Source organism: Gobio gobio (genome assembly GCF_949357685.1).
Source record: "Gobio gobio genome assembly, chromosome: 1".
In the NCBI taxonomy this organism is placed as follows: domain Eukaryota; kingdom Metazoa; phylum Chordata; class Actinopteri; order Cypriniformes; family Gobionidae; genus Gobio; species Gobio gobio.
Window position 1 is genome coordinate 41,166,376 of NC_137097.1, and position 65,893 is coordinate 41,232,268.

The window sequence follows — 65,893 nt, forward strand, 5'->3', positions numbered from 1 at the left end:
CCCACCAAAGGAATTATTTAAAAATGGCAGCTACTTATTTTAAAATACATTTTATATAAATATACTGAGATCATCATACTTAAGCATTGTGGAATGGATCACAAATGAAACTCTTTGGCATAACAAAATGTGACTGAGATTTCAGCAACTTCTTATTATTGTTGCTGATTTAGATATTGCCTAATTAAAGACTCAAACAAACATATCAAACAAACCCTGAAACAGCTCAAACTGCTGAAAAAGAAAAAAATCTTAAACTCATTAAGATTCCCAACAATGGATTGGATTATATAAAGTTCTGTTCATAACTTGTGATACTTATTGTTATTAGAGAAACCACCAGGCTTTAAAATAATACAAGATAGACTTAATAAGAATCAAGTTTTTGGTTAAGAAACTATATTAAAGAAAAAACAACAACACACACACAAACTCATGATTTAAAAGGCTGAGGTGTCATTTGTTAAATCAACAGTGGTGTTGCGAAGGTGTCTGTTTGCAGGAAGACCACAAATAGAGGAAAATATTATGCAATGAAGCACAGATCTTACGTAATATATACACACCCACCAAAATTCACTAAAATTAAATTCATGACAAGAATCAGTGCAAACAGCCACATAAGGCATTTGTCAGCATTGTGAAAAATTTCAGCGATTCCTCATCATATGAACAACCTAACATTTTTGTGCACTTGACGTGTGCTGCAAACACGTGAATCACTCCTGGATTCTGAGTTCTGAGCAAACCACAGAAACAGCGGTATAAACAACCTGTGGTTCAACAACTATCGAGACAGAAAAAAAATATTATGTGGTGATAGAGATTTTTTTTTTCCTGAAATCTGATACGAGTTGTGGTGTTTACTGAAAGATACTCAGATAAAGCGAGGACAAATATGAGAGTGTAGAGATTTCACAAACAAATATAGGCTACTAATTTATTTTCTTTTAATTTTAAAAGTGCTTTTTTTTCTTCTTCCAGCCCATAAAGTATCATGGTTCTAACGTGTTTTTTTGTACCACCTGATATCATCTCTCTACTATGGTACTATCACAGTACTTTTTGTGTAATTAAGTGCACTGTAGCCTACTATTTTTGTGCTGAGTGGGTGTAAAAAAACCTCTTCTTAAGAAAGTGTTGTTTTAATTATTTGTAAGGCCTCTGATTTAACACCGAATTTTCAGGAAGCTCTACATGAAAAGAACAAGCCATCACAACCGGAGAAGGAAAAAAAACAGGTTTCGGTGGTTTTTGAGATCAAACCACGCAAGTGAGACTGTCAGTTTTACGTTACGTTCATACCACATCTTACAGCAAAATAAAGACATCAGTCACAGAAACTTTCCCCACAACACCTCGCCAAATGTCTTTAATGTCTTCTATATCTGTCATTTACCATCTGTTTTTATCCAAAAATGCTTAACCTGCCATTCAATCCATTACATTTGACTCTTTTATCCAAAGAGATGTGCACATTGCATTCACATCAGTACCTGTATTCCCTGGGAATCAAACCCATTATCAGGAGTTGCTTGCACAATGCTCTACAGGAATATTCGCAATGATCATGAGTATTCTGATAAATATATTCACTTTCCATAAGCAAAGCTTTAGCACAACAGGGATATAAAAATGGTCTTTAAAAATGCATTTAATAACAGCCCATGAAGCAAGAAGGAATGACTCACTTTTCAGAATAACTTTTGCACATTAAAGTGATTTCTAGACACTTCTGGTTAAGTTATTTTCTCAAAAGACAGATATTGTCACTTGTTCTACGTTGCTAAGATTACTAAATCAGAATTATGAAGTATCCTATTTAACATTTGTGTGATGTTTCTAACCATTCAAGAAAGGTTCCCTTCTATTTTCGCAAAGCTTCAGCGTATCAAAAGTCTTTTGACAACTTTTTGCCAGCATGGGCTACAGCTTGATGAAGATTGGATGAAGTTCAAAGTTCGAGTTTTTCAGAAAACCAAAAAATACAAGGAAACATGTAAATTAAATTAGATGGAAATTAAATATGGAGATTGATTTTTCGGTAACACTTTACAATACGGGTGCACTAATATGCATTAATTCATGCTTAACTAATGCACAGATAATCATGAGTTAATGTGTGACCCATGAAGAACTAAATCATTTATTAATGATTACTGCATCAGCAACAAATATCAACAAATTATATTATATACACTCTAAAAAATGCTGGGTTAAAAACAACCCAAGTTGGGTTGAAAATGGACTAACCCAGAAATTGGTTTGTTTTAACCCAGTGAATGGGTTGCTTTCACCCAGAAATTGCGTTGTTTTAACCCAGTGAATGGGTCATTTTAACCCAGCGGTAGGGTTAAATGTTTGCTTAAAACAACCCAATTGCTGGGTTAGTCCATTTTCAACCCAACTTGGGTTGTTTTTAACCCAGCATTTTTTATGCGGGGCTCCAGGCAACTGCCTGTACCGCCTGTTGGATTGGCCGGCTCTGCTGATAAACTAGTAGTTTGTCTAGCTGAGTTTGGAGATCTTTAGCCTTTACTTTTGCAAATAAATATGTTACCATATTGCATAAGCTAGACCCATCGCGATACTTCTCATAAGAAGCAAAAATGGATTTGCAATGGTCGCTTTGTTGCATCCAGTGTAGGGAGCTTCTAGCTGTTGTGGCACGACGCGTCAACGGTCGCGTCTCGTATAGACACAATAGCCCTGTTTCCACCAAAATTAGCAGGAACATTTTGTACCAGGAACTTTTTCTCCCCCAGACCTGCTACTGTCTGCGTTTCCACTGCGGTCCAAAGTACCGTGAAGATTAGGAAAATTAGTCCAGAGACGTGGGACTGCCCACGACTGCTCCTCCCAGTCAGCGACAGACAGGAATCATTTTTGTGCGACACTGTAACAATAACAAGCATGGAGGAGATGCAAGCAGTGCTGCTTTTGCTGGTTATGTATTGTTTACTAAAGAGGTAATTAACCAAATGGCGGAAAAGAGACGAGCACTGATACTAAAGCGTATTCTGAAAGCTCGTAAAGCTAGATTTAAATTAAGACAACGTAGGTTATTATCAGCTATTACGGACATTGACCGTGAGATGGCTCAGACGAACGCACGCCATCGGACAGAAAGAGCAAGACTGATATTTACTGAACGCAGAACGAACCTCGCAAGACTAAAATGCAGGTTGAAATAAAATGCTGCGGGAGCTTAACCAATCAGCATGTTCAGAGCCCAAGTTCCACCCCCGAAAGTTCCTGAACTTTTAAAAAGTACTACCTCGCAAGCAGGGACTTTCGGAGGGGGAAATATTTACCCGGAACTTCATTTAGACCCTTGCTCCTGCGGTCGAAACACACCGAGTACCACCCAAAAGTTCCTAGTACCTGGGGAAAGACGATACAGAACATAGAGTACTGATGAAGCAGCTTTTCCATCGGGCCAAACTGTTCTTTGTTTGTTAACCGTTCCATTCCGTGCCGATCCGAGCTGGCTGGTACGGTACAGATATGGTTTCGTTTTCTACTGTGGTGCAGCGATAACGGAGCTCTTTGCAATGTAATACAAACAAGTCAGTTGTTGCCTTGGTAACGCATGAGTTTATGGTTTACAGACAGTACGTGATGTAAATATCGACTGCATTTTGGAGGATGACCAGATATTTGAACTATATTATTAATTTGTGTTCACATCACTCAAATAGAGTGTTTAGCAAGCTATGGAGAAACTGGCAGCCAGGCAACACATAAGTGATCGATCCCGCGTGGCAACATCACTACACGCATTCTCGTAGCACGGTAGTCTGTGTATGCAGCGAAATTCCTCATACCCCTTCGTTCGAAGTGTGGTCCTGAAAAATCTTATTTTGAAGGGGTATCTGGCCCTTCCCCTTACCACTCCAGCCAAAAGAGAATCAAGATACCCCTACCCCTTCACGTGAATGTGCAAAATGAAGGGGTAGGGGAAAGTGAAGGGCTAAGGGGTAGAAATGGGACTAGGCCTTAATGTAGTAATATCACAATAATGGGACTACTTGCACTACTTCTAGTTTCTGTTTTATATAATTCATGCAAATGTAAACTTTCCCTACCAGACTTACCCAATTAGAAGACCAGCTTTAATCCTTCAAAAAGAAAAAAGAAAAAAAAGAGTCCTCAATCTATGACCATTTACTGTGAAGTCATATGTCAGAGGGTAAATTACTCCAAAGTCAATTACAAAGTGAAGTAGTTGAAAATAAACAAAAGTACAGCATGATTAAAACTCACAAAATGTATATCACATCGGGGTCACCAAAAACTGTAAGGCTGGACATTTACACCGCTTTTTTTTTTGAGCCAATAATTAGAACAAAATGCAGTTATTTATCTGAATCCAATATAATTAATCTGACTCCATTAATAATGTTGTTGTTATTTAACCTCTTATTCTTTAAAGGTAAAAGCCTTCCATAGGACTAAACAACGTAGGATTTAACCTGAATGTTTAGATATCAAAAGTTAAGCTAATCACTTCTAACACTTACCAGCAGTAAAAGAAAAGATTCGTAAAGCCTTTAAAGCAGGCAAAGTCTTTATTAAGATCAACAAAACCTTTCATTCTTATACCCTGAGCAAAGCATTGTGAAACATGAGTGGAATACACACACCAAAACCAACTGACCAAAACTTAGAGGTGCAAGAAACTCTGCTTTCTCAAACAAAATTGTCCCAAGTCATATTGATGAATTCCTTGCACCAGATTTGTATTAGCATACTGTGAGGAAGAAGGGCATTTACCCATGTATAATTCACATGTATATATTTAAAGGAAGTTCCAGGGCAGGAAAGAGTTGAACCAATATACACTCATCCCTACAAATTCACAGTATTCTCTAATCCTTACTTTTTTAATTAATTAATAATTACAACTTATTTTTTTCTATCAGCTGACCTGCTGAAAATTCAGTTGTTCGTTTCAGTCACTGCATTTGACTCGTGTAATAAACAGCACAGAAAGTGCAACAAATAGCAGCTTAAGTGAGAGTAGGAGGGTCCATGCGTGAATACTGAGGCTCACGTGTGGTTATATATATGTATGTGTTTGCGTATGAGAACAGCTAAAAGTGTATGTGCTGTGATAACACTTCTCTGAAGGTGTGATTTGTTAATTTGCTGTGGTTTTCAAAAAATGTCAGGCTCATTTTGACACACCCTTGACCTCCATTTCCTTCAGCAGCTTATGCAGTCGCTTGTCGAGAAAGTTCTGCTCTGTCCACTTCACTGCGGGGGGGGGAAGAAGGAAGAACAAGACAAAAGTGGCTTAGATGAGGCAAATTATGACACTTCTTATATATAAGAAATATATAAGTTCCCTTTCAGTCGGTCACGTTCAACGTACGTCGGAACTGACTGACGAATTGGGATCTGTCTTCAGAGACCAGTCTACTTTGAGTGTATTAGAAACGAGCCAATTGTATTGGCATGCGGTCCACGCACCGCCCCGCACCGCGGGTATAAACACGGAAGTGGAGTACCGCATATTGCTTTTAACTTCGGAGCCGAACGGTTTGCTGTATCAAGCTGTTTCTGCGAAGAGTGTTTAAACGAGTCTCGAGGAGGATCGCTCTCTTACCTGGGTGCTGGTGTGACGGCGCGAGTCAGCGAGCGGCCGCTGCAACATACACTTGTTCCTGTGTTGGTTGGCTGGGCGTTTCCGTTCTTGAGTGCTCACATGCAGGCTTGCAATCGGACTGCTGTGAGCCGCGGTCATCTCCCTGAGCGCTTCAGCACTTCTAAAAGAGCATTTCCTTCTAAAAAAGAGCAACACGGTTTGACCCTGCGTCTTTTTCAAGATGTCATTCAAACCGTGTGTTTCTGGATGCGGTTGTTTCCTGTCCTCATTTGACGGCCACGATCTCTCTCGCATATAAACATGTGAGATTGCATTCGTGAGTGATCCGCGTTCTCCCAGGAGAACGTGGTCACGTCGGCGCGTTGTTCGGGCTCGAGCGTTCAGCGCGCCGTGTGCCGTCTGGCGCCGGCTGACAGCGGGGGTTGCCACGGCAACCCAGCGCGTCACCAGGTCCTCTGGTGCGCGGTCGAGACTGTGATACCTCAAACGGGGTTGAGTCCCATTGCTTATTCCCCGATCTAGTTCCTTTTCTGGTGCACCGGAAAAGGTCTACTTTGGCTAATAAGTCTTGGTGGCCTGAGGATTATAGTGGGGCTTCCCCGCCGGGTACATTCCCCGTGGGCCCCCACTCCTCTATCGCATCACAAGCATGCTGAGACTTTGTTCGTGGGTGGTTCATGTTCCCTTATGAGAACATGACCACGTCGGCACTTTGTTCACCTTGCCTCTTCTTGGAGGCTTGAGTGTTCAGCGTGCCGTGTGCCGTCAAGTCGGACGACCACGCTCATTGTCTCACATGCCTGCTGGTAGCTTACGGATGGGATTGCTGGTCCTTTTTTGAAAAAAGGGGGGACCTAGCGTTTCATTTGGGGCTCCGGCGGAGGACAGATGTCAATTGCTGCATCGAGAGAGGGCTGTTATGCGCTGGAAATGATGATGCTGAGTTTCCCACTATAATAGTGTGCTCATGCTGAATCAGATTCAGAGTTGACAGCCATGCTTTCTGGGGTGGCTGCCCGGATGTGCATTGGAAAAACTTAACTATTTGGTGCCAAAATATGGAACGCCAAAAGGGCCATAATGTTTAAGTTTTTTCCCTCTCTCACTGCCCTCTGTCCTGCATGCACGAGGGTAGTCCCGACCCAGGGGTTATGCAGGAACTGCGTGTTGTGATGGACCTCGCCCTCCGGGTGACGGAAGTCACTGCACGCTCCCTGGGTCAGGCGATGTCCACACTAGTGGTCCAGAAAGCTGGGGCTAACCTGGCAGATATGCGTGAGCCCGACAAAGTTCGGTTCCTCAACGCCCCTGTCTGTCAGGCTGGCCTCTTCGGCGACGTCATCGAGAACTGTGCCCAGCAGTTCTTGGTGGCCCAGAAGCAGGTAGAGGTAAAAAATAATAATAAAAAAAACTTCCTGCCACGACGACCAGCTGCTGCCTCCACCCAGTCATTGTCCGCAGCACCTCCATCTGCTTGTCGCCGAGGGTGTCTCCCTGCGTCCGCCTCCGCCCCTGCTAAGCCAAGCAGCCGCCTCCACCCAGGCAGCAGGTGGCCGGGCGCAAGGGAGGCGCCCAACCCGTCCAGGGTCCCGCAAAGTCCGCTGGCAAGCACAAGGGCAAGCGGCCCTGAAACGGGCAGCCCAGCAAGAGGGGAACTGCTCAGGGAGTCGGTGTCCGCACCCCTCCCTCCCCCGGAGGAGGACCGGGGGGAGAATATATTTTTCGGTTTCGGTCCTGCCGCTGGCTCTCCGGAGTCCAGCGGTACCCACGTCCTCAGAGCAGTTTCCTTTGTCCCTGGGCCCAGAGAGGCTCAAGCCGGCTGTGTGCGACGCCCCCGGGCCTTGCCACTCCTGGCTTCCCCTCTCTTCTTCGCCAGGGGGTGGTGTGAGGCTAGAGGACGCCCCCGGGCCTTCTCTCCCACACACTGCCCCACCCTGGAACGATCAGACCCACTCCGGGTCGCCTCCGGGTTGGGTCTGAGCGTTCCACCTCGCTGCCCCACCCCGGGTACGTCTTTGGTGCCATTGGTCCCGCTTGCACGGCTTCTGGGGGCCTGGCTAAGAGAGCCCCCAGACCGTCTCGCTGGCTCATCCGTACTATCAGACTCGGCTACGCGACTCAGTTCGCGTAACGGCCTCCCAAGCACAAGGGCATCCTCTTCACCTCCGTGCGGAGCAGTGATGCCCATGTCTTGCGGTCAGAGATCGATGTCCTACTGGCGAAGGACGCGGTCGAGCCGGTTCCTCCAGCCGATATGAAGTCGGGGTTCTACAGCCCCTACTTCATTGTACCCAAGAAAGGCGGTGGGTTACGGCCAATCTTGGACCTGCGTGTTCTGAAACGGGCCCTGCACAAGCTGCCGTTCAGAATGCTAACGCAGAAATGCATTTTTGAAAGCATCCGTCCCCAAGATTGGTTTGCAGCGATCGACCTGAAGGACGCGTACTTTCATGTCTCTATTCTCCCTCGACACAGACCGTTCTTATGCTTTGCGTTCGAGGGGAAGGCATATCAGTACAAAGTCTTGCCCTTCGGGCTGTCCCTGTCGCCCCGCGTCTTTACGAAAGTCGTGGAGGCAGCCATTGTTCCACTCCGAGAATGCGCCGTTCGCATTCTCAACTATCTCGATGACTGGCTTATACTCGCCCAGTCTCGGGAGCAGTTGTGCGAACACAGGGACCTGGTGCTCCGTCACCTCAGCCTGTTGGGCCTTCGGGTCAACCGAGAGAAGAGCAAACTCTGTCCCACGCAGAGGATCTCTTATCTCGGCATGGAGCTGGATTCGGTCAATCGGACTGCGCGCCTCACAGAGGAACGAGTCCAGTCAGTGTTGAACTGCTTGAATACATTATACATTCAAGAGCAGGACGGCGGTCCCACTGAAATTCTTTCAGAGGCTCCTGGGGTATATGGCATCTGCAGCCGCGGTAACGCCACTCGGATTGCTTCATATGAGACCGCTTCAGCGCTGGCTACACGACCGAGTCCCGAGGTGGGCGTGGCAGAGCGGCCAGTATCGGGTCCCAGTTACCCCGTACTGTCGCCAAACCTTCAACCCTTGGTCCGACCCCTCGTTCTTACGGGCCGGAGTGCCCTTAAGACAGGTGTCCAGGCATGTTGTGGTATTCACAGATGCCTCAGCCACGGGTTGGGGGGCCACGTACAACGGGCATGCAGTCTTGGGTCTGTGGACGGGGCCCCAGCTGCATTGGCATATCAATTGCCTGGAGTTAATGGCAGTACGTCTTGCGCTAAGTCGCTTCAAGAAGCTGCTTCAGCACAAACACGTACTAGTCCGCACGGACAGCACTCCGGCCGTTGCGTACATCAACCGTCAGGGTGGTCTGCGCTCCCGTCGCATGCTCCAACTCGCCCGCCACCTCCTCCTGTGGAGTCAGAAGCATCTGAGGTCGCTTCGTGCCATTCACATCCCAGGTGTGCTGAGCCAGACAGCCGACAAGCTCTCTTGTCAGTGTCCACTTCCGGGAGAGTGGCGACTCCACCCCCGGAGCGTCCAGCTGATATGGGACCTTTTCGGAGCCGCACAGGTAGACCTGTTTGCCACTCCGGACTCGTCCCATTGCCAGTGGTACTATTCCCTGAACGGGGGTACCCTCGGCACAGATGCACTGGCACACAGCTGGCCCCGGGACCTACGCAAATATGCGTTTCCCCCAGTGAGCCTTCTAGCACAGACTCTGTGCAAGGTCAGGGAGGACGAGGAGCAGGTCTTGCTAGTTGCGCCCTACTGGCCCAACCGGACCTGGTTCCCCGAACTTACACTCCTCGCGACAGCCCCACCCTGGCCGATTCCCCTGAGGAAGGACCTTCTTTCTCAGGGAGGGGGCACTCTATGGCACCTGCGTCCAGACCTCTGGAAACTCCATGTCTGGTCCCTGGACGGGACGCGGAGGTTCTAGGTGGCCTGCCTCAGGCAGTGGTAGACACCATCACTTCAGCTAGAGCCCCCTCTACGAGGCGCCTCTATGCCCTGAAGTGGAACCTGTTCGTTGAGTGGTGTTCTTCTCGCCAGAAGACCCCCGGAAGTGTTCGATTAATGTTGTGCTTTCTTTCCTACAAGATGGGTTGGAGCGAAGGCTGTCTCCCTCCACCCTGAAAGTGTACGTCGCAGCAATAGCGGCGTATCACGATGTAGTTGAAGGTAAAACCTTAGGGAAGCACGACTTAATCGTCAGGTTCCTCAGAGGTGCGAGGAGACTAAATCCTCCTCGTTCTATCTCGCTACCCTCTTGGGACTTGGCCCTGGTGCTCAGAGCACTTCAGGGCCCTCCTTTTGAGCCTTTGCAGTCCGTTGAGTTAAAAATCCTGTCTATGAAGACGGTACTCCTGACTGCATTGGCCTCAATCAAGAGGGTGGGGGACCTGCATGCGCTTCGGTCTACGAATCGTGCCTAGAATTCGGGCCCGGTAACTCTCACATCATCCTGAGACCCCGGCCCGGATACGTGCCCAAGGTTCCTACCACTCCCTTTCGGGACCAGGTGGTGAACCTGCAAGCGCTGCCCTCGGAGGAGGCAGACCCAGCCCTGGCTTTGTTATGTCCCGTCCGCACTCTTCGCGCTTACGTTGACCGGACCTCAGAGCAGCTCTTCGTCTGTTATGGAGGCAGCAGAAGGGAAAGGCTGTCTCCAAGCAGAGGTTAGCCCACTGGATAGTGGATGCTATCGTCTTTAGCGTACCAATCGCAAGACGTGCCTTGCCCGTTCGGGTTGCGAGCGCACTCCACAAGGAGTGTTGCCTCCTCCTGGGCACTGGCTCAAGGCGCCTCGCTGACAGACATCTGTAGAGCTGCGGGCTGGGCGACACCTAACACGTTCGCTAGATTCTATAGCCTCCGTGTGGAGCCGGTTTCTTCCCGTGTACTCGCCTCCAACGGCCGGTAGACGTGAAGTGCCCATTCCTGTGTCGGCTTGCTACGCCACTCCCGCCTATGGCCGGATTCGTGCGTTTATCTTCTCCAGTTGTGTTCCCCAGAAATGGTGAACCCTGTCGAGCTCCTCCGTCACCCCTTCGGTGTCAGACGTTGCGGCCGTCTGACGCCAGGCCTGCACCCGTATGCTTGTGGAACGTGTGTGTAGGCTGGGTTCCATATGTGTTGGTCCCCTCACGGCGACCCCATATGTGTATTTCTACGGTACCTGCTACCCTACTCGGCTAGCCCCGTGTCTTTCCCTTGACAGAGCCCCGCTCTGTCGTCTCTGGGTGTGTTCTTTCCCCCCTGGGACCAGGTTGGATCCACCCCAGAGACTGCCATATGTTGCACTACCCTGATAGGTTAGTCCTTATGAGTATTCCACCTCTCCTCCCTTGGAGGACGTGGCTCCGCAGCGTTCCATCTCCCTGAGACTGGCACGCTTCCCAGCGTTATCCAGTAGTCACGCAGAGTGGGTCTTGCAGGAACAGCAGTGACTGACCTTCCCTGCCGGGAGCCCTGACTCCCACTCCAACATAGGAGTGGTCCAGTGAGCTCAGGCAGGGCGCTGGAAGGGCCAGCATCTCTGGCGTGTTGGTAGGGATCCCAATTCGTCGGTCAGTTCCGACGTATGTCGAACGTGACCGACTGAAAGGGAACGTCTCGGTTACGTATGTAACCCTCGTTCCCTGAAGGAGGGAACGGAGACGTACGTCCCGTCGCCAGGTGCTGTGCTTCCGCTGAAGGGCCGAGTCACTTATTCGGCTCCTCAGTTGGAAAAGCAATATGCGGTACTCCACTTCCGTGTTTATACCCGCGGTGCGGGGCGGTGCGTGGACCGCATGCCAATACAATTGGCTCGTTTCTAATACACTCGAAGTAGACTGGTCTCTGAAGACAGATCCCAATTCGTCGGTCAGTTCCGACGTATGTCTCCGTTCCCTCCTTCAGGGAACGAGGGTTACATACGTAACCGAGACGTTTTTATGAAGGATTAAAGCTGGCTTTCTAATTGGGTAAGTCTGGTAGGGAGAGTTTCCATATACAGGTGCTGGTCATATAATTAGAATATCATCAAAAAGTTGATTTATTTCACAAATTCCATTCAAAAAATGACACTTGTTTAGTATATACATTCATTACACACAGACTGATATATTTCAAATGTTTATTTATTTTAATTTTGATGATTATAATTGACAACTAAGGAAAATCCCAAATTCAGTATCTCAGAAAATTTTAATATTACTTAAGACCAATACAAAGAAAGGATTTTTTAGAAATCTTGGCCAACTGAAAAGTATGAACATGAAATGTATGAGCATGTACAGCACTCAATACTTAGTTGGGGCTCCTTTTGCCTGAATTACTGCAGCAATGCGGCGTGGCATGGAGTCGATCAGTCTGTCAGTGGGTCTGGCATATCGCATCTTCCTCTTCACAATACCCCATAGATTTTCTATGGAGTTAAGGTCAGGCGAGTTTGCTGGCCAATTAAGATACCATGGTCCTTAAACCAGGTATTGGTTACTTTGGCACTGTGTGCAGGTGCCAAGTCCTGTTGGAAAATTAAATCTGCATCTCCATAAAGTTGGTCAGTAGCAGGAAGCATGAAGTGCTCTAAAACGTCCTGGTATACGTCTGCGTTGACCTTGGACCTCAGAAAACACAGTGGACCAACACCAGCAGATGACATGGCACCCCAAACCATCACTGACTGTGGAAACTTTACACTGGACCTCAAGCAACGTGGATTGTGTGCCTCTCCTCTCTTCCTCTCTGGGACCCTGATTTCCAGAGGAAATGCAAAATGGACATAACTTTTGACCACTCAGCAACAGTCCAGTCCTTTTTGTCTTTAGCCCAGGCGAGACGCTTCTGACGCTGTCTGTTGTTCAAGAGTGGCTTGACACAATGAATGCGACAGCTGAAACCCATGTCTTGCATACGTCTGTGCGCAGTGGTTCTTGAAGCACTGACTCCAGCTGCAGTCCACTCTTTGTGAATCTCCCCCACATTTTTGAATGGGTTTTGTTTCACAATCCTCTCCAGGGTGCTGTTATACCTATTGCTTGTACACTTTTTTCTATCACATCGTTTCCTTTCCTTCGCCTCTCTATTAATGTGCTTGGACACAGAGCTCCGTGAACAGCCAGCCTTTTTTGCAATGACCTTTTGTGTCTTGCCCTCCTTGTGCAAGGTGTCAATGGTCGTCTTTTGGACAACTGTCAAGTCAGCAGTCTTCCCCATGATTGTGTAGCCTACAGAACTAGACGGAGAGACCATTTAAAGGCCTTTGCAGGTGTTTTGAGTTAATTTGCTGATTAGAGTGTGGCACCAGGTGTCTTCAATATTGAACCTTTTCACAATATTCTAATTTTCTGAGATACTGAATTTGGGATTTTCCTTAGTTGTCTGTTGTGATCATCAAAATTCAAAAAAGGGGGGGGCCCTAGCAACATTAAAACCCCCCGCAGCGCACTACTATTTTCTAAATTGAAAAACGTTGATCAATAAAAGGCAGTGCGTAAGGCCTGACAATGGTTGCCGTGTGCGCGTGTCTGTTAAGTCCACGAGACCATAGGGCAGGGGTCTTCAAACTTCAAACGGTCCTGGAGGGCCACTGTCCTGCAGAGTTTAGCTCAACCCCAATTAAACACCTGAACCAGCCAATCAGTGTCTTACAAGGCCCTTAGCTGGTTCAGGTGTGTTTATTTAGGGTTGAGCTAAACTCAGCAGTTTGGAGTTTGGAGACCCCTGCCGTAGGGTGTCCCATTCATAATTTCAGGTTTCAGAAGGGTGCTCGTGAGCGCCCCTTTGCAGCCGTTATGCGCCCTCGATGCACACTTTAGCTGAGCCTGCAAGTTTACGAGCTACGCAGAGGACTTTACCCGGCAGTCAAAGTGTCATTACGTCACGAAAGTGCGGACTCAGAGGAAGACCGTGAGGGTTTAGGGTTCCATTTGGGATCTAGCAATAGTGTATGTCAGCAACAATCCTCAGGAAGGCTGTGGAGCCAAGAAAACATCCCCCACACCATAACACCAGCACCAGCCTGAACATTTGCTATAAGGCAGGACGGATCCATGCTTTAATGTTGTTTATGCCAAATTCTGACCCTATCATCTGAATATCGCAGTAGAAATCAAGACTCATCAGACCAAGCAACGTTTTTCTAATCTTTTATTGTCCTGGTTTGGTGAGCGCATGTGAATTGTAGCCTCAGTTTCCCATTCCTAGCTGACAGGAGTGGCACCAGATGTGGTCTTCTGCTGCTATAATCTATCTGCTTCAAGGTTCAATGTATTGTGCATTCAGAGATGCTTCTTCTGTACATCTTGGTCGTTACGAGTAGAGCTCAAACCAGTCTGACCATTCATATATATATAATTTTAGTACTTTTAATATAATTTTACATCAGTCCCCACTGGCACCCTGCTGAGATCTATTGATTGAGAAATTCTACTGATTGAGAAATAAGCGAACAGGATTCAAATCTTCAAGCATACCTAGGTGATCTGTTTTGTGGCCGTGCCAGTGCCCTGCATCTTGGATAAATCCCGGTAAATGATGACGAGTATACGAGTCCTTAACCAAAGATGACCACATAACTGAGGGCCCTGTAAAAAAGAACACATACATGATTTCCAAATCGACAGATATGGGATTTGGTGGTTGGTGTGTTTAGGTAATATACTAAAAGGATGCAGTTTGTGTATTTGTGTTTGAGACACACCGGAGAAGACGTTTGCACGCAAATAGTGGCTCATCATATGATAGGATCTGTGGTCATCTGTGCTATCTGAGCCTGCATCGGAGTAATGAGGAGGATTAAATGGAGGAACCTGCGGGCAGTGCACTCTGCAAACCTGAATATGTGCACATAAATACATATATACATGATGCAATGAGCACAATTTCAGTGTTATAAAATGATCAATGTTATGGTGCAGAATAGACCTGGGGCCCGTTTCAGAAAGGAGGTTAAGTGAAAACTCTGAGTATGTTTACCCTGAAATAAGGGAAACTCTGGGTTTTCTGTTTCAGAATGGGAGGTATGTAAAACCCGAGAAAGCAGGGTAAGTGAAGCCCGTTTCTAAAAGAGAGGTAACTTATACTCAGAGTCAGTTACCAGGGTAACGTACTCTATGAACCTAACCTGGTCAGGAGCAGGTTTTCTTTGGTAAACCCAGAGTTTCTTTCAGTCTCCTCCCCTTTTTAAAGCGCCAACAGTGTTTAAATACTTAATTCATTCATTCAAATGCCACAAATGCTTTTCTTACTGAGTATTTTGGTCATATTTCAAGTACAAATATAAAAAAAATATAAATTTAATCTAAATCTAAAGTTCACTTAAAACAAATTAAATGATCTGCCACTTTACAAAACAAAAGGCATGTCCTTTTATACAGGATCCTGACATTCACTTGATGAACCTCTATAAGTGACCTAATCATTTCATTATGTGAAAAGAGCATAGACCCTTTTCACATTTCTGAAGCTGAAGTCGTCATATTTGGGTTAACTCTTATAGCGGTGAATGAGAAAATACAATAAATATATATTTTTGTGTCCCCATTTGCTCAAATAGCAAAAGCAAAACTCCACAATAGTGATTTCACAACTTTCAAAAAGAGGGAAAAAATAAAGTGAAATTGATAACGGCAGTGAAAAGAGAGAAAGATATTATTTTTCACCATCACTCACATACCCGCTGTATTAGAAACACCCTCACAGCAGCGGTAACTTGTTTTTTGTAATTTGATGCAAAAGTAATATAATACAAAGTATTAGTGTTATAAATGTACATACATAAAAAATAAATAAATAAAAAAACGTTGCAGGATTTACGATATTGATATTGTGATTGAAAACACATCATCACAGTCTGTGAAAAGGGTCTAGACCTAGACCCATGAACATTTTATGCTTAAAGCTTTACCTGATTGAATGTTTTTGATGTTTTTATTCTTAATTTTTAGCTGCTGCCACATTCTTTTTTTGCCTTTTGGATACCATGAAAATTTAACTTAATTAAAGTAATTAAGAATTAAACTTATATATTGACCCAGAAGTATGCAAACGTCTTTTTGTAGGGTGCTGTTGCCATGGTGAATCGTAATTTCGGAGCTCCATTGATCGTGGCTTTTCATAGTTGGGGTGCATGTGCTTAACTCAGAGTCAGTCTACTCAAAGTTGATTGAACTACCTCAATTCAGCTGTTCTCAAACCCAAAACTCAGAGTTTCTCATCTCAGAGTTCAGGTTTAAACTCACGAGTTGGTTGAACCTCCTTATTGAAACGGGCCCCTGATTATAGCTGTTTGTCCTCTTCTCTGATTGGCTGATGGTGTTCATCCTCAAATTTTCCTATCAATAAGTATAATTTATCAGCATGGTAACCAAAGTTACTACTACTGAAATTTGCATCTTGACAAACAGGCTTGTAAATAGACAAATGATCAAGATTAAAAGTTTCAAGTAAAACTGTGCATGCAGAGAGTGCATGCAGGCTACTTTAGTAATATGACAAATAATAAACTTTTGATGCAAGCCATGTTCACTTAGCCATCACAAGTTTATTTTGCCTAGACAAGAGTCCTTAAGTACTTCATACAATTAAATTGACTGGACAAATGTCCTGAAACCAAAGGGAATAAAATAAAATAAAAAAACAGAATAACAAGTTTAAGTAAGAGGTACCTACCGACCAGCGATTGGTCATGTTGTGTTTGGTGTGGGCGAAACTCTACCTGCGGTATTAATAAATCATTGACTTCTACAGAGTATCAGTGGTTAGTGCCATCATGAACGTCACACAAACATGGCAAAGCGCCATAACAACAGCTTGTTTACTTAAAGCTACCTTAACAAAAAAAAACATGATAAAGATGAAAAAGGAAACTTCCCCAAGTTTGATATTAATAGAAACTACATAAACAACAATGCTTGTAGCAACCACTTTTTTCTTTTTATTTCAAATAATACATACTCATACACATTATGGCCACACATATTTTAATTAATGTAATGAAACGGTAAAAAAGTAAATAAAAGTCAATACCTTTCAATATTTATACTATATATACAAAAACCCCCCACCTTTACCATCTCTGCTCTGTGTAAAAGTTGATTTTTAGCAACTGATCTGCTAACAGTTTCCACACCAAAACAAAATAAAATTTCACCATCACTTTGTAAAACACTGGTCACAGATCAGCAGCCAACATTAACTTTGCTTTAAATTTAAGAGTTGCTTTGCATCCTCATTCAGTTCTGAAGCCAACTTGAACAAATCTTTATTTCAACTCTCAAGTGCAGTTTTAAGTTTTTTATTGAGTGGTGAAGGATTCTGGAGAGTCAGAATGGCAGCTATGCAGGAACTGGATCTGTTCGGCACAGGCTTTCAGATTGTGCACTTGTTGCTCTATGTCGGAGCGAATCTCTTAGCTTGTGCCCTCACACGCTTTTCGTAGTCCATCCTGTTTTGACTGCAGGAGAATGAGAGAGAGAGAGAGATAAGATCAACGATGTGGTCATGGTATAGGTTGAAAGAAAACAATCTTATATTAAAGAGAGCCAGTGATGTTTGGCTGAACTTACCAGTATGTCGTATATGCCTCTGCCTGCGCTGGGTCCTGAATGTTGGGCTCATTAAGGAGTTCCTGGATGCCCAACAAAATCTACAGCCACAACAGAATGACATACAAAAGCTCACTTCTTATTGGCCCAAAAGGTTTGCTCAAATCATTTAACACATTTTTTAAAGATATTAATGATTTTATTAATTAAGAATTTTTTACATTGATCAAAAGTGACAGTAAAGACATTTATAATGTTACAAAAAGTTTTTTTTTTTTGATGAATTCTATTCTATTAAAAATGTAACATGGTTTTCCTCAAAAATCTTATCACCACAACTGTTTTCAACTGATAATAATGATAAATGTTAGTTGAGCATCAAATAATCATAGAATGATTTCTGAAGGATCATGTGACACTGAAGACTGGAGTAATGATGTTGAAAATACAGCTTTACCATCACAAGAACAAATTACATTGTAGCTCTATCCCCTCCAGCGGGTTGCCAGCCAGTGCTAGCATTTTTGATCATTTTCACAGCCCCCGGAATATTTTATTGTATGAATATCTGGAAATGCAATATATCAAAAGAAGGAACAAAGCCTCTGCTTTTAAACAAAAACAAAATTCTCTTTTTTTAATCAACACTTAATGTGGGTAAATTTAATAAATAAATAAAAAAACATTGAGCAAAAACCTGAGAAAAATCTCATCTAAATTTTTTTAAATGTATTTTTACATTTAACTACATCCATATCGGATTCAGAACGATGTTCAAAACACTCCCAAAGCTTCACAGTCCTATAGCTCGTCCTGGGTCGACATTTCATTCAGCAACATTAGGCAGTTTTGATTTATATGCCGTTTAAAGGAGTCCTATAATGCCTTTTAATAATGCCTCTTTTTACAAGATGTAAAATAAGTCTCTGATGTCCCCAGAGTGTGAATGTGAAGTTTAAGCTCAAAATACCTCCCAGATAATGTTTTATAGCATGTTAAAAATTTGCCGTTTTTGTGTCCCTTTAAATGCAAATAAATCTGCTCACATATCCTATGGCTTGTTTCTGCTTCTTTTTCACCTGTGTTTTGATCAGGAGATTCAGTACTCTTTCAGAAAATGTGTAATAGCGCACCCTATCGTATAACAATGAAAACACGGAAAGCCGGCAATTTCTGTCAATAGTGGGGAAGTATAGTCTCAAAAATGATGGAAATTTTCGTCAATAGCGGGGAAATAGAGTTCAAATAAATTAACACAGAAATTTACATTTTTACTGTCTCTTTAATTAAATAAAGAGATTCAAAAACATTTAAAAAAAATATCATAGAGCCTTAAACTTTTGAACGGTAGTGTATAACTGCACAAATTGTGTTTGTATGTGTATTTTTGCATACTTGTTTGATGGTGATGGCTGGTCTCCAATCCTTCTCTTCCTCCAGTATGGACAGACACACTGTACCTGAAGGATAGACGTTTGGGTGGAAGATCGGAGGTTCAAACTTGCCTGAGAAGAAAATTAACAAGTCGGGTTTATTTTCACAATACACAGTTTCAAAGCAGCTTTGCAACAGGTGAGCCTCAACTTTCAGTGTCTGTAGGTGCAAATGAACAGCTTTATAAAAAATATGCAAGGGGTATAAGCAGGGTTCAACAAATGAAACACCTGCATAAAGGGTTAAGTGTGGTGAAGATTACAACAATAAGCACTAAAAATACAAACGTTTAGGGTATAACATCTCTCATGGAGGAGAAAACTCACATTTTGGTGGTGAAGATGGGTAGTCATCCTTAAAGAACAGTCTAAGTTTGTACAAACCTCCCTCCCAAAGAGTCTACAGGACACAGAATGACAGATTCTAAAACTCCAGTAATTTAACAAAGTTCACAATTCAAACATGATCCATGTACGAGTCTCTGAATTAGTCCAAGACACCATGGATTCCCATTTGTCTGTAGGCATGTCATATAGGTGATAAAAACCAGCTTAAAACTGTAATATGCATAATTCAAACAAAAAAAAAGACAGATAATAAAAATAAAATAATTACTAATAATACTAAATATACAAATAATATGAATAGTACTAAAAATACACTCAAACACAATTATACACACATACATACATACATATACACAAAACCTAGACAAATAATTTATACAAGAAAAGAATAAGAAAAGGGGTATGATATGTTAAACAAACATACTTAAATGTACATGAGTAAAATGTTAAATATAAGCATCCATGTTAAATATAAGAATAAAAATTACCCTTAACAAATATTACGATTGGGATAATCTAGAACTCTATCCCTTGGTTTTTCAGACAAGGCTTAAGTTAGTCCCAGACTAAAATGCATGTTTGAGCTGTTTTTTTGTCTCAAGAGTGGTGCAACGGATCACAAAACTCACGGTTCGGATCGCACTACGGATCATGAGTCACGAATCGGATCATTTTTCAGATCAGAATAAAAGGGCGAGGAGACTATTTTTATTTGCTTTCCATTTATTACATGAAAAATTTTGGTGTTAACACAACCTATATAGTTTATAGGTAAACAAGGAACTTTTGGTGTTAACAAAAATAAAATAAATAAATTAGGGCTGCAACGACACGTCGACGTCGTCGATGACGTCGACTACGAAAATACGTCGACGTGCGTGAAATGCGTCGACGCGTCGGCGGCACATTATTTACGTTCTAGAATGGAACAGAAGATCTAGAATAATGGCGGCTTCTGCTCCCGGGCATAGTGAAAATGATCATTTATCATATAAAGCCAGACCGCGACATTCAAAAGTGTGGGAGTACTTTAAACAGAAGCCGAATAAAACTGTGCTTTGTTCGCTCTGTAACGCTGGTTTCACACTGCGCGCGGTGGCAGAGCAGAAGCTGTGCGCGTGGAGAGCGGGAGCTTTCACACTGCCAATCAGTGTTGCCAAGTCCGCTTTTTTCCGCGGAATTGGGCTACTTCTACACTGTTGCCGCGGGCTGTGTCTCATGTCCGCGGGTTGAAGCAAAAAAACACACATATTTAACCCCCCGAACGCGATGTTTACCAGAGAACCTCCCCGAAACGCGATTGGGCTTGTTTTGGGCTAGTTTTCAGTAACGAATGGGTGGGTTTTGTTGTGTAAACCTGGCAACCCTGCTGCCAGTGTTCTCTCGCGTAGCTGAACCGTGGCGCGTGTATTGCAACAGACGGTCACATTTTCCGGGGTTCTTCTCCGACCCCAGTACGTCTTCATGATTAAGCATATTATATAGTTAGTGTAACTTATACCACATAGAGATGTCCTGCTCTAGTCGTTTTTGCTGCTGCTCCTGTTCAACTTCAGCCTCTGGGTCTGATTCCGGATCATAGATGTATGGCTGTATCTGATTAAAAGCCATTTTTTATGTCGAATAAAGTTTTTTTCCGCTTTTAGGGATGACGCAGCTTTCAGACGCACTCAACACAGTAACAGCGGCGCGCGCTCGACATTCTTTAGCTCCGCCCACACGATACGCCCCCAGCCGCACGGCTTTTTTCGGAAAGACTCGGAACAGCGCATCTTCCTTCTATAATTATAATAAAAATAAAGACTTTTCGGAGATATGCAGGATGCAATGCTACTCTATAGGTACTCAAGATTGACATGAGACTGACTGAAACTGAGTGTTTCCCCCCCCTTTAAGCTGCCACTTCGTGACGTTCTACTGGAACCGTCTACTACGGGAGAACAGCTGATTTGCCGTAGTCGTTACAACGTGAAAGATTAGGTAAGTAAATGTTATGTTTTATGGTATATGACATTGTAATTGCATCAGTATATGATTGTACCACTAGTCTTTTATTTAATCTGTGTTGATATGTTTTAAACTTAAGCTAATTTGAAAGTTTTTTTCCGTTTGTACAAAGATGTGTCTGCTGTTGGCAACAACACCTCAGGCAGCATTGAGATTAGAGCTGATGTGCGCTGTCTTGTTTATGGTTGCTTAGTGATTTTTACGTTCTCGGCTACGGCGAGTAGCAGTTTAAGTCGCGCATGCGCAATACAACGTCAGAACACCGTTGCCGTTCCATTCGCAGCTGTTCCCTACTATTATATTTTAAGGGGAAGCCAAAATGCTCCCATACACGCGATTTGAATGATGCGGGAGGCTTTTCAAGTTCTTCTACTTCTCCGCTAGCCACTGACTGATTAACATGCCCTGTTCACGTGAACATGTGTTTCTCTGAAACTCAGCATGGAGTTTAAAGGAACGAGATCACTTAAAAAGCAATATCGGCAGAAAAACTGTCTTTTAGTCTGCGATCGCTAAACAATTCAAATTAATCCACAAGTTTAAAAAAAATGCACAATAAATCCGCGGGTCACGTGCGTGCCGAACCGTGGGTCGTGATCTACGATCCGTTACACCCCTACTCAAGACGCACACCAGTAACGTTAATGTTTTATTCTAAGGCATGTTTATAAAAGTCACTTAAATGTCCTAATTGCACTAAGGCCTAATCCTGACTTAATCTAAACCCTGTCTGTAAACCCGGGCCTATGTAACTTAATCTAATACTTAATTTAGACTGGGCCGTAAAATTAAGAAAGGAAACTAACCCCCTTTTTTCCTGGTATCGCACACTCCCAATTCATGAGATTCATGGTGCCATCTGGGTTCTTGGTTGGAACAGCCACAAAACCCTACAGAAAAAAAATCAAAAGTACCACAGCGCAAAATATAGTTATGAGTTAGATATATTTTTCAAGTTCTTCACATTTGATCTTGTGTATTTGTGTGTCCCTTACGAAAGGATGATCTTTCCTCCAGGCTTTGCGCTCCTGTGACAGTCTACTCAAAGCAATTCCAGACATGACTCAACAGCGCCACCCTACGGACAGAAAAACACAAACCATCAAACGTGTCGATGGAGCATCCCTAGACATAATTACACATTATACAGGAGCTTATGTGAATATATAATGTCTAAAGATACATCATATTAAGTTTTAAGCTGAACCACTTTCAATTTTGTGAGCGCCACTACTCTGCAACACGCATTTCAACATTAGCATCATACGCCACTAGCTGTCAACTACAGTCGCTCGCTTACCTTAAACAAATGTTTTAAAATGTCTTTCCAGGCAATACAAAACTGTTTTAGTGAATGGTTTTAGCGAACTCTATAATAAAAACTCGAAATGGTAAAAAGATCCAAAGGTATATGGAAAATATCTCGCGACCACTTAGTGTTCGCGACTCAGCCTAGCGTTTGATCAACTGTCTGATTTTGAAATGTTAGAAATTAAAAAATCCACATGAATTTGCCAAACTGATCTTATAATAGATTTAAAATGGCATCCAGCTTTTGTCTAAAATGTCGGGAAAATAGACAAACAACGTTAAATCATGAAGACTGGAATGGAGAGCAGCTTCTGTTTGTTTTTATTCTCAGGACCATCAGGCAATTTAAGAGGCGGCTATATGGATGAGTCCATTAGAAGTGTGGCACGAGGGGTAGAAACCAACAGAAATCTGACAATTATAGACTTATATTTCTGTCTAAGTTTACATAATTTATCAGTGAGGGCATTATAATAAAATGCCCCTCATTTTTTAACACTAGCACACATGACATGAGATATTTGTGTATTGCATTTATTAGATCAACTCTGAAAACAGAAAGAAAGAAAAAAGAAAACAGGAACAACTGGGTTAGATCACTAATTATATTTTGCTTTTTTTTTTTAAACTAAGAAGAAAATACTAACCACATTTCTATTTGGCACAATTAAGCATTAGTTTCCATTCAAATGGGCTATCTGGCGTGCATTATTATTTTAAATGCACAATTATTAAACTATATTTATATTAAAAATATTCTTTTAACATCATTTAGATTTTTTTCTGATTACATTCTAGAGGCTTTTTCTGAAATACTGAACGTCTGACAGCTGAATTGAGCTATCAATTCTTGTAGCTGTCTTTCTAGACTTATACAGATATTTTACCCAGAAAAAGCTTAAATGTATAAAAATGAGGCCTCAATTACAAGTCTTGTGATTCCGTTAGTCATCAGTTCTTTATTCCAAAGAAAGGGTGTCGTACTGGTCTAAGAAACCATTAATCATGGCTGTTTCCCTTTCCCTCAGAGATCACATGTTCAGGTGCAGCCTTGGAGAACCACTCGGCCCACGCCCCATCGTACAGACAGACCCCCGGGTGGCCGCACAGGTGAGCAGCGAGGGCGATGTGACAGGCTGTCACACCTGAGCCACAGGTGACCCAGAAGGGCTTCTGCATGTCAACTCCAGCCTGCTGGAAGAGCTCGGTGAGTTCCTCCACAGGACGTTCCAGACCTGATGTCGAATCCATGAAGCTCGGAAAAGGCATGTTGATTGATCCAGGAATATGACCAGGCTCTGTGTCTAAGATATAAGACAGAGAAATGTAGAGAGAATGCACTTTTGCATTTCTGATAAATACATTTGTTACGTCTATAAATAAATCTTTGGTTATAGTAGCTTGTGTTATGTTCTATAAGAGTAGTTTATACATAAATTAAAAGATCATAGTTAGTTACAAAATGTGTAATAAAAATACAAAAGTTAAACGTTAAAAGACCACCACCTAATGTAAGGTTTGTGCCACAACTGCCCTAAACTAACAGTATTGGTGATCATCAAAATCATATTTTTATGTCTGTAATGGTTAATCCACCAGTTTGTGTAAGCTCTTTAGTCACAGTTGGCCAAGTCAAAGTCCGGACTTGAATCCTATTGAACAAATTTCAGATTCAAAGATAGAGCGGACAAAAGTTTCATCAGAAGCAAGTTTTTGGGAACAATAAGATTACTATTTGGTAGTCAGTAACAACAGAGACTGTGGAAAAGTACTGTACGTAAAAACAATGGCAGCAAGAATGCAAGCTGAATCAAGGCCAAAGAACGCCATACAAAATATTACATTAGTTTGGTTATTATGTGTGAATAAAGACTATTTAGTTGTTTCAGTTTGTTATTTGCCTAATAATTGACAATATTTTTTAATACGTTTTTGACAGATTCCTAAAATATTTTTGTTTTCTCTTTATTATGACAGGTGGTCTAATATTAATTTTGACACATTTTTTCATAAAAATAAGACTTAATATAATATTTTTTTGTCATATTTTCTTCTCAAGTAAAGGTATCTTAATTTAAGAATGTTTAGATGTTTTTTCTAGGGGGAAAAAAATGTGTGACAGGCAGAGGCGTAGCAAGCTTTTCAAAAGTGTGGGGGATGGATGTGGTTTTTTTGTTAACAATAAAAACGATGAATACAATGACAGAAGGGTACAAAAGGTATAACATACGAGATATATAATATATATATTATACATACCTCGTTTTTTTCTAACCACGGTGTTCGGTTGGGTTCTGATGGCTAGTCACATCAGTTTTTTGTTATTCTATTCTTAGGTGATGGGGACAGAAAAAAATGCTAATTTTTTATTTTACTTAAAAAACTTGAAAAACCTTATTTAAACTTAAAACTTTACTTAAAAAAACCTTGTACACATTCCTAGTGTATAGTATAATATAATATATATATATATAAATATTTACACTGGCAGCTCAAAGCTGTACAGCAGCATTTAAGTATGAAATTTAATGAATAAATGTAAAAATAAAACACTACATAGACTTCACTATAAAATATACACTGATTCTTATTAAAGCTACTGTAGCTATTAATGTTTTTCAGTCAAGAACAGAGAGTGCTTTGTCTTTTGTAGTTTTAGTAGTTTTAGTTGTAGTCAAAGTCCCCATAGTAGAAAATGATATGGAAGCCAATGGCTACCATCAGCTGTCTGTGTTCAACAGAAGAAATGAATACAGGTTTGGAGTAAATAATGACATCATTTTAGAGGTGAACTGTCCCTTTAAGGACAGCGTGTTCACTATATAGGCTGCACTGCTGTCAATTTAAGACGTGCATCTAATATACAGACACACGCAAATGTACTTTCACATTGCACATAACCGACTGTGTTTATGTTAAACTTGTGTGTATTTGACAGTATTAGCACAGTAAGACTACTTAGTCCAGTAATCACGTGTTTGACAGGCGTTTAGTGCGCGCGCTCTTCGCCTTAAAACGGTGTATAAGCATGCGAATAACCGGCAAGGCTTTAAAACGCATGCAAACAATGAACTTTCGTGATTGTAAATAACTAGTGTTCTGTGAGTATAACTCTCTGACACCAGCATTGCAAGCGTGTCTAGCACTGTGTATAGTGATTGGATATTTGCTCATATCAGCGCGTAGACTCACAGGCACTGCAAAAACAAAAGAAAAAAAACAACGCAATTCACAAGCGCTTATTGAACCGTGAATTCTGTACCGAACGGTTCAATATTATAATGAGAATTGTGGCATCCCAGCGTTTGTGCAAAACTGCGGGAAAACTGCAGAAAAAGTGTGGGTGTTGAACCCTCTCACCGGGAAAAGTGTGGGTGTTAAAACACCCACATCCCCCACGGGTGCGACGCCCCTGGTGACAGGTATGACAACTAACAATCCATACTTACTTGCCCTTGGCTCTGGTTCAACCCCACGAAATCTTCCATTGGCTCTGGCGTCGACTACTTGAAATGCATTGCTTTTAACGTTGTTCAAAACGTTTTCATAAGTTTTGACCCAGGACTTGTTAAAGGACGTTTTGAACTCGGCACGCGATGGTTTACTGTATTGCTCGGTAACGGGATGACCCTCCCTTAACCAGTTCTTCAACCCACCGTCCAGAACCGACACGGAACTGTGCCCAAACACCCTAAACATCCACCACACCCGTGGTGCAGAGAACGAGCCAAAGTCGCTAGCGTCGTAAACGACGACATGAGTGTTGTTCCCTATTCCCAGATCAGCCACATAGTCAGCAAACTCGTCCTTGGTAGGCAGCATGTGATCAAAGTCGGAGCTTTTGTCACAACACTCGTCGATGTCGAAATACGAAGCTCCGGGAATGTGAGTTTGTTCAAACTCGGCCCTGGGATTGCGTTTCATTTTAGGTAAATACCAAGATGCATCTAATATCCGTAGATTTGGTCCCACTTGGTTGGTTTTGACAGCGGCCGCGAGCCATCGCGCCGCTACGAGAGCTCGAGCTTGAGCAGCCATGTCACTCACGCGCTCCCCTACAGTTCAACCTCTCGACGGTAGTCTATGCTGCAAATAGCGAGCAATGAATTACGGCTCAGATATTACCTTGGTGTGATATTTTGTTGACTGAAAAGGGGCAGAATATAAATAATGAGTTTCTTACTTATTTATTATAATATTTACGATCTTATTAATGTAAGTACGACATACAGCAATGTGAATAGGCAGTGAAATATGTAACTGAACCGCAAGGGGGTATAGCTCAGTGGTAGAGCATTTGACTGCAGATCAAGAGGTCCCCGGTTCAAATCCGGGTGCCCCCTAGGAATGGCTTTTTTTCTGTTCGTCTTTTCATGTCTTCTGTGAATGCGTTTAGTAATTAAACACGTCAGTCAGAAAACATTAGTACAATGGCTTTGCTTCAATATTTATTTTGTCTTTCTGTTTTGTGTTGTCTTATACATTGCAATGCTATTTAGCAAGTAACACTTAATATTAAATAAATATATGATTGCACAGGGATAGATTTGAGTGTTTTTATTTTTTTAATGACAAATGCATGACTGGATGTAAAAAAAAAAAAATCACTCCATTCCAAAGATACATATTTGTATTTTCTAATCTAAACAGTAGCCTATAGAAATTCTTAAGAAATAAAGAAATACACCAGAAATACAAAAATGTTGGAAATAATTGAGTGCAAGTGATGTTTTAATGGATGCAAAGGGTTAATAGTGCAAGGTTACTGAAATGAATGAACTCAGTCACTCAAATGCCTGTGATGAATAATGGTTTAGCTCTCAGTATAAGAGGGGTGACAGTTTTATCTCGGTTTTGCTGTTTTTTTGGTTATTCTTGCTTGTGATGCTTGTTATGCTTCTAGTAGCTACATGCTTATGTGACTTGTCTGATTTGGAGAAAGAACCACTGTTTTCTTTCACTGAGTGTTGTTTTCAGTTTGTGAAAGACTTTATTAGCTTGTCACAAGGTATGCAGGTCTGTGGGAGTCATGAGAATAAAATTACATAGTCAGTGTTGATGGTTTTAGCACAGCTCTAATCCTTTTAGATATTGATCAAAATTAACTGTTTAGTGGTTTTCATGCTTACAGTGTCAGCAGAATGATCTACATTTGATTATAAAGTGCTCTCTTGCTCATCAGTTAAGAGTTTAAAATATTTCACCAGCTACATGACAAGAATTGAAGTTATCACATATTTTGTAAGGCCATGAAAAGCCTCTTATTCTTGTTTTTGGTTGAATGATCTCAATGCTTAATGATAAAACAATTAAAAGACATTAAGGGTGATTTATCTGTATTTTATTATTATACTTTGAAATAATGTTATACAATTTTTATAAAACAGTTTTTATAAATCAGTAAGCCAGTTTGTTATGCATTCATGTAATATTTTAGGAAAGTGTTAAAACAGAAATGGAAAGCAAAATAGATACAGAGATAAATATAAAAAGAAGTGCAGTATTTAAAATTCTGTAATATTCTAAAAGGTACATCAGTTCTTACAAACATATTTTTAATCTTAGCTAAAACAAGGTCAGTAAATACAACAAGTATAGCAGAACTGATTTACTCCAAACAGTATGTCAATCTAACCAGCTCCGCATAAAATATTCTGTTGTCAGAAAATGTAACAATATAAAATGCAGTGTAGTTAGTTTAGCTTTTATTTCAAGATTTAATTTCCTTATTCTTGCTAAAAATTCTTAAGAGTATATTTGCCATTGATTGCATACATTATTTGTCAAGCTATAACCCTGTAACTGTCAATATAAATACTGAGTATCCTGTGTCCTTGCACAAGATGTAGAGTTTGGAGACCATATACTATTTATGGCATAAACTTTTTGGCTTTCAATCTGGGAATGATTTGCATGTCCCTGACATCATTGTGCTGCAGAAGCCAGCACAGGTATCTCTCTGTGCCCATACCCCATCCACTTGTTAGAAGAGGGAGGACTTGACGCATGTTGATGTACCATTTGTATGAGTCCTCTGGTACAGCATGGTGTTGTAAGGCCTCTCGTACCATTTCAGGTGTAGAATGACGTTCCCCGAGCCCTACTGTTTCCCCTAACCCCAAAAGAAGGTCAGCTGCTTTGGCCTTGCTTCGGCCTGAACCTTCAATATATGCTTGGTAGAAGGGCACTCCAAGATGGTCCATTTCTGTCAGCCAAACAGCACCTCCATACTTTTTAATTAGGACTTTTTCTCCCTTTCGAGTTAGCTTCCTGCCAAACTGTGGTTGTCCCTCCTGAACCCACTCAAGGCAATCAGAGGATGGCATAATGTGAATGGCTTGATCCAAGGGTACTCTTGGAAGAGGTTTTTCTAAGATCTTCAGTAGTTCTTGCGCATGGGAAAGTGTTCCAGCTGTGTTTATGATAATGTCGGAATGTTCCTTTACCATTGCCTGAGTCAAATAGGCAACATAGCCTTCAGCTATACTCATGGCAACATCCATGTCACCCAGAAGCTCGCATTCCACATGGTAGAACTGGTTGAGATGTGTAGCGTCAGGATCTTCCCCTCTGAAACTGGGGGACACGTAGTAAGCACCAGGAAGATCATCATGAAACCTCATGAAGTACTCTAAAACAAACTGCATAGAGTCTGCAAGATAGACATCTTGGCCCAACATGTTGACAAACACAGGTTCAGAATCTGACCCCAGACCCATTGGTGAGGAAATTGTGTCAGTTGTGATAGGTGTCAGTGCATAAGCATACTTGCATTTGTTGTTGAAGTACTCCACTGTGCTATGAAACAGGGTGTTTTGGATTTGAAAGAGATTGCGATACCATTTGCTCTTGATGGCTAATGCAGCATGAGTCTGGGGGTCTTCCCAGGACTGAGGTGGAGTAGCCTTTGTTATCTTGGTGTGGACCTCTGTAAGGTCCTCTTTGTTAGCAAGAGGACCATCTACCGATGTTACATATCCTGTATAAGTTGGGCAGAACTGAGAAGCCACAACTGGGGGTTTGGAGGCATTAGGCTGAGGAACTAATGGAATCAGTTTGGCATGGGCATAATCAAATTCAAACCCTTCAAATATGAGAGCCACACCATGGGCATTCATTCCTTCTTGCACAAGATGAGCAACCTTTCGTATTGCCACAAGTAGGGCTGTATAGTCGCTTTCATTCAGACGGAAGATGTCACTGGTTAGAGGTTTTCTTGGCACTAGAACTGTAAGGCCTGGTGTATTTGGAAAAGGAGTAAGGAAGGCTACATGATCATTGTCTTCCCAGACACGCCACTGTTGCCCTTCACCACGGATGATGCGGGGGAAAAGGCCGGCATCAGAAGGATCCCCGTGGAAGTCAAAGCAAGAAGGGGCATTGGGTGTCGGGAGTCGAGAGCAAATCTTTGCCTGCACCTGGTCAAGATGGGTATCTTCACATCGTGGACCACTTTTGGAGCTACAGTATCCAGGGTCATAAGGGTTGAACTCCATTTCCTCAGCTAGTTGAGGTTTCCAGTTTGGTTCTAGGCCATGGAGAGGCAAGACTTTGATGTAAGCCGGCTTGTCAAGTTCTGGCATGGACACAAGGGCACAGCGATGCACACCAAGTTTCTCGCAAAGGAGATTGGCAACAGTCTGTGCCCCCTGCATCATTGTTATGTAGTCAGGTAGCACTAACTGAAAGATGCTACTAGGCCCATTAATAGTCTTTCGAGTAAGAACAGTGGCTCCGGGGGTCCAAGGATTAGACTCTAGGTGAGCTATCAATTCATTAGTCTCCCAAATCACATTCATAAACTCCTTCTTAGGTCTTAAAACCTCAGTTCGAGGAATGCCATTGACCATTGAACCAACAAACATGACCCCAGCATTGGTTTCAATTACAGCTTCACCGTGATGATCTACAGCAATAATTCCTGCACACTTTTCTTCCAGATCATTCTGGATAACTTCTCGACAAGCCTGTCTGAGACTGTAACCTTTGAGGTTGTATAAGCTGGCTACTTTGTGAGCAACTGTTTGGCGTAAGAAGGCATCGCCATCACCAGAGCATGTCACTGCAAGTTTCCCATCAGCATAAATTCCTGCCCCCACTATAGCGGTGTCACCGACTCTGCCTTTCCACTTGCCAACTAAACCTCCGGTGGATGTGGCTGCTGCTAACTTGCCCCACTTATCCAGCGCAACTGCACCTACAGTTTGAGGATGGTTATTCTTGCCATCACCTGACTTCATAAGCAACTCCTTGTATCTTATGTCGGTGTCAAAGTACTCTGATTTTAGTGTTGTTTCTTTTTCTCCAAGACTGTCTACAAACTCTTCGGCACCTTCTCCAATCAGTAATGAGTGCACACTCTTTTCCATAACACAGCGAGCTGCTTTTATTGGGTTTTTCACTCTTCGCAGGCAAGCTACGGATCCAGAGTTCTTCCCATGTCCATCCACAATGGTGGCTTCCATTTCATGCTCCCCATCTCGGTTATATACTGATCCCTTGCCAGCATTAAACAAGAAACAGTCCTCCAACGCAACTACACTTCTTTGTACTGCATCCAGACTACTACCTCCATGAAAAAGCACTTGTGCTCCAAGAGTTAGAGCTGTTTGAAGGGCAAATTCAATGGTCCCAATCACCTTCTGATTCAACATCATTTCCTCTCCTGCCCCACCATGGATCACTAAAGTGAAATCTGGCTTCATGGTTTTGTTGTGTCCTTTTTGCTCCACAGCTCTGACTGCATCGTCCACTGAAGATCTATTTACTAGTTTTTCTTCATTGTCTTGCAGGAGACATTCAATGGCTCCCATCTGCCCTGCAATGGCATACCTTAGTGCCAGAAGCATTACTAGTTTTAGATTGAGCTCAAGTCTTTCTTTGAGACTTCCCAGGACACTGGCAAAAGTGCCCTTCCCATTCAGGACTAGACGTACTTTGTCTTTCCTGCCTAGATATGTGACAGCCAGCTGGTCTGTAGCATAGACGTTACCTACAGCACACTCAACTCCCTCCATTAGATCTGATCCAGTCAAGTAAATCGAAGGGCATCCAAAAGGGTCAAGAAACTTCTTGAGTGGATTATCTTGAGACATAGATCTGCGCAGGGCTGCCAGATGAGGACCCACTCCAAGGCCAAGTTTTGTAGCTTTGATGAGGTTTTTGTGCTCTAAAAAGGCAACGTGAAAGAGCTGGAAAAGCTCATTTGTGTACCGGGGAACATTGTCTGGGCCAATGCAGGATGCCAGTGCTGTAACAAGCTGGTGAGATCTAATAGTTGTGGAGTATGTGGGATCACAGCGGCCATGTTTGAAGTGGCGCATGTGAGTAGGTGTCACCATGATAAGGCTAGTAGCTGCATCCCCAAGTGTTTGCCTCAAGGACAGCTGCAAAGTGAAATTAATCCATGCATCATATAGACCTCTGTGACCCCTTAAGGTGGTGAACACATCTTGGTAAGATGATAATTCAAAAGTCATGACTGACTGGCTGGCTTGCAGAAGACTAGAAACAGACTGATGCGGCACAGTTATGCCTTTCAGTGGCATTTTCAGAGGTTTAGGGTGAAGAGAACCAGCATTTGAGGATGGACCTAACCCATTGGTTTGGGTGTTTATAATTTCTATGTTTTCAGATTCCGACAGCTGCCACAGACGTTCAACAAGAAGTCCAGCTACCATTCCATCCAGGGCACTATGCTCAAACAACATGCCTGCTTGGCCATCTTTAAAAACCACCAAGTTCACCACCTGTTGATGAAGATGATAAATAGTTATGTCATTCTGCCATTCATAGCTAAACATTACAGCCAGTTGAGTCTGATTTAGCATTACTATGGGAAGTCATTTAAAGTATTAGATCACTAGGTGTATATGACTTTCTTCTTTCTGATAAACACAATCAGAGTTATGTTAATACATATCCTGACACTTCCAAGCTTTATAATGGCAGTGAACAGGGGCCACAAGTTGCTCAGAAAAGTGTATCCATCCATCATAAACATATTCCACACAAAGGCCTTCTGAAGCGAATCGATGGGTTTTTGTAAGAAAAATATTAAAAACTTTATGAAGTAAAATATCTAGCTTACATCACCTAGTCCTTCATCACGTCATTTAAGCTTTTTCCGTAAGTTGCATACATAAAGCTAGATATTTTTACTTTAGAACATGTTAAATATGGATATTTTTCTTACACAAATGCATGGCTTCACTTCAGAAGGCCTTTATTAACTCCCCGGAGCCGTGTGGAGTATGTTTGTGATGGATGGATGCACTTTTTTGGGCTTCAAACTCGTGGCTCCCATCACTCCCATTATAAAGCTTGGAAACATCATGATATTTATTAATATAACTCTGACTGTGTTCAACAGAAAGAAGATAGTCAAATACACCTAGGATGGCTTGAGGTGAGTAAATCTTGGGGTAAAATCCATGAATTTCAACTTTAATTGATTTTATCTTAATATTTATTATATTTTTAAATACCAAATTAGCATCAGTTCATTCAGACTTGAACTGCTTGGTAGAAGGGCACAGAATTATTGAAAAAAAGTCAAACTTTTAAAAGCTTTGAAGTTTGGGTGCCACTTAATTCAAATTCCAACACATGGAATTTAAAAAGTGAAATTTGCCAAACCCTGATTAGCATAGGAAATTAAGCTTACTGCTATACAGTACTAATTATAAGGTTCTAGTTATACAAACATCCTCATTTGTTTTTACATACCTTATCATAGTATCTCAAACATCTGCCATCTTTCTCCCCTAGTCGGACTGTATTAAGTATTTCTGCAAGGTCAGCCGGTGCAGGGCGGTCTTCCAGGGAAACAGCCAGAATAGCACTCTCCATCATTTCAAGCGAAACTGCTGCTTCACCCCCTGTCTTTAAGATATCCATTCTCAGAGAATGCCAGGCTTGGCGATGAAGAGAAGACAGACCACAAATAGTGGATGGGTCTTGTTCGGGGGCCGCTTCTGGGTGACTCATCGCATGCATCAGTTGGGCGTAGATGTCATTGAGAGGTAAAGGAGAACGAGAGTCCCTTGAACTTGGTTTCCATAAAATTTGAATCGGAAATATACCCCCTCGACAAGTCAATATGGCGTGAAGGCTGTCTGGGTATGTCTGGAACATTAAGACCAAGAAGATGTCATTAAGATAAGTTTTACTTTGTTAAAGTACGTTAAAATAGTAGAAATTGGAGGTTATTTGGGAGAAAAAAATACCTTTAGCTCATCCTGGCTCTTGCCTGGTAGGCGACTAGCCGCAAAAACCTGCGACTGTTGTGTTCGCTCAGTTGGTACATCCCCTTCCACCAGACATGGTTCACTGTACAGCTTTGCAGCTGCCCACAGCAGGGCCGTGGCCCGCTCTATCTGTGCGAACTCCCCCTTTAGAGTAGAGATGGGCAGGACGGAGGGAACAGCGGTGGAAGTGGGCAGGGGGTCGTAGCAGGAGAGAAGCCGCTTTTTGAATTCCTCAGTCACCCAGTTCTCACGTCCAGAAGCGTGATCTTTCAGATGTTTTTGGACTTCCTGGAGTGCATCTCTCTGCTGAAAGAGGGCAGTTTTATAGTGTTGGTATTGGTCGGGATTTAAGGTGATCTGAAGCACCCGGCTAGCTTCCTGGAGAGTAACATCCAGTTCTGGAATGGGATAATCAGGTAGCGCCATCCTGCAGAGTAGAGGATAAAACATAAAACTTTATTATAGATTCTTAAGTTGTGTCATGTGATTTTAAATGTAATACCATGTTTGTATGATTACACCCAGAGCATTTTCTCAGGGTACATGAAACGCGTGACTTTTTTTTGTCATGTGTATTTCAATAATTTCATTATGTGGCTAAATAAATTGGCTTATTTCCAGCACAAAGGTCTCAGTGTGGTTTGGTAATGTACTTTACTACTCTACAAGCATGTTTCAAAGGCACACAACACATTTAAGAATGACCACTATTAACGTACAGGATGACTTGATGACATTTAAACATTTTAAAAGTACAGATACTCCAAATCAACTTCTATCAAGAAGAGTATACTATAGCATGCTATTTGTATAGCCAGTCGTCATGGGAATATGTCTCAGGCTGCATGTTCCTAGTTGTTTAATTTGATTTTGACTGATTTAATCATGCTCTAACTCTTTTTGTAACTCTTGTAATGCTGTCTTTCTTTTTCCCATTTATGGTCCCTGGTGACATGGAAGTTCACTCTAGGCGACCTCGATCATGTGATGTCAATGATTACTACTGAATCCATTCAATTTAAATGAGAACAACACCCATGTCAGTACGATTTTGAGTCCTCTGTATTTTTTACAAGAAAAAAAAGAAAAAGAAAAAAAAGACTTCTGCTGTCTTCATCTCTGTAATATTTTTAAAAAAAAAAACATTATTTATTGTTTTATTTATATGTATAAGAATATTGCAATACAAATTACAGATAATACAAATAAAGCAATACAATATTCTTACAAAATAAATTGCCTGAATATTTTTTTCAGTATTTATCCAGTATTTACCCCCCCCCCCCCCAAAAAAAAAAAACTTACAAAATATATTTGCTGCAAAAAATGAATGCACTGTAAAAAATAATTATTTTCTTGATTTGTTATCATAACATTTATTCTTCTATCAAATCAACTTAGATATGTGGTTCAGAGAACATAATATTTTAAGTTTCTGTTGATTAAACCAATCTCCTGCAATATTAACTCAAATTTCTTATTTCAGAGAACTACAAATTTTAAGGCAACCAGGTTACTTACTTTTTCAAGTTAAACCAACAATTTTTTTTTTTTTACAGTGCTTCCAGATTGAGCTTCCAACATTTGATTTAAAACACAACTGGCTCTGTGTACATCAGTTTTGAAATGAATATATGAAATAATGAATAATTTATTATTGAATAAGATATATATTTTTTATATACTACACTAACAAACCAATGCACATGGCTAGTGGTTTAACATTTGGTTGACACTAATTCAGTAAAAACTTGACTACTTGATTTTAATGCCATGCATGCAAAATGTAGTTATTTAAAGTTTAACAAACTATTTTAATGTCAAAAAAGAAACATATAAGCAATATATAAACATTCAACTCACCTCAGAGCAGTAAAGACTTCCGAAGGATATGTCGACTAGTCAATGCGATGAGAGCTAGAGTGCATCAACCTTTTGTTGCAGTGAACATTCAAGAAGAGGACTGTAATCTGAACCTAGTGATTCCAATTAAGGAATTTAATTTCCTATCTCCCAATAGACGTGGACAGTATAACAGGAAGATTGGCACACTGGCATTCCTTTTCTTTATATGCAATAAAAGTATCAGCCTCATTTACAGTTTCTACAACTGAACACCATTTTTGATACTACAGTATCAACTCCCGCAGAAGCTGCTTATTTTAGTCTTAAGTCTATATCGACCTTTCTAGATTTTCTGTGTGGAAGTGGCATTTGATTCTTATTATATGCTCTGAAAAAACATATTTAAACTGCTACTGTATATACAGGGGTGTTGATTTGTTGTGTGGTGTAATGTGATGTGTTATGTGTGTTTTTTTATGTCCTTTACATTTTTTCAGGATTGTTGAGCACTTAGCACTAGCTGAAAAGTGCTTTATAAATCGAGGAAATCAAACTAATTAAATGTAAGTGTGTTCAGTGATAGTCTTGTTTTCTCTTTCACTCAGTGAGATTAATTATCTGATGTTTTATGCACACATATCATGGTCTTTCTGCATTCACATCCTTCCTAACCTGCAAAATGTGATTAGACTTGAAGTTGAATTAGCTCAGTATTGCTGTATAATCTCATTCATCAGTTTAAGGATATCATAGTGTGATAGTAGACATTTGGGTAACTTATGCTCACTGTAATCAGGTTGCCTGTAAAGGACATTGAAGTTTCATTATCTCACTAAAATACATTGGATGGTAGAAGTAGGATGTGTTCCTTAACAGACACTGAAACCTAAAAAAAAATGTCATGTGATGTGCTGTGTGTTGATGATTTTTGTTTCCCGTTAGCTGAACAAAGAATGTATTGTGTGAGCTATCTTGTGTGTCTCACGTGAGAAAGGCCAAATTATTTTTATTGAAATTGCAGGTGCCCTTTGTTATCAGGCATCCAGATTATGAACAATGTTTAACCGTGACATTCAGGGTGAACATGTCCTGATCAACCATACCTTGAAAAATTTAATGATACTATGATGTTGATACAGAATTGTTGGCCTATCTTCCTCTGTTAGTGTTTCCTGATAATGGAGACTGGGTCCTTCCTGGGTGTTTCTTCATCTATTTGCACTTTTGGCCCTGTGAATTTTTATGACTCTTAAAACAAACGTTCACTAATTTTCTGGTTTTAATTTGTCAACTAAAATGTCCATCAGTGAATATAGGCATCACGTATTCCCCATCAAAGTCTTGAACAATTTCATAATTTTAGCACATCTCAGATTCTGTATTCAATATGCCATTTTACATTTTGGAGTACAATTTCTTGTTTTGGTGAGGCTAATTTCATAACTAGCATTTTGTGTTTCTATCTCTTTTTTAGAAATGAACAATAAAAATATTTACCCCGAGTTTTACTCTTCTTCTTTTTTTAACACATCAAGTCTTGTATTTTGTCTTTCAGCATGAGGTGACCACGTTACCTAACTTTTGATCAAATGTCAGAATCGTTCTTTGTTGATTGAGTTGGAATATAAAGGAATATATGTAATTTCACACAGTAAATATTGAAATGTTTATGTTTATAGCAATAATTACTATTTTCATAATAGAGGTTCATAATTTAAGATTTAAAGTCTGGGGAGAAATTAGTGCTGTCAATATATATTCAAATATAAATAGTTTATATATAAATGTACACATTTTTTCTTAAATATATACATGCTTGTGTGTGTATATATACATAATCACAGTACACACACATATATTATGTAAACACAAACCTTGGATGCGATTTATCGCGATTAATCGATTTGACAGCACTAATTTAAATACAATATATTAAATAACTATTTTTCAAACCCATGATACATTGTAGAAACGCCCGAAATACACTGGTAATGTTAACTAAAATGGTCAGCACAATTGTTTTTTGAGCCATGGCCACTGATCTGATCTATCAGTGACAGCCACGGCCCTTTTACTAACTTGTTCAAATAACCCCGGAAGTAGTCACTTACAATCTTTTTCCGGAGCGGCATTGGTCGACCCTTCACTGAAGGCTGATCTCATCCACCCTTTTGACAAGCAAAACATTAATTTCAGTCTGATTCAAACGTGAGTAAAAGTTTCTATTGGCTCCGGATATTAGTTTATAAAGCATTTGATTCCTCAGAGTTTGAGCTTATTGACATATTTTCACAGTGAAAGAAGGTCACTGGAGATGAGGCTAGCTAACAGTAGCATGCAAAATAACTGCAGCTCTGCTTGTAAACGTCTCATTCTCGTGCACATTCGCCAGAACTGCTTCCCATAGAGCGTGTTATTATTGTACAAACGATTATATTTTTATTTGTACCTGATATTCCTAAATATGTGTGGAACAAGATTTTTTTGCACTGGAAAATTGCATTAGGTGTAATGCGATAACGTTAGTTCAGTAAATTTATTCAGGTGTCAATCAAAGCATTTACAAATGAGGCATGTATTTATAAAATACAATAAAAATCCCCAACATTAATTATGATAACTTATGCTATTATAATAACATTGCACATTTCAATATAGGGTCATATAACTGATAATGTGGTCAAGAATCCGCTCGTGCCAGCATTGCTCTGCTTTTATGTGTTTTCTTTTGAAAGAAATGAATTGTGGTGATTTGAATGTGGTTTGGGTGTGTCAACTGTTTATTGAAACTGATAGCATTATGACCGCGGTTACCACAGTATTTTGGTGTGTTCAATGACCTGTTGTCATCCCTCCAAAGGGTGGTGTTAAAGTCAACATGAAATTCAATTAAAAGTGCCTTTGCAGTATTAATTTATTAAATTCATATGCCTTTAAAGGCACAATATGTAAGATTTTTTTATTAAAATATACAAAAAACACTAGAACAGTGTTAGATAGTGAAGACGGAAAGATTTATAGACAGAAGACTAATTATTGTACAATAATACAGCATTTTGTCCTCATACAATATGTTTTCAAATTAATTGCATGACATTTAGCAACACAAGCCATCCAACGTATGATATTCTAATATCGATCTAGCTTACTGCAGTGTGCAACAACTGTCTCATAGTAGCCGCAGAGTGAATGCACAGAGTAATGTTATAACATAATTTTTTCAATGATAAAACAGCGTTGTGTTACCCCAAATACGCTTGACCGGAAGAAGCGGAAGCAGAAGCGGCGACTCTGGAATAATAAAAGTTCACGCTCGTCTCTCATTATTAGCAATCACTCCAGCGCCCTCGTTCAGCTCCCACAGCACTCGGCCCTGCTCTGCTTCATACTACACTAATGATAATAATCTCATCTATGAGCGTGATATCTGCCCGAGTCCCATCTGATTCTTTTCCACCGACTGTGAGGTGAAGATGACAAGTCTCAAGATTCTGCGCTCAGTCTCAAGATTCTGCGCTCAATCTCAATCATCAAGCTATGCCTTTGTTTTAAATAGGCGACCTCTATAGCAGTGAAAAACAACATAGTGTACCTTTAATCAAAATCACTTCCCTCCCTCTTGCAGCGCCATCTCCTCTCTTCTGACATCACTCACATGACATCACAGCAATAGCAAACGACAACCATCCAATCAATTTGTCCCGCCCTATGGTTTTCATGTTTGAGAAGCCGTTTCATTCGTATATATGTCACAATAGGGAAGACAAGACTAATGTAACTTCCATTTCACACCGACTTTAAAGTGTCCATCTTCTTTTTCAGGTGCGTGTGAGACATTGGTCTCTGCCCGCTCTGAACTCTCCCTGATGGGCGGCTGGTCCCGCAGTGCTGTGCTGCAGCTGTACCGAGCACTGCTCCGTGCAGGTCAACACCTACAGTACACCGACCGCGATTACTATCGGCGCGCAGTGAGCCGAGAGTTCCGACGCTGTCAGACCCTCAGTGCCCCAGCAGAGAGGGAGGACGCGCTGAAGAGAGGCCAGTTCTTCCTCAACAGCAGGCTGGGTGGCTTGGTGTAGAAGAAGTGGCCCATCCGCACCAGACGGTCTGACTTAGCTGGTAAGATGAGCATTTCTGCATTTGAAACATTGTAGGCAGCTTGCAGTCATATATGCAAATATTGCCTTGACACCTAAATCAAATCAATTGAAGCACTTAAATTGCTCACTGGAAAAAATAAAAGCTCAAATTAACCTAAATAGAAATATTTAAACATGACAAAAGCACAAACAAAATTGCTAAAAATTATACAAAATTTTTAATGAAAACGGAAAATCTAAAAATAAAAGCTAGTATATAAAAATACTAAAATGTAGTATCTAAAAATACTAAATAAAAGAATATGCCAGTTAATAAAAGTACTTATTGTTTTCATTTATTTTTAACCCATGTAACACCAAAACTTTAGATACTGGTATCATTTCACAATTCTCGAAAACACAGCTATATATATATATATATATATCACCATTTTGAATATATTTAACTTATTTTGCAATCAGCCAGTTACGAATCCACCCCTTTCACGCCACCCCAGGCCATCAGGCAGTCCTTATTGTCGAGCCCCGCCATACCTGTTTCTCTGTGTCTAAACTTTTGACCAATAACAGCACAAGCTATTTGTTGACATAACTGCAACGTGTCATATGGCATTGTGTCATCAGGAAGTAAACTGCATATAAGCTCAGAGTTTGCATTTTACTAGGTATGCACCGATATGAACATTTTGGTCGATACCGATAACCGATAATTCTTTATATTTGAAAGCCGATAACCGATATATTGGCCGATAAATCTAAATACAAATTTTAATAAACTTTGAGAGCCTGATTACAAAAACAAAAGGCTCACCATTAAAAGCCATGTCCCAAACACTTCAACATAAATCGAACCTATACAGTACAGTAACCTATTTGAACCAGTGTAAGATTCCTTACCTTTTCAAATTAATTTTACACTCCTATGGCCAACTTACTTTATAAAAAAAAAGGTAAAACTTCACAATAAGGTTTAATTTTTGTGTAAGCATTAATTAACCAACAATGAATGAACAATACTTCAACAGGATTTATTCATCTTAGTTCATGTTAAACTCGACATTTTCAGATCCAAAGGTGTGTCTGTTAACATTAGGTAATGCACTGTGAATGGACTGTTAAGAAACACAAACATTGTATTACTAACATTAACAAAGGTTATTGCTCTCTGTTTGTTCGTGTTAGTTAATGCATTAACAAATGAGACCTTATTTGTAAAATGTTACCAAAAATTCTATTATACCTAAATAATGCAAACAAGTTATTGGACAGCATTGCTTAGGCTGCGTAATAAAGAATCAGAATGCATGTGCCCTGCATGAAATAGCCTCTGCACGGACAATAAGGAAATGGATTTAATCAAACCATATTGTTGATGGAAATGATACGAGAACAATAAAAGTACTAGTTATTAAAAATAACACTTCTGTGTTTTTGAAAAAAAAATATGTTTAATATTACAGTAATAGTAAACATCTTTAATATTAGTCTAGTATATTAAATAATGTTGCTGTTTGAGAGCGCGCGCTGAAGCTGGAGAGAATGAACGAACAACCGTAAACTGAAGCGCTTAGAAGGTTAATTAACAACTAAATGCTAGTGTTGTCAAAAATATCGATATTTCGATATGTATCGATACTGAAATATCTGAAACGATACGATACTCCTTTTTTACAGTATCGATACCAGCTGCGCTCTCCTCTATGACCAGTGAGTTGACACGCACCCGCCTCCTCTCATTCAGTCCGGTTAACCCTCTGAACACGGCGAACGCGTGTTCTGCCGGATATTTCCTCATGACTGCGTGTTAGTGTAATGGTCTGAATTTCGCGCAGGGTTGCACATAACGTTAATTCTACTAATTCCTGCAGATTTCGCACTCGCATCTGAAGCGCACACACATACCGTAATAAAGCCGCCTCTGACATACAAGTGCAAAAATGAGCTCCTTTTTCCATCTTATTAATGGTCAGTCTTGGTGAGTATTAACGTGAACACAGTCGTAACCAGTCCAGGAAGAATGAGTAGCAGGAACATTGTTTGGAAACCATGCGTGCGTCAGGTCTTAAAGGGACAGCAGTTATTTATTATTCAAACTACAAAAAGACAAACGATCACTGACTGCTCTTGACTGATTAACTTGTGTAACTTAAATGGATTAATATGTTTGTTTTTTTTTACAATGAAGATTATACAATGTTATTTTAAATTGTATTACTTTGTTTTTTTTTTAATTCAGTTTCTTACCTGAATACTGTTAGACCTACCTGAAAAAATAAAGCAGTCTATTTCATTTGTATCTTTATTCTATTGTATTTATTTAGCAATTGTTTGTCATTTGTTTATTTGTTCTTATTTTATTACTGTTTACTCGTCTTTTTAAATTCAATTTGAAACAAGCTTCCTTGTGCTGTATGTAAGCTATTGCAACAAAATTAGTTAGCAAATATTTGTGGGATAATTGTAATGGTAATTGATCAACGTTTATAGATCAACGTTTATATATGAGAAAAAGCTTAAAAGCTTTATCATATAAAGTGATCTCTTCAAAATAAAATTTTAAATAGACGATTTTTCAATAGACGAGAAAAAAAAGTTTGACAGTAAATGCAGCGTTTTTTCCCTGTGGTATCGAAAATGGGATCGAATATCGATATTTTTTTAGGTATCGTATCGAAGTTAGAAATTCCAGTATCGTGACAACACTAATAAACGCATCATATAATAAACAATCAGATATTGATACAAAATTAATATAATATTACAACTTATATTTGCACAAAATCATGCACAGGTGAAGGCCTATAACTCCTGTGGATGTTCTTCCCCTGTTTGAGAGCGTGCGCTGAAACTGAAGATGATCACCGGTACAGTGAAGCACTGCGGGTTATTGACTTAATGAAACGCATCCTATATGACATTAATTAGATGTTTATAGTACAAAAACTTAATATTACGACTTACATATGCTTAAAATGACGCAAATGCACAAGCGAACTTGACTGTGCTGGTCAGAATGCGTTGTGGACGCTTCCCACAACAGCGCGCTGAAACGCAACAACTAAACCCAGAGAATTCACAACGCTTTATAACAAAAATATTCTCATTACAGTGTTATGTATAGGACAGTCCCAGTAGTTATTAATGCTGTGCATTTCTGTTTGAAATGCGCGTGCTGAAGCTAAAGACTGGTACAATGAAGTGCTTTACTGCATAGTTAATTAACTCAATAACCAAACGCATCCTATATGAGATTATATACACAGAATAATAAATATAATATTACAACTTACAATGGCACAAAAGGCTGTGAATGCACAAGCAAACTTGACTGTGCTTGTCGTGAAGGTGTAACTCTGTGGGCACGCTCTTCCCTCAACAAACGCCCTGAAACACAACGATTAAAGATTACAGCCGTATTCTCATTATCATTTTATGTAGATTATATGTTAGACTTGCGCTGCACATGTTGCACATAACTGTATTTTCCTGGAACTGATTCCAATCATATTTAGAGCAATTCAAACCCATCATGGTGGACAGCGCGTCCGTCTCAGCTGAAATAATACATTATCTATCGGCTTGACTATATCGGTCAAATTTTCTTATCGGACCGATAACGATAACATCAAAAATAATAATTTATCGGCTGATAACGATATGTTGCCGATATATCGTGCATCCCTACATTTTACACAACATTTGGTTGATGAAAAAATCAATTTCTTGTCTCTTCTTTTCCTTCTTACTTGCTCCATCTCAGTGAGGGAAAAGATCGATGGCAGGAGTGAACGGGGATCGGAAGGGGAAGAAAGACGACAATGGGCTTGGCACAGCGATTGACTTTGTGCTCTCTAATGCAAAGCTGGTGCTGGGAGTTGGGGGAGCAGCCATGCTCGGGATCGCTACACTGGCAGTCAAAAGAGTGAGTACAGGAACATGATGGAATGCTCTTCTGTCCTATGGAATCACTTCTCCTATGATCTTCCCATGAATTAATTGTACTATATATAAGAGCTTTTATTGAAACTAAGTAGCAAAAAGGACTTGTACATAATCTAAATAAAGAGCAGATGATGTTTTATATTTTTAACCCTGTCCATCTTAACACTTTGAGCATCACATTTCAAACTCTCACAATGTAGTTCAGCTTAGCAAAGATTTTATTGAAGGAAAGAGAAGTAAGCTTTGTTTAATATCCTGTGTGTGAAAGCTGCAGAAGTTCTGTAGATAATTTCACAATTAAAGTTAAAGGTTTCTTAGAAGTACAGCTTTATAATTAATGAATTAATTCATTCATTCTAAATAAAATTCTTAATTAAATAATTCTAAAGGTCAGAGAAAGGAAATGAAGATTTTGGAGTGTTTTTTTTTTCTTAGATTCTAAGATTTCTATTTAAATAACTGCTGTTCTTGTGAATGGTCTATTTATCAAAAAAGAATGATTTCTGAAGGATAATGATGAGTAATGATGCTGGAAATTCAGCTTTACCATCACAGGAATAAATTACTTTTTAATATATATATAATATATATATCAACAGAACAGTTTCTTTACATTATAAAAATTAGGGATGCACGATATATCGGCAACATATCGTTATCGGCCGATAAATGATTATTTTTGATGTTATCGTTATCGGTCCAATAAGAAAATTTGACCGATATAGTCAAGCCGATAGATAATGTATTATTTCCTTCAGCTGAGACGGACGCACTGTCCACCATGATGGGTTTGAATTGCTCTAAATATGTTTGGAATCACTTCGAAAAGGAAAATACAGTTATGTGCAACATGTGCAGCGCAAGTCTTCTATAATCTACATAAAATGATAATGAGAATAGAATAGGCTGTAAAAGAGCGTTGTGTTTCAGCGCGTTTGTTGAGGGAAGAGCGCGCCCACGGAGTTACACCTTCATGACGAGCACAGTCAAGTTCGCTTGTGCATTCACAGCCTTTTGTGCCATTGTAAGTTGTAATATTATATTTATTATTATTCTGTGTATGTAATATAATATAGGATGCGTTTGGTTGAGTTAATAAACGATGCAGTAAAGCACTTCATTGTACCGGTCTTTAGCTTCAGCGCGCGCCCACGGAGTTACACCTTCATGACGAGCACAGTTAAGTTTGCTTGTGCATTCACAGCCTTTTGTGCCATTGTAAGTTGTAATATTATATTTATTATTTTGTGTATATAATCCCATATAGGATGCGTTTGGTTGAGTTAATTAACGATGCAGTAAAGCACTTCATTGTACCGGCGCGCGCATTTCAAACAGAAATGCACAGCATTAATAACTACTGGGACTGTCCTATACATAACACTGCAATGAGAATATTTCTGTTATAAAACGTAGTGAATTCTCTGGGTTTAGTTGTTTTTCAGCGCGCTGTTGTGGGAAGCGTCAACAACGCATTCTGACCAGCACAGTCAAGTTCGCTTGTGCATTTGCGTCATTTTAAGCATATGTAAGTCGTAATATTACGTTTTTGTAGTATAAACATCTGATTAAAGTCATATAGGATGTGTTTCGTTAAGTCAATAACCCGCAGTGCTTCACTGTACCGGTGATCATCTTAAGTTTCAGCACGCTCTCAAACAGGGGAAGAGCATCCACAGGAGTTATAACCCTTCACCTATGCGTGATTTTGTGCTAATATAAGTTGTAATATTATATTTATTTTGTATAAATATCTGATTGTTCTCATATATGATGCGTTTAGTTGTTAATTAAACTTCTAAGCGCTTCAGTTTATGGTTGTTCGTTCATTCTCTCCAGCTTCAGCGCGCTCTCAAACAGCAACATTATTCCTAATAGACTAGACTAATATTACAGATGTTTACTATTACTGTAATATTAAACATATTTTTTTTTTCAAAAACACAGAAGCATTATTTTTTATAATTAGCACTTTTATTGTTCTCGGATCATTTCCATCAACAATATGGTTTGATTAAAACCATTTCTTTATCGTCTGTGCGGAGGTTATTTCATGCACTTGCATTCTGATTCTTTATTATGCAGCCTAAGTAATGCTGTTCAATTACTTGTTTGCATTATTTAGGTATATTATTTTTATTTTTTAGACAATATAATTTTTGGTAACATTTTACAAATAAGGTCTCATTTTATTAATGCATTAACTATCATGAACAAACAGAGAGCAATAACCTTTGTTTCTTTTAGTAATAAAATGTTTGTGTTTTGTAACAGTCCATTCACAGTTCATACCTAATGTTAAAAGACACAACTTTGGGTCTGAATATGTTGAGATTAACATGAACTAAAATTAATAAATCCTGTTGAAGTATTGTTCGTTCATTGTTGGTTAACTAATACTAACAAAAATTAAACCTTATTGTAAAGTGTTAAAAAAAAAAATTTGGCCATAGGAGTGTCAAATTAATTTGAAAAGGTAAGGTATCTCACACTGGTTCAAATAGGCTACTGTAGGGTATAGGTTTGATTTATGTTGAAGTGTTTGGGACATGGCTTTTAATGGTGAGCCTTTTGTTTTTGTAATCAGGCTCTCAGAGTTTATTAAAATTTGTATTTAGATTTATCGGCCAATATATCGGTTATCGGCTTTCAAATATTAAGAATTATCGGTTATCGGTATCGGCCAAAATGTTCATATCGGTGCATCCCTAATAAAAATGTTTCACAATATGACTGTTTTTACTGTATTTTTGATCAGATAAATGAGCATAAGAGACTTCTTTCAAAAACATTTAAAAAAATCTAATCAATCCCATACGCCAGTTACGCTTTCTTCGTAAGTTGAATACGTAAGGCAGACCGCCTTGTGGAAGCTAGATATTTCACTTTATAACGTGTTAAATATGGATATTTTTGGTAAACTATCCCTTTAAGAGAGATTCCGAATCCGAAGGGAGCAAACATGTTTAGTTTGAAGGGCACTGCGAACAAATAGGGAACGGCATAGGGAATATCGTAAAGGGACCCTGTAAATCTGAACGCACCTCAGCACTGTAGATATGATGATGATGATGATGATGATTATTATTATTGGTGTATAATTGAGTTTGGTTTGTCTCAGATGTACGATCGAGCTCTCAGTGCCCCATCCAGTCCCACTAAAGCTGACCCGTCTGGACGGAGAAGCTGGGAAGAGCCGAGCTGGCTGGGGTCGTCGCCACGGACGCTGAACCATGACATGAAACAGAACGTCAGCCGCTCGCTACAGACGCTCCCTACCTCCTCAAGCTCCTTCAAGCCAGGTAATGAATCTCTGGTGCCTTGCAGACACAACATCCTGTGCTTTTGAATTCAGAGAATATGAGACAGCATGTGCTTTTCAATTCCTAGATGACCTCAAAATGTGAATTAACCATTATTTCTACATTAATTGTTTCATTTTGTATTATTGAATTAAGTATTTTCATAGATTTTAATCCTGGGCCGACAATGGTTATCCCTAGTTTATCCTAATCTGAATCCTTATTGTTTACCAGGCTTGTACATAACGGAGTGTCTTCTCTACTTGCTCAGTGGGTATTTAAACCCTTCCTTAACTAACACACTGTAGATTTCTGTAGCCCCTTTATTTGTTTTAGGGATGTGCATATTCATTTTGACTAGTTGGTGAGTTGTCTGAACGATTTATCAATGTCAAGTAAGCATTGGAATCTACCTCACTGTTCAGTCTGTTGTTGACTGACTAGTTCACCATCCTGTGCCATCTCTCCTCCATCATAGTCCAAGCCTAGTATCAATCTGTGTCTGGAGAACTAAAGATTGTGTTGTTTTAGGCTGTGTTGTGATTAAGTAGAATTTATTCTACCACATGTTGACCTTTGGAAGGTGTTTGAATATTTAAATATGACCAGTGGCATTTAAGTTTTCTTCTGCTTTTTTTTAATAGATTCTTTATATCGTGTTATGGGCCGCGGTGGTGGCGGCTGTGGTAAGGCAGAACTCCAGAAGGCACGGATGCGTCTCTCGCTTCAGGAACACCTCTGGGCCTTCTTTCATGAGCGAGTGGCGATCCCCTCGGAAGAGCAGGCCGTAGCTCGACGTGCCGCGTTGGATATCTGTGCAGAGCTCCGAGTCTTCCTCCATGCCAAACTACCTGATATGCCCCTACGAGAAATGTACCTGAGCGGCAGTCTGTATGACGACCTCCAGGTGAGAACAAAGGGGAACCATTCAGAGAGTGTTATAATTCTGTCCCATAATAAGCAAGAATATAGGAAAAAACATGGCCGCCTTCTATTTGAAGTGCTTCTGATATACACTACCATTCAAAAGTTTGGGGTCGGTAAGGTTTTTTTTAATGTTTTGAAAGAAGACTGTATTTATTTAAGCAAAAATACAGTAAAACAGCAATATTGTTAAATATTATTACAATTCAAAATGGCTGTTTTCTATTTGAATATACTTTAAAATGTAGTTTATTTTTGTGATGTCAAAGCTGTATTTTCAGCATCATTACTCCAGCCTGCAGCGTCACATGATCCTTCAGAAATCGTTCTAATACACTGATTTGGTACTCAATAAATGTTTCTTTTCAATGTAAAAATTAGTTTTACTAATTAATAGTTGTGTGTAAACAGTGACACATTTTTAATAAATTTTTTTTAGGTGGTGACTGCTGATCACGCCCAGTTGATGGTACCCATGGTCCTTGAGAAGAATCTCTGGTCATCCATTCCTGGTGAGGACACCATCATGAACGTTCCTGGCTTCTGGCTGGTTCGTCGGGAAAACCTTGAATACTTCCCGCGTGGAAGCAGTTACTGGGACCGTTGCATGGTGGGTGGTTACCTTTCCCCGAAGAGCGTCCTAGAAATGTTCGAGAAGCTTGTCGCTGGATCCATCAACTGGCCCGCAATTGGTAGCATTTTAGATTATATAATTCGACCCGTGGTCCCATCGGAAACGCTTACGCTAGAAGTGCAGTACGAAACAGACCGTTGCCTTTACGTGGACTTCCTCCCGTTGCTTGTTATGGAGGACGGTGTCTCACTGATCGCCAAACCGCATCGATTGGCAGCCGATCGGCACGAGAACCTGTGGCGGCAAAGTTTTCGCGCGGCGGAAACTGCTAAATTACGTGCCCTCGATCAGGAAGATGGTGGGTGCCGTTGCGCATGTCTTAAAGTTGTTAAAACCGTGTGTAAACTGAATCCAGCGCTAGCGCGATTAAACGCAAGCCAGCTCACTAACTCAATCCTTCTCCTGAGCGAACAGGAGGGTGATTGGACTCAAGAAGCGATCGCCGATCGTTTCATGCAGCTGCTTCGTGCACTAGTGGGACACCTAGAGGCTGGGAGGCTACCCTGCATTCTAAATCTCAAAGTCAATCTGTTCTGCGAGCTAACGCCACAGGAAATAGACGAACTGGGATACACGCTCTACTGTGCGTTGTCCGACCCAGAGAGCCTTTTGAGAACTGTTTAACACATGCACACACACTACCACTCTTTGGTCCCTACACAAAGGCATCTGTGTGGAGTTGATACACAAACCCAAATAATGGCAATGTTCTCATACGTGTCCTGTTCTGAGTAGATTAGTAACCTCAATTGTTCATCAGTTATTTTCAGGTACAACAAACTCGTCTGTTAGTCATATTTTATATGGCCCATCATATTTCACTTAGGTGTTTTTGGCTTTCTTAATGCACAGTGAAAGTGGTATGAAGATATATTTATCTAGTAGTAATCTGATTCTAACTTGAGTCATCTGTATGTGGTAATCTTTATAAATTCAGGCACCGCCATTCTCATGTTTTCGTTGTTACACAAACTGCCTTGAGATTCCATGGAGGTAATTTGGCATGTCACATTGATACATTCATGGTTTTATGTTCCCCAGTTTTTATGTGGAACATGGTTCAGTATTTCCTTGATTTGTTCATAAACGCTTACTACAAAAGATGACTTCTGTCCATTATTCAAAATTCATTGCAAAGAAAAACAATAATATCGAACTCCCCCAGTTTGTGCCATTAAAATATGCATTTTACCTGTGTTACAAGTAGTGCTACTGGAGTAATGTTATGTCATAGAAATGTGATGTTATTGAAATGGTTGAAACGGGTTATCTCACACTGCTGAAACCAGAAGGAAGCTGAGCACCTGAATTAACAATCAAAAGTGTTTAAACGCCTTTAGAATGGCTAAACCAAGAGCGGATGTGATTTTTATTGTATTGAAGCTGCCTGATAAACCAAGACAACCCATTTAAAAAGGTTTGGGAAAACAGAAATGGAAGGATGTTTGTTTCCCCTCTTGTCTATATTGTGTGAGGATGTATGGTTATAAGGAATGTTTGAATGAACCTAAAGGTATAGTGTGCAAAAGATTTACAAGAGCCTAATAAAACAGACTTCATAGAGACATTTTAGTATTTTTGTACTTATTGTACAGATGTAACCAAAAACAGGTGTGAAACTATTTATGTATGTCTTATGATCATACTTTGTGCTTGGAGAGTGTCTTTGATAGAACAACATATAAAATAGGCTTCGTCTCCACTATGAAATGCCAAAACTCAAAAGATCATGTGTATTGAAGCATTTATTTTGCTTGCGTATAACCGGAACACCTGTGTCGACCTGTGTGATGTAGCACATAGACATTTACTTAGCCAATGATATGAAAGAGCAGCACCAAATCTAAAGTAGATCTGCTAGTGGAGCTCAGCTTGGCCTAGTACTTTGCATGTGATACTTCTGTACTTCTTCATTTCATGGTGATTTTAATTTTTATTAAATGGCACTTTGTATCATTTGTTGAGAGTGATTTGTGCCTCTGGTCTCTGTACTGCAATAGAGAGCAAAGGATGGCAATACAATAAAATAAAATGGAGTGAAACTGTATTACAGTGTTATTGTGACTTATTTGTGCAAGTCTGAGTACAGTTATGACTCCAATAGCTGCACTGTGCAAAAGTTTGGGGTCAGTATTCATACATTTCTTTTTTTGGAAAGAAACTAATACTTTTATACAGTAAGGATGCCTTCAATTGTCAAAAGTAACAGTTGAGACATTTATAATGTTATATAAGATTTCTATTTCAAATAAATGCTGTTGAACTCAAATAATTCTGGAAAAAAGTGTCACCGTTTTGACAAAAAAATATTAAGCAGCACAACTGTTTGTAACATTGGTTATAATCAAATCATCATATTAGAATAATTTCTGAAGAATCATGTGACACTAAAGACTGCTGAAAATTCAGCTTTGATCACAGGAATAAATTACAGGTTTAAAAAACTGTAAAATAGAAAATGATTATTTTAAAATATATAAATATTTTTTAATGGTAGTGTACACCGATCAGGCATAACATTATGACCTGACAGGTGAAGTGAGTAACGCTGATTAATGTCTTCATCACGGCACCTGTTAGTGGGTGGGGTATATTAGGAAGCAAGTGAACATTTTGTCCTCAAAGTTGATGTGTCAGAAGCAGGAAAAATGGGCAAGTGTAAGGATTTGAGCGAGTTTGACGAGGGCCAAATTGTGATGGCTAGACGACTGGGTCAGACCATCTCCAAAACTGCAGCTCTTATGGGGTGTTCCCGGTCTGCAGTGGTCAGTCTCTATCAAAAGTGGTCTAAGGAAGGAACAGTGGTGAACTGGCGCCAGGGTCATGGGCGGCCAAGGCTCATTGATGCATGTGGGGAGTGAAGGCTGGCTCGTGTGGTCCGATCAAACAGACGAGCTACTGTAGCTCAAATTGCTCAAGAAGTTAATGCTGGTTCTGATAGAAAGGTGTCAGAATACACAGTGCATCGCACTCTGACTCAGTTTGTCGCGTATGGGGCTGCATAGCCACAGAACAATCAGGGTGCCCATACTGACCCCTGTCCACCGCTGAAAGCACCACCAGTGGGCACGTGAGCATCAGAACTGGACCACGGAGAAAGGAAGAAGGTGGCCGTGTCTGATGAATCACATTTTCGTTTACATCCCACCTCACTACTTACAGGACTTAAAGAATCTGCTGCAAACATCTTGGTGCCAGATACCACAGCACACCTTCAGGAGTCTAGTGGAGCCCATGCCTCCACGGGTCAGAGGGACCAACACAAAATTAGGTCATAATGTGGTGCTTGATCGGTGTATTTGCATTAATGTTCACACACGGTTTTCATAATTTTTAAATTAGATTTGTTTAAAGGAAATCAAATTAACAGTGGTATGACAGAAGTTCAACCAAAGGTTAATATTATAATCAACATTTGTTGCAGTTCTGTTCATGTTAGATGTATTTGATATGGTGGCACATCTAATTGTCAAATGAAATGTCCTATTATAGGTCTGGTGATGGATATTTTGCAACATCTCAGGAAACAGACGGAAGATGACTGATGCTATAGGGTTAGAGATGCAGTCAAATAATGAAATCAGCTTTAGAAAGACCGGATTACATATAGCTATTTGAGGAACTTCTAGAAATAAAGACCTGGAAAACACCCTACCTTGTACTGGTTTTCCCCACATTGGACTCATTTATTGGAATGGCCTCTTTATGACATTTCCCTGTGTACTGAAGTACATTTAAGTAAGTAAATTCAATTGTTGACAGACTTTGAAATACAATGTTGGACCTGAACACAAACCAAACAAGCAACTACAAACAAAACTTTATTGAAATCCAGGTTTGGAAGAACTTTTGCTGCGATTTCTATTTCAATGATTAGACAATTATTAAGAACCCAAGTAGTCTTGGTCAGCTTTAACAGAAAGTTCACTTCAGTTTGATCAAGCGAGTATAATATACCAGTCTCAACATTATCAAAGGATACACACACACAGAAGTCAACTGACAAACGAAAACTCAAATACAAAAGTACAAAATACAAATACAAACCTAGAAATCTTCCAGCCATTTATTAAATGTACTCCATAATTAATAGCTAAAGTATAAAATAAAACTGCATAGTTTTTGACTCTATCTTTTGAAACTTAGTGCAAAATAAAAACACAAGGCAGGCTTCGAGGGGAAGTACAGAGAGACCAGAAAAAGTTTCAATCTTGAAAACGTATTCGGTCACTTCAGGCGTTTGTTGACTTCCTCATGTCAATGTTGCATATTTCAAATTGCAATAAACTTAACTTCAAACAAAACAGTTTCTGTATAGGTAATGGTCCATTAGATCCAGTGCAATACAATAATACCATTCACTCGGTTTACTTGGTAGGTGCAAAGCCCACGCGGTCTGCCTCCCTGTCAAACACAGTGTAGTAGCGGCCGATAAACACGTCTCCCAGAATCCACAGCGGCCCGGCGGGAGGCGGGATATCCATAGCCATAAAGCCAGACAGACAAACACTCATACCCATATGAGTCACCTGAGAAGAAAGAAAAATGAGGTAAACTGATTTCAATAGTGCACAACAGTCAGGTTCCCCAAGTAAAAACTCAAGAAAAAACAAAAACTTTCTCCATAGGAAAATAGATTTTTAAAATGATAACATTTAAAGACCGACCTACTGTTAGCTTTGAGGTTGTTAATCGATGTTTTTTTCTTCTGCAGAAGCCATCAGCCCGCTTTATTTCAGCTTATTTGTAAAATAATCGTGTTTAACAGCGGAATTCCAGTAGTGAAAAACTACATTACCCATGATGCTGTACAAATAATTACGCAATCGGAGACAAAAAAGCAACAGCCAAAATAACTTTAGCCCCACCCACCCTTATGAAGCACTGCAAATGACGTAATTGAGTCAATATCTCTCCGCTCTTTGTATATCCAATAAACTGAAATATTTACAAATGTTGATTATATGTATAAAAGTAATACGAGTGGTTTTATATTTCTCCATTTTTTTAACGTTCGCAATGCTTCATGTATTGTAGTTCTTTCCCCTCACTAAAAACGTTAAATATACAGTCTCAAGTTTCAAAAACTGTTTTGCTTCAAATCAGAGTTTGTAGAGTTGTGATTCACCTCGTAGCTGATGCTGACTTGGTTCATGGCTTATTACTCTTTAACAAAGACTTAAAATTCCTATGGGAAAAAGAATGGAAAAAATACTTCCAGAAAAAAATTCTCTCTTAAAGTTTAACTTCGCCAATTTTCAACCCGCTTTGTATTGTTGCAATCTCTGTAGCATATATAAATGAACAATGTTTACTCTCTGCGTGTTGCCTAGAAACCAAGAAATTCAAGTTTATTTGTCAGCAAAAGGAGCAATTGTCTGCATTTTGACAGCAACAGGGCTTTTGTGAAAACTACAGATTATACTTCCGTGTTTTGTTTTTGTTTTTATCCCTGCCTATGGACAGTCGGATCGGCAGAGGGTCATTAACAGAATAGTTATTGGTTCATCAAGTGTATGTACTATTGGCTATGTAACACTATATAACAGCTTTCTTACCTGTATGCGACAGTTTAGCATTATGACTAAAAGTTTGCCAAGCAGCATTTCCTACTAAATCAAGGCAGTATTTGACAGTGCATTATGGGTGTTGAAGTTCACAAACGGGAAGACAACAGCATTTTTTTCTATTTCTAGTAAGGTAGCACCGATTTCAATTTATTTTTATTTTCACTTTTCCAGTGTATAGGCAGCCAAGTTTTCCTCAAAGCCCATTTTACAAGCAGTGAACTACCCCTTTAAATGTTGTATTCTGTTCAGAAGTAGCCTTATTCCATCTCCTTACATTCGACTAGATTCCAAACTTAAAAGCAACAGAGAATGTGACTAATTGTAATACATTTTAGAGATACTGTGACATTTGAGGTTCTAAATTTGAATGTTGTACTAAGTTCCACTATAATGTCCCTTTCCAACCTCTGCAGACTAAAAAGAAAACCCCAGCAGATTCTGTACCTTCATTACATAGTCTTCTCCAGTTAAGTTGAGCATCTTCCCTCCCAGGCTGAAGGAAACAACAGGAAGTGATGGAATCTTCTTACAGTCAATCCAGTACTGCAGAGGAGGAAACAAAATATTTACATTACAACTTCCTCACTTGATGCGATAATAAACAAAGTAGACAATTACAAATAATAAAGATGAAAAGTTTCAAAATCCGAAATAAATATATATATTATATGTTTTCTGCAGTGTTTATGATAAGACCTTTTTAAGAGCAAGTAAAGAAAATGTAAAGGAATAAATTAAAGGGAACTCAACATGGTCTCTAAATGTAAATTTCTAGGGAGAAGCACAGTTGTATTGCCAACACTTTGCAATTTAAAAATACAACAGATAGCGATTACTTTAATTTTACAAAAAAAGATTGAATTGTTCTGCTTCCAACCACTAGTATATTCGGACCACACTAAACATTTACACTGTAAAAACATCACTTTTGAGCAAAGATTCTTAAATCAAGATGCATTTACTAGAGATACAAAATGACAATATGAAGTCTTGTTTCCTGTAAAATTTATCAAAATTAAGTATAATTAAAACAAGACCAAATATCTGCCAATGGTTGATAGCTTGCTGAACACACTTAATTTTCTTAAACTTACACTTGCATCTCAAGTAAATGTATCTTGACTTAGATTTTCAGATTGGAAATCAGGACTTTTTTTTTGCAATGCATGCAACATTTAATGCAATTTATGAATTTCTGCTCTGATTTAAGATCTTAATTTGTGTTAGGGGGACTTTTTTTTTTTAACCTGCAGAAACCCTGTTTATTCTTTGGATATTTTAGCTGGAGTTCTCCTCACCTCTCCCATAAGCAGTGGTATGGCTCCGATGGCTTTCTGCAGGGCCCGCACCTCTTGAACCGGCCCTGTGATCAGTGATGTTCCCGTGTCAACAATTGCCTGGCATCCACTTTTGCAGAGGGTAAGAGTGCCACCCACTTGAACCCTGCAGGAAAATGACCGATATATGCAACGAACCATCATAAAGACCGAACACCCCCAAAAATCCGATAAATCAAGTATCTTGGTCTAAAAAGAGGGCTCATCCTTGAGCAGAATCTTTGAAAAGCTGTTGAAACATAGTAATGGTGATCACATACTTATCCATCTGTATCTGCCAGTAGGCTTTTCGCGTGACGTTGACGTAATGCAGATCACCGTCGAAATACTGCTGGTCAAAACCTCCCAGCATCAGCTCACCTCCAACCTCACCTGCAGGGTTCCTGCACACAACATTTATTTATAAGGTTTAGCATGTTCATTAAGCCATCGCACCTTTGGTCGCCAAAACGTAGGCAAAACCTGACCCGCATCCACCCATTTGTTGCAAATCATTCATTTAGTAAAAGAGGCTTTTGTTTTTATACAGACAGAACAATCAACTATTGTGTGATAAATTGGCCATAACATGCACATGCATTTTGGAAAGCAATGAGGGGGTGGCACTGCTATGCAAGCAGTAATGAGTCATGAGTTACCATTTAACACAAGAATAAATACAATTCTTTCATGCTCAAGGTCAAACCATCAGTCTACATCTGCAGCCACATTCTTCAACATTATAAAACTGAAATGGAGAAGAAAATAGAGGAACCTCAGATAAGGGAAACAAGGTCATTTCCCAGTTCCTTCCCAAAATCTTGCATGTCAATATTAAATGTCCACCGATTGGTTAAAAGAATAAAAAATAAAAAAAACTGTCAAATGAAACTTGAAATGGAGTAACGTGAACCAAGAGCAGAAGAGAGCCTTACCGGTTGATATAAAAAGAGAAGATATTCTGGGGCAGGATTTTGGCAGCCATGGCTGTGTCAAACACCGGCGTAATCCTATCTACAGAAATGGCAGGGTATGCCATGCCCAGGACGCCATCAAAACGTGCCACAGCAAAAACAATCCCAGGCTGTTTGACCGCCTCGGCAAACTGCTGGTCTGGCACCTTCAGCCCTGCCAACTACAGACAGAAACAAATGATAGGCCGTCATGCGAATGCCTCAACCAGTGTTGTCATCGTTAACTATTAAAAATGGATTTTGCTATTTGGAATAAAGCGGAAATAAAAAAAATGTTTACACTGGTGGTCAAACGTTTTAAAATATAATGCATTTCCTGTGATGGCAAAGCTGAATTTTCAGCATTATCACTCCAATCTTCAGTGTCACATGATCCTTCAGAAATCATTCTAATGTGATTATTTGATGCTCAACTAACATTTCTGATTATTATCAGTGTTGAAAACAGTTTGTGCTGCACCAATAATAATGATAAATGATCATATTAGAATGATTTCTGAAGGATCATGTGACATTTAAGAATGGAGTAATGAAGAAAATTCAGCTTTGCATTAACAGAAATAAATTACATTTTAAAACATTCAACTAGAAAACAGTGATTTAAAAAAAAAAAATATTTCACAATATTACTGTTTTGCTGTATTTTTTTTCCAAATAAACTCAGCCTTGGTGAGCAGAAGAGACTCCCACTTTTAAAAAAAAGTTTTTGATTATTTCAAACTTTTGACCACCGGTGTAAATATTAGATGAGAAGCTTAAACGAAAAATAAAACAAAGTTTGAAGAGTTGAAGTGCTAAAATTACTAAAACTAATACATTAGTAAAATTACTAATAAAAATGACAAAAACATTCAAATAAAATATAAAAAATATAAAAATAAAAGCCAAGATATTAATAAATACTATAAAATATATAAATAATACTAAAATAAGACTGGCAACAGCAACATTATTGGTTCATGTCTAAAAGTTAAAAAGAAACAACTTAAATTTTGATCGGTTTCTTACAGAAAGCAATCAGATTGCTTTGAAGAATATAGTGTTGGAGTCAGTTCTATTCTTGTTACATTAGCGCTTTTACAGCTTTCATGTCAGGTTACTGAAGTCTTTACTCACAGTGACTGTATCCTGACTGACGAAGCCAGAGAGACTCCCTCTGCCGTACCGGATCGAGAACTCTGTGCCATTCTTAACGTACGTGCTTGACTTCTTAGAGTTGTAGCGATGGTGCAACCCTGATAGGCAGAGTAAAACAAAGTTAAGACAACACAAATCAAATACAGATCAATGCAATCATTCAAAACATCACTCACAGCACGCTATATCCAGGTAGGAGCAATGGATAGATGGAACCCAGAGGTTGGATGATCCAGTGTCAAACAGCACAGTGAAGTCCTGAGGAGGGGTACCAATACTGATCACTCCAAAATACTGGGCCTGAAGAGGGAGAAAGGACAACCAGACTCAACATATTCCTTATGGAAGAATTAAAAGCATAAAACAAGGGATACAATACCGCACTCTCTTACATCCATGAAGTTGGTGAGTTTCTCTACAGGTGGGGGTTGCTGTGTTGGTGTTGCTGTGGTATTAGGGACTGTAAATTTGACATTGGAGGTTTTCTCTCTGGACATCTTGGCCATGGATTTGATCTCATCAATAGTCTTCCCATTGTCTGCCAACATGCGGCGCACAGTGCGCGTCTTGTGCAGAGGAATTCTAGAGATACAGCAGGAGAACGTATTTTTGCTAACATTCAAAAATGTTCTCTAACCGCCTGCATGTTTTAAAAACATTTTTCTTAGTCATCCGAACATTAAGGGAATATTCAATTTTATACGTTTGCACGCATTATGGGAATCTTATTTTTGAATGTTCTCTAAACATTAGATGTTAAGTGAAGGCCCAACTAAAACGTTTCGTTCATTAATTTGAGTGAATCGTGCCAGACCTTCAGCCAAAGTTCTGATAATGTTCCCTGTTAGTTGGGTTAGCATGTTGTTTGTTTCTGTACAGTCATTTGTTTAGACTTCAGCACCATTTAAATATTTTCCCCACACTTATCCATTTTTGTGGTTTATTAAAGGGGTAGTTCACCCAAAAATGTATTTACTCACCCTCAAGCCATAGGTGTATATGATTGAATTATTTTAGACGAACAGTTATATTAAATAATATCCTGGCTCTTCCAAGCTTTATAATGGCAGAGAATGGGGGACAAGATTTTGATGCCCCAAAAAAGCACATCCATCCATTATAAAAGTAATCCACATGGCTCCGGGGGTTAATAAAGGCCTTCTGAAGCAGAGCAATGCATTTGTACATGAAAAATATACATATTTAAAACTTAATAAACTAAAACAACTACACTTCAGAGGTGCTATATAGCACCTTAGTCAAAGAACTGGTGAAGAACCTCTGAAGCACCAAAATTGGTGCTATATAGCACTAAAAAAGGTTCCCTTATGATTACGAGCCAAGAACCATTTTTGGTGCCATATAGAACTTTTTTTTTTTAGAGTGTAGCTGTCTACAGTCAGACGGCCGGAAGCATCGATTTACAGCGAAAGAGTGACCTCTGACCTGACGCATGACGTATTGATGAAAGTAGCAAAACAAAACACTGGTCACGAATTAGAAGTCTAAAATTAGAATTTTTAAAAGATAAAAGTTGGAGGATTTCAATATAAGAGAAGAGGAGCTAGAGTTTGTTTCCCAGCCATATTGTTTGAACAATACAACGGGAGAGGCGTCAAAACTTACACTACTCCTTCATCCTCCAGGTCAGGGGTTTCTCTTTTGCCGCAAGTTGACTGGCATAGGCCATCTGCCGGAAGCTACTTATTTAGTTTTAAATAGGATATAGATATATTATATATATTTATATTTATATATATAATTTTTTTTTTTTACACAAACACATCGCTTTGCTTCAGAAGGCCTTTATTAACCTTCTGGAGCTGTGTGGAGTACTTTTATGATGGATGGATTTTTTTGGGGCTTCAAAATCAGGACCATCACTACCATAAAGCTTGGAAGAGCAATTCTATTTTTTAATATAACTCTGATTGTGTTTGTCTGAAAGAAGGTCGTCGTGTACACCTAGAATGGCTTGAAGGGGAGTAAATGGTGGGATAATTTACATTTTTAATAAAGCTTAGATAACCCCGCCCTTAAACCTTACGTATGAGCAAAGCAAACTGTCATTGGTCACTTTACAGTGGGCAGTTCTTGACTCAGAAAAAAAATGCTGGACATTAACTTATATTTGCAGTTTACTAGAGAGGGGTTAATCTGTTTAATCGGGAGGCGGGAGGGTTTACTACGAAATAACCATCACAAATCGTTCAGATCGGGTGTAGGCCTACTACATCTCCTAGTCTTTTATTACCTTATTTATTATTTAACTGAATCTATTTGTTATTTAATTTTATTATTTCTTTATTTATTCAGTTTAATTTCTTTATTTTCTCTTTATACATGTTATGATGCTTGTCTATTGCCTGCTTAAGACATTTCATTTTCTGTACTAGGCCAATTTTGTTTGTCAATATTGTTCAATAGGCCTACATTTCTTGAAAAAACCGGGGGTTTGTAATTGGTTTCATTAAAAAGATCTGACTCTTAACAAAAACTCGTTCACGAATCGGACATGGGTACGTCAAAACAGGCTAGATCGCTTCATAATAAACGAAACTGTCAAAACTGTACGAATGAATGTCAGATTCTTTAGTTATAAATAAACGTTTCGATTTGTTGCGTCGCTCGTTTGCATTGTTACACAATGTCGCGCTGCAACTACAAGCAGTTCACACATGTAGGCTAATTGTTTACTAATCAGTTTTGGTTTTTAGCCTTACTCGAGTGAGTTCAACTTCCTGATCCATAGCACCGGATGATACTATAGTAAGCGTTTACACAAAACGTCCTAAGCAGCACTATTGCAGCCTGACCAATACGATATAATGCGTCGGTTCGGTTGATTATTGCAATACAGATCAAATTCAAATAAAGTTAATGCAGTCATCATGGGGCGGTTTACATTTTTTGCAAACAAACTATTTAATGAAGTCACATGAGAATATGTGTTGGACACATAAAACACGTTTACATCGATAAAAAAGAGATTTGATGCATTACCTGATTATTGTTTGGGTGTCCTCAATTAACAGCCAAATTAAAAACGCGAACAGGTGAAAGTGATTCATTCTCTAATCTTTAAAAGAAACAAATAGTTTTACTTCAGATCTGAAACAAATTCAGACTTGCAGAAGCAATTCTGAAGTACGTTTTCCACCGCCGCCCCTTGTGCGCAACTTATATATCCGCAAGTTCCTTTCGGGGAGCTTCGTGCAAGTTCGGGGGTTTCCGTACTCCTTAAACCTGGTTGGCTAGCAGCATTGATATTACACTACTATTGGGTAAAGAACAAATCAATCAAATTCAATTTCACGCCCGCTGCTTCCTCAAATGACTGCCTGACTGCTGAAATGTGGTGTGACTGGTTTGCAATGACAGATCGTGTTTATGTTTAGTAGGCTTTATTTTAAATTTGCCTTGTTTGAATAAACATCTCCAAATGAACAACCATGACAGATTTCAATAATCAATAGGCTACATTTTATTTTTGTTTCAAATCTACTGTAAATGACAAAAATATCCTTCCTCTTTTTCCTTTAACAGAAATTATTGCAGAAGGAGGAAGTGGAGCAGGCAGGCCTAACCAACAAAACCTAAACCCAAATATATTTTTTCTCTCATTAAGTACAACATTGACGCTACATTTCAAACAACTGCATTTTGTTTTTCTTTTACAGGCATGATATCATGGATATTATGGCACCTGCTGGTAGATGCCAGAACTACGCCATTTTACGGGCAACACTCTTTCAAAATTAGCCTTGTATTTCGATTGAATTAACCTTTTACATTTTTTCCCTTTTCCTTTCTTTTTCTTAAAAGTGAGGGATAAAGAATGTATACATGCCATAAAACAGTTTAATGTTAAAAAATGTGACTGTAATTTGTGGACTAAAATAATTTTAAAAACATGAAGAAAAAAAAGTGGATAATAAGGAACGCTTATATTATGTAGCCTACATTGTTTGGGCGTTCATTACGTTTTGACAACGTGCTCTCCTCCCAATCTGACGTCTGCGTTCCACCGGCGCGCCTCCTCTCCTCTCTCGCGCTCATCTCGCACAGATGCAGGTTTGTGACCCTAACCTCATGCTTATTTATAAGTTTAGAAAAACTAATGGAAAGTAACACAAGAAAATAGAACTTCTTGAGTTTGTAGGTACAGCTACTGGTCCCATATACTGACTGAACTACCTTTCTGAGATTATATAACGCGCAAGAATTTGGGGAAAATCACTAAGCAAGTGTTGTATCAGAGGTGAGTTTTTATTTTTATTACAATAATTATTTACAAATTAATATCAGTCAAATTAAAATGTTAATGTTTTCCATCCCAGTCTGATCAAGACATTGGCCCAGGCTTCCACAATTATTGGTTAAAGGTTTACATTCAGTATTAATGAAATCATTTGAATTAGAATAAGATTTAAAAAAATAAATAAAAGGAAATTATTAAAACTTCTTTCTCCATTCATTCACTAAAGGTTAGAGCCACTGTGAAATGTGGTACCACTGTGTTAATTTGAACAGGGCAGAATGGGATCAGAGGTCAAAATGCAAGAATTTACCAATGTTGTTTAAAAACAAAACAAAAAAGAGTATGTTGTGTTTAGGTTGAAATAAGAATAAAACCAGTAAAATAGTTCAAAGGACTGTAACATTGTTTGTTCTCATATGTTAATTTTGTTTACCACTACCATTAATAGGGTTGGGGGGTCAGTATTTTTTATTTTTATTTAAAGAAAGGAATACTTTTACTTAGTAAAGATGCATTCAATTGTGACCATCAAGCTTTTTTTTTAAATTGTTACAAAAAATCCATTCCAAATAAATGCTGTTCTTTTGAACTTTTTATTTATCATAGTGTGTGAAAAAAGTTTAACGGTTTCCTCAAAAATATTAAGCAGCACAACTGTTTTCAATATTGATAATATTCAGAAATGTTTCTTGAGCATCTAATCATCATATTAGGATGATTTCTGAAGGATCATGTGACACTGAAGTAATGATGAAAATTCAGCTTTGATATCACAGGAGTTACATTTATAGTCAATTACAGTTAGGCCACATAAGACCAATATGAGTAGAAGTTCAATTAGTTGACAGGGAGTTTACTGGAGACAAAGTTCTCCACTCTTTCATAGGCTGTAAAAAATGAAAACAAAGAGAATCCAGCCTTGAACTAACTTAAGAAACACTAGTACTTATTATCAGATGGATAATCACAGTCTGAAAAGGCTGGGTTGCTTCAACCCATGTTTGGGTCAAATATGAAAAAAAAACAACCGTTGGTTTAAATAAAACACATACATTATATATATATATATATATATATATATATATATGTATATATATTCTACACTGTTACAAACAGAGGTGACACGGATAACAGAGGCAGGTGAAAGCAGAGTTTATTTGCAGAACAAGGATGTGAGCAGATGAGGTGAGAGTCAGATATGGCAGTTCAGGTGAATGCTGGATATGAAGGTGATACGATACGTTTCTTGATTGCAGAACAATGGATCGAAGGAGACGAGGACCAGGAGACAGGACGAGACAAGGAGATCAGGTAAGTAGTCAGGTGAGTCCGAGGAAGCAAGCATGAGTAGTAGCATGTGCAAACGATACCGGACAGTGACTGAGTGTGAGCGTGGGGCTTAAGTGCTGGTGGTGATTGCTGTGATGACGTGCAGGTGTGTGTGCTCAGTACTCAGGTGATTGGGATCGTTGTGGTTGTGAGAGGGTGGAGCCTGGCGTGCTTGTAACATTACTGGGGACCTCTGTCTGATACGATATCTTCGGGGATGCCATAATAACGGAAGATATTGTTAAACATGGCCTCATCGGTTTCCAGGGCTGTGGGTAGTCCTCGTAGTGGGAGCAGTCGGCAGGACTTCGAGAAGCGGTCAACCACTACGAGGACACAGGTACAGTTGTCTGATACTGGGAGATCCGTAATGAAGTCTACCCCGAGGTGTGACCATGGACGGTTGGGAACGGGCAGAGGAAGGAGTTTACCAGCTGGCAGGTGTCGTGGGCTCTTAGACATGGCACATTCCCGGCATCCCCGCACGTACCTTCTGACATGATATGTGGCCACCAGAAGCGCTGGCGTAGCAGCGAGAGGGTTTCATTGACCCTAGGGTGACCAGTGCCCAGTGATGTGCGAGGAGTGAATGAGAGGGATGCGTTGTGCTCATGTGAGGTACTGCAAGCCTGGAGGGCAGCCCGGCGGCACGTTGGTGGAGGCGTTGGTAGAGGGCAAGGTCTCCTCTGACCAGGTGATGGGGCTAAGGAAGAGCTTAGTGGGTAGAATGGGTTCCTCTTCTTCCTTGCCCCATTCCTCTTGGCCGTGGATGCGGGAAAGGGCATCCGCCTTGATGTTCTTGGCCCCAGGTCGGTAAGAGATGTGGAAGTCGAATCTCGTGAAGAAGAGAGCCCATCTGGCTTGTCGGGGGTTGAGTTGTCTTGCCTCGCGGAGATACCCAAGGTTTTTGTGGTCGGTAAGAACCAGAAATGGATGCTTGGCGCCCTCTAAACAGTGCCTCCACTTCTCCAGTGCGAGCTTGATGGCGAGGAGTTCACGGTTACCAATGTCGTAGTTGACCTTCGCCGGGCTGAGCTTGCGGAAGAAGAAGGCACATGGATGGAGACGACTGGGGTTCCCCTGCTGTTGAGATAGGACCCCACCCACCCCGGTGGTGGAGGCATCCACTTCAACGACGAAAGGGAGGTCAGGATCGGGGTGGACCAAGAGGGGAGCGGTCGTGAAGGTGTCCTTCAGGGTCTGGAAGGCTTGGGTGGCGGATGGGGTCCAGGACAGAGACTTGGGCTTGTTTCGGAGAAGGCTGGTGAGGGGGCTGGCGATGGAGCTGTAGTTCTGGATGAAGCGTCAGTTGAAATTGGCAAACCCTAGGAATCGTTGGAGTTCTTTCATGGATGATGGGGTTGGCCAGGACCGGATGGCTTCCACCTTCCTCTCATCCATCCGGATGCCACTGTGATCAAAGATGTAGCCGAGAAACTGCACTGAGGGCTGATGGAAAGAGCATTTCTCGGCCTTAAGGTAGAGCTGGTATTTCCTCAGGTGCTGAAGGACCTCCGCAACGTGACGGCGATGGTCGGCCATGCTCCGGGAGTAGATCAAGATGTCATCTATGTAGACCAGCACGAACCTGTGGAGACACTCCCGGAGCACCTCATGTATGAAGTCCTGGAATATGGAGGGGGCATTGGCGAGTCCATATGGCATCACGAGGTACTCGTAGTGTCCTGTGGGCGTGACAAAGGCGGTCTTCCACTCGTCCCCCTCACGTATCCAGATGAGGTTATACGCGCTGCGGAGGTCCAACTTCGTGAACACAGTGGCACCACGGAGATGTTCCAGGGCAGCTGGGACGAGAGGAAGGGGATATCTGAACTTCACTGTGATGTTATTGAGTGTGCGGTAGTCGATACAGGGCCGCAAGCCTCAGTCCTTTCGCCACGAAGAAGAAACTCGAAGCAGCAGGGGAGGTGGATGGACGGATGTAGCCTTGCTCCAGCGCCTCCTTGATGTAATCCTCCATGGCCTTCTCCTCCAGAAGTGAGAGGGGATAGATTTTTCTTTTGGGCACTGGTTCACCTGGCAGCAGATCGATTGGGGTTGGGGTTGGGTTTTGGAGGGCTGACACCAACTGGTTGGCGGAGGAATGAAGAGAATGACGACTGGCTCTGTTGTTCTTCTATACACAACTGCATACGAGTGGCGAAGTGGATGGAGAGTTGTATGAAGCGTTCTAGCCCGATGGTATCCTCATATGCAGCGAGATGCAGCCGCACCCGAGGATCCAGACCCTGTCAGTAGGTCGTAATCACGGACTGCTCGTTCCATCCACTAGCAGCAGCAAGGGTTCGAAATTGTAGAGCATACTCATTAACTGTGGAGGTACCTTGTTTCAGATGATAAAGCTGTTCACCGATCGACGAATCCCATGATGGTTTCCTAAAGACCTCCTTGAAGTGAGACATGAACCCGGACAGGGTCTGGATCACTGGACTGTCGCTGGACCGGAAAGTTGAGATGTGATGAACGCCACTTTGGCGCGATCGTTGGGGTACAGGCGCGGCTGCATCTCCAGGACCAGCGAACATTGAAGCAGGAATCCGTTGCAATCCTCCGCCGAACCAGAGAAGGGCACCGGTCTGGCCATGGGACTGGCACACTCAGGGGGCGAAGAAGCAGTGGTGTTGATTCCGGAAGTGCTCGCTGGTGAAGGTGCAGGTGCGCTGGTGGGAAGAGCTCGCCGAACAGCGTCGACGAGCTCTTGGAAGGGATCCGGGGGGCTCATCCTGGTGGAGTGCTGTGTTGGTCCGGTATTCTGTTACAAACAGAGGTGACAGATAACAGAGGCAGGTGAAAGCAGAGTTTATTTGCAGAACCAGGATGTGAGCAGATGAGGTGAGAGTCAGATATGGCAGTTCAGGTGAATGCTGGATACTTGATTGCAGAACAGCGGGACAATGGATCGAAGGAGACGAGGACCAGGAGACAGGACGAGACAAGGAGACACTCAGGAGATAAAGGAGATCAGGTAAGTAGTCAGGTGAGTCCGAGGAAGCAAGCATGAGTAGTAGCATGTGCAAACGATACCGGACAGTGACTGAGTGTGAGCGTGGGGCTTAAGTGCAGGT

At 40.3% G+C, this 65,893-nt stretch overlaps 6 protein-coding genes across 7 annotated transcripts; 1 reads left to right on the forward strand and 5 right to left on the reverse strand.

The window, feature by feature from the left end:
• Positions 1–4,154: 4,154 nt before the first annotated feature.
• cimip4 (ciliary microtubule inner protein 4) lies at positions 4,155–16,276 on the reverse strand. The gene is made up of 4 exons (XM_079817846.1): positions 16,251–16,276; positions 14,281–14,413; positions 14,054–14,164; positions 4,155–5,259 (listed from the first exon to the last, which is right to left on the reverse strand). Exons 1-4 carry the CDS (start codon positions 16,266–16,268, stop codon positions 5,177–5,179), a joined length of 345 nt encoding a protein of 114 aa, XP_079673972.1. The 5' UTR covers positions 16,269–16,276; the 3' UTR covers positions 4,155–5,176.
• LOC307126847 (SUMO-conjugating enzyme UBC9-like) lies at positions 16,105–22,564 on the reverse strand. Of its 2 annotated transcripts, XM_079817642.1 has the most exons (7): positions 22,214–22,564; positions 21,909–21,991; positions 21,720–21,803; positions 18,886–18,958; positions 18,521–18,630; positions 17,147–17,226; positions 16,105–17,034 (listed from the first exon to the last, which is right to left on the reverse strand). In XM_079817642.1, the coding sequence occupies exons 2-7, from the start codon at positions 21,972–21,974 to the stop codon at positions 16,971–16,973; spliced, it is 477 nt and encodes a 158-aa protein (XP_079673768.1). In that variant the 5' UTR covers positions 21,975–21,991; positions 22,214–22,564; the 3' UTR covers positions 16,105–16,970. The 2 variants fall into 2 exon arrangements, with proteins under 2 accessions (XP_079673768.1, XP_079673769.1); XM_079817643.1 differs by lacking the exon at positions 22,214–22,564 and having other exon boundaries at positions 16,492–17,034; positions 21,909–22,045.
• Positions 22,524–26,294, reverse strand: mpst (mercaptopyruvate sulfurtransferase). Its single transcript, XM_079817503.1, has 2 exons — positions 25,674–26,294; positions 22,524–23,528 (listed from the first exon to the last, which is right to left on the reverse strand). The coding sequence occupies exons 1-2, from the start codon at positions 26,260–26,262 to the stop codon at positions 23,224–23,226; spliced, it is 894 nt and encodes a 297-aa protein (XP_079673629.1). The 5' UTR covers positions 26,263–26,294; the 3' UTR covers positions 22,524–23,223.
• A 1,254-nt stretch (positions 26,295–27,548) lies between these two features.
• LOC307131728 (uncharacterized protein) lies at positions 27,549–35,418 on the reverse strand. Its single transcript, XM_079825556.1, has 4 exons — positions 35,337–35,418; positions 33,453–33,900; positions 32,953–33,351; positions 27,549–31,973 (listed from the first exon to the last, which is right to left on the reverse strand). The coding sequence occupies exons 2-4, from the start codon at positions 33,897–33,899 to the stop codon at positions 28,095–28,097; spliced, it is 4,725 nt and encodes a 1,574-aa protein (XP_079681682.1). The 5' UTR covers position 33,900; positions 35,337–35,418; the 3' UTR covers positions 27,549–28,094.
• Positions 35,419–37,416: 1,998 nt separating this feature from the next.
• Positions 37,417–50,267, forward strand: mief1 (mitochondrial elongation factor 1). Its single transcript, XM_079830054.1, has 6 exons — positions 37,417–37,526; positions 39,141–39,437; positions 43,179–43,340; positions 46,482–46,662; positions 47,307–47,569; positions 48,026–50,267. The coding sequence occupies exons 3-6, from the start codon at positions 43,194–43,196 to the stop codon at positions 48,842–48,844; spliced, it is 1,410 nt and encodes a 469-aa protein (XP_079686180.1). The 5' UTR covers positions 37,417–37,526; positions 39,141–39,437; positions 43,179–43,193; the 3' UTR covers positions 48,845–50,267.
• A 1,761-nt stretch (positions 50,268–52,028) lies between these two features.
• On the reverse strand, positions 52,029–60,556 carry napsa (napsin A aspartic peptidase). Its single transcript, XM_079830086.1, has 9 exons — positions 60,221–60,556; positions 57,610–57,799; positions 57,394–57,517; positions 57,197–57,315; positions 56,042–56,241; positions 55,388–55,510; positions 55,089–55,233; positions 54,235–54,333; positions 52,029–52,749 (listed from the first exon to the last, which is right to left on the reverse strand). Exons 1-9 carry the CDS (start codon positions 60,286–60,288, stop codon positions 52,588–52,590), a joined length of 1,230 nt encoding a protein of 409 aa, XP_079686212.1. The 5' UTR covers positions 60,289–60,556; the 3' UTR covers positions 52,029–52,587.
• Positions 60,557–65,893: the final 5,337 nt, after the last annotated feature.

What these genes read in the sequence shown, in the direction of transcription:
- cimip4 (XM_079817846.1), bottom strand. An exon ending in GCGTGCAAACGTCTTCTCCG is followed by an intron (nt 14,165 to 14,280) that starts GTGTGTCTCAAA and finishes TCTTTTTTACAG; the next exon opens with GGCCCTCAGTTATGTGGTCA. An exon ending in CCACAAAACAGATCACCTAG is followed by an intron (nt 5,260 to 14,053) that starts GTATGCTTGAAG and finishes CCCCCCCCGCAG; the next exon opens with TGAAGTGGACAGAGCAGAAC.
- LOC307126847 (XM_079817642.1), bottom strand. Translation starts at nt 21,974, where the DNA reads ATGTCTGGAATTGCTTTGAGTAGACTGTCACAGGAGCGCAAAGCCTGG. An exon ending in GGAGGAAAGATCATCCTTTC is followed by an intron (nt 21,804 to 21,908) that starts GTAAGGGACACA and finishes TTTTTTCTGTAG; the next exon opens with GGTTTTGTGGCTGTTCCAAC. An exon ending in GAGGCATATACGACATACTG is followed by an intron (nt 17,035 to 17,146) that starts GTAAGTTCAGCC and finishes ATTCTCCTGCAG; the next exon opens with TCAAAACAGGATGGACTACG.
- mpst (XM_079817503.1), bottom strand. Translation starts at nt 26,262, where the DNA reads ATGGCTGCTCAAGCTCGAGCTCTCGTAGCGGCGCGATGGCTCGCGGCC. An exon ending in TGAACCAGAGCCAAGGGCAA is followed by an intron (nt 23,529 to 25,673) that starts GTAAGTATGGAT and finishes CTTATATCTTAG; the next exon opens with ACACAGAGCCTGGTCATATT.
- LOC307131728 (XM_079825556.1), bottom strand. Translation starts at nt 33,899, where the DNA reads ATGGCGCTACCTGATTATCCCATTCCAGAACTGGATGTTACTCTCCAG. An exon ending in AGAGCCAGGATGAGCTAAAG is followed by an intron (nt 33,352 to 33,452) that starts GTATTTTTTTCT and finishes TTAATGTTCCAG; the next exon opens with ACATACCCAGACAGCCTTCA. An exon ending in GTTTGAGATACTATGATAAG is followed by an intron (nt 31,974 to 32,952) that starts GTATGTAAAAAC and finishes CTTCATCAACAG; the next exon opens with GTGGTGAACTTGGTGGTTTT.
- mief1 (XM_079830054.1), top strand. Translation starts at nt 43,194, where the DNA reads ATGGCAGGAGTGAACGGGGATCGGAAGGGGAAGAAAGACGACAATGGG. An exon ending in CTACACTGGCAGTCAAAAGA is followed by an intron (nt 43,341 to 46,481) that starts GTGAGTACAGGA and finishes GGTTTGTCTCAG; the next exon opens with ATGTACGATCGAGCTCTCAG. An exon ending in GTCTGTATGACGACCTCCAG is followed by an intron (nt 47,570 to 48,025) that starts GTGAGAACAAAG and finishes AATTTTTTTTAG; the next exon opens with GTGGTGACTGCTGATCACGC.
- napsa (XM_079830086.1), bottom strand. Translation starts at nt 60,288, where the DNA reads ATGAATCACTTTCACCTGTTCGCGTTTTTAATTTGGCTGTTAATTGAG. An exon ending in TGGCAGATACAGATGGATAA is followed by an intron (nt 55,234 to 55,387) that starts GTATGTGATCAC and finishes ATTTTCCTGCAG; the next exon opens with GGTTCAAGTGGGTGGCACTC. An exon ending in GAGAAGACTATGTAATGAAG is followed by an intron (nt 52,750 to 54,234) that starts GTACAGAATCTG and finishes CTTTCTTCTCAG; the next exon opens with GTGACTCATATGGGTATGAG.